Genomic DNA, 66,365 nt, shown 5'->3' with positions numbered 1-66,365 from the left:
CACACACACACGCCCCAGCATCCCCGCCCACACAGGTCATGAATGGCAAACCCCTATCGCACAGAGAGACAGACAGACAAAACACACCGGGTGTGGAGAGAGACCGCAAATGAAAAACAAAAACAAAACAAGTAGAATCAGCATAAATCAAGCAGCACTTCTTCATTTAAGATAGAAGGAAAGGAAGCCAGGCGCTGGTGGCTCACGCCTGTAATCCTAGCTACTCAGGAGGCTGAGATCTGAGGATCGTGGTTCAAAGCCAGCCCAGGCAGGAGAGACCGTGAGACTCCTATCTCCAATAAACCACCAGAAAACCGGAAGTGGCACTGTAGCTCAAGTGGTAGAGCGCTCGCCTTGAGCTGAAGAGCTGCAGGACAGCGCCCAGGCCCAGAGTTCAAGCCCCACGACCACAAAAAGAAAAGATATAAGGAAAGGATACAGGTTGACACATTTGAACAATGAGATGTACAAGACAGTCTATCAAGGGGTGGCGGGTGAATGGGGAAGTTGGGGAGGTGTGAAGGAAAGGTATGGTAGAGGAAAAACAAATGAGTGGGTAACAATGCTAAATAAGAAATGTTATCATTATCTTACTTAGGTAACTGTAACCCCTCTGTACAGTATATTTACAATAAAAATATATATTAAAAAGATATAGGGAAACTTCTGTACTTATAGGAAGTTGTATTTATCACTCAAAATCAGTAAGGTATTGGTTTTAGGACCACAGGTATATGAAAACTTTGGATACTCAAATTCTCTACATAAACACAGCATATTATTTACTTTAGAATCTGCCCACAAGCTAGTGCAGAGTAATTGTTATGAAAATTTTTACTACATTCTAGGTTTGTAATGAAACATAAAAATGCATGCACTATCAACAGATACAAATTTTTTCAGATAAATTTTGTCTTCAGTTTGTGGGTGGAATTGGGAGAACAATTTTGAAAAGCACAAATTTCATCACCAAGACCAGTCAGCATCATTGAATAGTATGGAACTCCAAGGAGAAATATTGAGTTGAGACATTATCAGAAAATGTAACCAAGCAAGGACTTTTTAGAAATGCAGCTGCTAGATTTTCATGGAGAGCTTTCAAAACACTTTGTGAAGCACAAATCAGAACCTCACTGAAGTGTAGATGCTTTTCCCTCTCCTTCCAGTCATGGTCAGTCATTATCAATCAACATATAGCTAATCTTGAATAATCCTCTAATAACAAAATGTTGATGGAGTGTTTATATGCAGAAAACCTGGGAAGGCTAACTTTTTCCAATTAGGACATTCTGTATTCTATGACCCAGCAGAGAGTAAACTAGGTAAGCATCCATTTACAGCCTTCTGATTAATTCTGATTCTGCCCACATCAGTTATCTATCCATACCTGTGCCTGAGCGAGAGGAATTTAAAAGAATTTAGTGATTTAAAATTTAAACTTAAATATGGAATGAAATTTGTTCCAATGCATTATGTTAAGATATTTAGAAACAACTGGGAAACCTAAAGGTCTATAAGATTTATTTTCATTGAAAGTGCAGTAATATTGAAATATGGTTCTCTACAGTTTAAGCAATTTGCAGCAGACTTGATACTTATTAAATTTTGTATATTGAAAGGAACACAAGCCTCAACAATATGTCAATACTATCCTCTTATTTATCTATAAAGGTTTATGCTTCTGGTCTCTTAATATTAAAACTTCAAAAAATTATCTTTAGCAAGTTGTGCAAACGGGTTTCGCTTCATCATGTCAGTGTTGAATAGAGTGTATGTGCATTTCAATGTTCAGTGCATTTGGATCATTGTCAATCTTTCCATTTTTCTTCCTTCCTTTACCCCAACCCCACTTATCCCTTCAAGTTTCCTACTTATATTCTTACATATGTACATTGAGTGTTATGACTGTATTAGTCCACCATTTCCCTCTCCATCCTTCTACTTCCTTTAAGCCTAGATCCCCTTTTAAGACTTGTTTCAACTTCATGGTATTTTGTTAAATATCTCTACCTTGGCATTTGGCTATGGGCTTGCCACATCCTCTCTTCCATGTTTGACCACATAAATGAATATATTTCTCCACATTTCTAATCTCTGAATGGCTGACATAGGTCTATTTTACTATTCACCTTCTGTCTTAAATTTAGAATTGCACCTTCAGGGCCATCCTAGAGATCTTTTTTCTTCTCTAAACACTGAAGATGGAAAGGAAATAATTTCCATGTTCTCAGCATTATGCTATCCATCATGAATTTCCATCACTTATCACTTCAGCAGTCTATGTTTAGGGACAATCTTCAATTTCTGATGATAGGAGCACGAGTCAGTTTTAATGATGCAGATTCCACTATGTAGTGAGCCCTGTAGTCTTCTAAATTTTCAATAAATTTCGAGTAAATTTTTATTAATAATTTAAAAAGTTTTATTTCAGTATTTGAAATACTGCCCCAATTATATTAAAAGTTTCACAATAAGTTAGACTGAACTTTTCCCCCCATTTTCGCCACTAGTTCAGGTTAAGTCTCCTTTGGCTTTATTGTTTGAGAGGCCAAGGGATGAGGGTAAACAGAGAGATGATCATTACTCAGATATCTCCTTCCTCTCCTGTTTCTGCTATTCTCGTTGAGAGAAAGACTGTAGCAGGGAACAAGAGTGATGCTTGACTTCACCATATAAGGGAGCATTCCTGGCATGTCAATGATTGTTTCTCAGAATAACTTAAACTGCTTACTCTTGCCTTCTCTGTAACAGTAACCTAACTGTGGCTTCCTTGGTGCAGGAGGAAGCACACTAACAGGTTACTACCTGGAAACTGGTATTTTATATCTCAGCTTACTACCAAAAATATAAAGCTTTGGCTACATAAATGCAATGGTACTGATTGTTCAACAATACCTTAGTGAGCAGTAGACAATTCTACTCAGCTACCCTCTCCTCTCATATCCTCCCTTTCACTCCCCTCCACTCATTTACCCTCCCATCCCTTCTTTCTTTGTGTCTCTCTCCTCCATATTAATCTCTATCTTCTCTCTTTTTCTTTTCCAGTAGCAAGTGATTTGGTTTAGCAGACAACACATAAATAATTGAACAAATATTTATTTCTCCTCTTTTTGTGATTATTTATTCTTAAGAAGTGAGTTCTAGCACAGCACCAGTGGCTTACACCTAGATTCTCAGTAGGTTCAAATCTGACAATTGCAATTCCAAGCTATTTTAAGTAGATAGAGCTAAGAGATTATTTTTTGCACTTGTGGTAAAAGGAAGATGTGAAGGTGTGGCTCAGGTGGTATAGAGCAAACATTGAGAATTAAAGCCCAGATAGAGCTCAAGGCCAGGAGTTCAAACCCCATTGCCAGCACAATATTTAAAAAAAAAAAAAAACTGAGTCCTTTGTCTTAGAAGGGATATTTCTCCAAAAATTCATACCCAGGACAATTCTCAAGGTCCAAGACTCTTTGTAAGGTTCTTTCACATCTTAAACGGATTCCTCTGCTTGATTCACATTATGGAAAATAGGAGTCACACTTCACATTAAAAAGTATGTGCATTGCTGAACAGTTCTTCCCATTTTTAATGTAAAGGAAGCATGACAGGAATTCACCTCACTTGGGAGTTAGGTTTGACTCACTGACAGACTTTTGCAAGTAAATGAAGGTCTGTTTACATGTAAAGAAGTCTATACAGATGGTTTTCTAGGAGAGAGAACAAGGTAGCTGTTGTCCAAGTTTGAATCAGAATAAGTTTATTCCTATGATATGGTAAAGAGAAGCGCATCTCATAGAACACTATGCAGACAGTAATTTCAAAAGGATTAAAAACCCATGTCTATGTTGTGAACAGCCAAGTTTTCACAAACAAAAAACAGTTTCCTGAGCCATGAAAATATAAGTTAGAGCAAAGGGAACTTTGTTAAATATAGTTAATGACTAAGTGACATGTGTAAAAGAGTTCTGTAATCACAACTAAACTATAAATTTTTCATCATGTCCCTAACAAGAATCGCTAAGATAGGCCTGGCTAAATCTGTCATAGAGGACTAGGTTCATGCAATTGTCAGTTTTGTTTAGGGTGCAATATCTTCTACAGTTGCTTGGGTTGCAAACTGCTCACACCACATGCAGTGTCTGGAAAAATGTCCTGTCTTGCTAGGCACCTAAGGGATTTTTGTGCCACTGTGAATATTTATCGTTTTTCTTCTTTTAATTATACCTGTCAGTGTGAAGTCATTCCATGGTAACAATAATAGTTTCTGTACCCTGTGTTCCACTAACAAATCTCAGATGTGAATATAGCCAGGAGCCCGTGGCTCATGCCTATAATCCTAGCTACTGAGGAGGCTGAGCTCTGAGGGTCACAGTTCAATGCCAGCCCAGGCAGGAAATTCCATAAGATTCTTATCTCCAATAAACCACCAGAAAACTGGAATTGGCACTATGTCTCAAGTGGTAGAGATCTTGCCTTGATCTGAAGAGCACAGGGACAGCACTCAAGCCCAGAGTTCAAGCCCCACGACCGACCAAAAAATAAAAGTGTGTGTATATATATATATATATATATATATATATATATATATATATATATATATATATATGTATGTATGTATATATACATATATACATACATATATATATAAATGATGAGATGAATTACATTTAAATATAAGTCAATATTTATGGTACACATTTAAAGTATCACTATATATGATATATTTATAATATATACATATATTTATGTATAAGATCATATTATATCTATGTTTATAAATACATTTGTAATTAATATCCAAAGAATACATCTGAAGATTTGGGGGAAAATGTAGAGTGTCTAAAGGCTTACTACTGACCATCATACTTTCAATCATTTTTTCCACTTATTACAATGTCTGGAGTAATAAGACAATGATTATTTCATTCCTTACGATTTTGGATTAGAAACATCTACTTACTTGGTATGAAACCTACCAAAATATGATCTTGAAATCACACACCACAAACTGGACATATACATCAATTTAGCAACTTACAGGTCTCAAACTTTTATTTGAAACCTGTATCTCACATACATTCAGTTTCCTTCGAGTCAGCTACATATACAAACATGCCTAGATTTTCATCCTCACATACATCCTCATACTCACATGACATAGTAAATGTAACACTGTAGTAAAAAATATTATAGGTACTGAAAAAAACACCTTTGCAAAAGTAATTAAATTTTATTTTTTAAATTCAATGCACTATTGAAATACTGATGAAAGAGCAGCTGAGAGGATGTTTCAAGTACGAGAGTGCCTGCCTAAAGAGCATGTTTCTCATTCCAAGCATCATTATTTACATCCTTCCTTCTCCCACCTAAAAAAATTAGCAACTACAGAATTAAACTACATGTTCCATAATCACTCATTGAAAATAGAAATTGTAATATATATACACATATACACAATGATATACTATTTAGCCACACATAATTATGAAATCATATCATATTCAAGAAAATAGATAGAACTTTGGACCGTAGTATGGAGGTTCCTCAAAAGACTCCACATAGAGCTCCCCTATGACACAGCAATGCCACTTTTGGGTATTTACCCAAATGTTTACAAACAAGACCACACTAAAGCTGCCAGCACGATTATGTTTATTGCAGCATTAATTACTATAGCTAAGATATGGAACCAACCCAGGTGCCCCTCAGTAGATGAATGGATCAAGAAAATGTGGTATATATACACAATGAAATTCTATGCATCCATTAGAAAGAATGACATTGCCCCATTTGTTAGGAAATGGAAAGACTTGGAAAAAATTATATTAAGTGAAGTAAGCCAGGCCCAAAGAAACATAGGTCCCATGGTTTCCCTTATTTGCAATATCTAGTATATGTCTGAGTCAAGCAGAAAAGGTCAGATAAGGTGATGTTAGGGAAATGAACCCTAAGATATGTATTAAAATGTTTTTTTTTCTTTCATGTGATTGTTTCTAACACATTTATAAGATTATTTCTTTGTTGCTTTGAATGTCCATTCCCTATGGCATAACCCCTGCTTTCACTGTATTTGATGTAGGTATAATTTGTGGAGGGGAAGGGGAAAAACAAGTCGCTTAAATAGGGATACAGGTGGACCCATTGCAACAATGAGATGTACAAGTCGTTATGTCGAAAACAAACTTTACAACTTTCGTGCGGGGTGAGGGGTCGGGGAGGATTGGGTAGATGGGCTGGGAAGGATGGGAAGGGATGGGAAGGGGAAACAAAGGAGGAGGCTACAATGCTTGATAAGAAATGTACTCATTATCTTGTCCATGTAATTGTAACCCCTCTGTACAGTATTTTCACAATAAAAAAAAAGAAAATAGAACTGGAAACATTCATGTTAAAGAAATAAGCCATACTGTAAAAAACAAATACTAGATTTCTCATATACAGACTCTAGACAAAGAAAATAAAATGAATAACCCAGGTGTAAAAGATAGAACTGATTTAATTTGGAAAAAAGTAAGAGAGGAGATGAAGAGAAATACTGTGGAGTAAATATGTTCAAATATTTCATATATTAGTATGACATAATAAAACATAAGTATAAAACTAGGTTAATGAAATTAATAAAAGGAATAAAATTTAGCAAGCTACATTATATGGACATATGTGTATAACACAATAAAATACTGTGTAAAATTAATATTTGCTAATAAAGAGGCAAAAATTCATTCCAGTTGTTATAGAGTCATGTGTTTATTTCCATTTTTTGCTCAGATATTTCCCTGATAAAGTAAAAGGAGAAATAGGTTTTGTTCCTTTAGAAAGACAATGTTGTCCAATTAGCATTAAATTATTATAGTTAATTACTGTCAATGTGAAATTGTTCAACTTAATTATTATATTAGAATAGTTCCAATGCACTCTTCAAAATATTATCCCATAGGCATATACTTTTTGCTATTCATTGAATACGTTTTCTTTATTTAATTAGCATATACCATTTTCTGAATGTAGCTTGGTTTATGCAACTAGGATATGTTATACTTGACCAGGAAATCAATTATTCAAACAGTTTTATCAAAAATTCTTATAACAAAATAAAGAGGTAAATCCAAAGTATGTATATTTGAAGACAATACTTGTTTAGGCCTCTTCTCACATTCCCCATTTCCTTCTTGAGAATAATACACATTGTAAGGAAATGCTTATTTTAGAGAAATAGGTTGACTTTAGTCCAATGAGTTACTCTATGCTGCATTTTTGTTTACATTATATCCAAAAAAGCTATATTCTTACCTTATCATTTTCCTTAGACTTTATATTCAGGTTTAAGCTCTGATGGGTGACAGATAAAGATATAAACATTTTTTAACAGTGGCTAAATTTAGGCTGAGGAATCTATTTACAACTATACTCATGCAGATAGGCTTCATCAGTGCTGAGACCACGATATCAAAATGTTAACCCAAGGTTTCAGCAGTCCCTGAGCACCCTGAGCATCCCACCCCAAAGAAGATGTCACTGCCATCCTCGGACCAAGTGTAGATAAAACTCAGGACATCTTACACATCTGGAATGGCTCATAACACATCTTGGCATTTCCTAAATGTACACACCACTATGCAGAAAACTCACCTACCTTATTTTTGGTTGTCGGTCATGGGGTTTGAACTCTAGGCCTGCACGCAGTCCCTCAGCTCTTCAGCTGAAGGTGGGTGCTCTACCACTGGAGCCACAGCACGACTTCTGGCTTTCTGGTGGTTCACTGGAGATAAAGTCTCAGAGATTTTCCTGCCCAAGCTGGCTTTGAACCGCAATCCTCAGATCTCAGCCTCCTGAGTAGCTAGGATGACACTTGTGAGCCAGCGGCAGCGACAGGCTTCAGCCACCTTCTTAGACCCAAGTAAACCCAACTTGTCAGGCCACAAACCACATGCAACCCTTCAATTCAGACTTTGTCACCAGCATCCAAACCATTCTTCCATGGATAGAGAGCATATAGTTGACACTACCTTCCCACCCCTGCTCCCATTCACCCACTCGCTACCTGCCACAAGCCACAACCTCTGGAGTTCTTAGTAAGGAACCACACACCCTACTATGGCTTCACACTGGGGCAAACCTGGGGAGTTATTAGAAATGTCTGTACAGTGAGGCCAGCATCTGGTCTCCCAACCACAGCAACGCCACTACTTCACCATCTCTTGCAAACAAGGAAGGGGTGTCTTTCTTTCTTGTTTGTTTTTTTTTTTGTTTTTTGTTTTTGTTTTGGTTTTGGTTGAGAGGCTTGAACTCAGGGCTTGGGTACTGTCCCTGATATTGATTTTTCCTCAAGGCCAGTGCTCTACCACTTGAGCCACAGTGCCACTTCTGGTTGGAGATTGGAGATAAGGCTCTCGTGGGACTTTCCTGCCTGGGCTGGGAAATGAGATCCTCTGGATCTCAGCCTCCCTAGTGGCCAGGATGACAGGTGTGGGATGACAGGGGTGAGCAACTGGCTTAAGGTGTCTAGTCCTTCAGAATTTCCACCTAGTCCTCCTCTAGAAGCTACCACCTAGACACCCCTCTACCTCCCTCAGGGACAGCCAAGGGAGGCTCGGAATCTGGGTGGGGCCATGGGAATTAAAGGACCCCCTCCACATCACAAGCCCTCTCTACTCCCGTCTGTCTCCTCCAGATTGCTTGGTCTTCCAGGGCCAATCAGAACCACTAGGAGTTCTGGGGCCTGCCCTATATCCTCCTGCCCCACCCAACTGGTACCTGAGGACTTCTGGGGCTGCTCCATGTCCCGGTGGAAGATGTTAGGAGGGTTGCTGATAACTCGGCCTAGGGGTGCCCAGGGCAGAAGGAGTATCCAGCTCCCCTCTGTCAAAGGAGACACAAAGCACGGATGGATCTACTGAGAGCTTCAGGGCATAGCCATCCACCTGTCACCAAGGTCCCTGGGAGAACTGTTTTATGGTGACAGCCCTGGGGCCTGACATCGGGGCCCCAGCACTGTCCCCGACTTTCTTTGTCTCCAGGAGAGCGCTCTTTCACCTGAACCACGGTGCCACTTCCACCTTTTTCTGTGTATGCAGGACCTAGGAATCCAACCCATGCTTTCCTGCGAGCTTGATGAGCCCTCTACCTCTAATACACAATCCAAGCCCTGGATAGCTGTTCTTCTATGACCCCTCAGACCTGTCTCAAGACAGTCTCCAACATCTATACCAAGTCACATATCTATACCGAGTCTCTCACCAGCAGTCCTGGCTGGAAATCAACATGCTCTGCTGTGTTGTCCATCATATCCAGCACCTTTGTTCTCCGTGCTTCCTGTCAGATCCTCCTTGTTAAGCAAGACCCCCTTTTCAAGTGCTGCCTCCAAAAAGACCATTCTGATGACTTTGGCAGAGCTGGAGCCTCTCTGCTCTGCAGGCTGCTGGCCTTGTCAGGCTCTGCCTTCCAGCCAATGTGGGTTGACAGTGAACAAAGGGAAAGGCCTGGATTCCACCCCAGGATTTCTGAAGGCCATGATACACACCCAGGGACAGGTGTTGTATCACACTCCATGAGAGGGGACTTGAGGCCCTGGCAATCTGTGGGCAACAAGATGGGGCCATTTCTTCATGTGGGCTTGAACTGAGGATCTGGGAGCTGTTTCTCTGAGTTTTATTATTCAAGGCTGGTGCTCTACCACTTGAGCCACAACTCCACCTCTAGCTTTTTGGTGGTTCCATGGAGACTAGAGTTTCATGGGCTTTCCAGCTTATCGCTGGCTTCAAACTGTGATCCTCAGATCTCAGTCTCCAGAGTAGCTAGGATAACAGGCATAAGCCTGAATTCCAGGTGATGGGCAACAAAGGCTTTTTGTTGTTGTTGTTCCGTTTATCTCCTGTCATCTAGCAAGCCCAAGTTAAAATAATCAGTTACAGGGGATCAAAATTCTCTCCTATGTCAGTTAATCCAAGGAGATCAAGTGTCTTTGGAAAAGGCTAGTCTGAGTTGGCTTAGGGGTGTTTGTGTTTGTGTTTGTGTGTGTGTGTGTGTGTGTGTGTGTGTGTATAAGTGTCTGGGATACCTACCCTCATCTCTGCGGTGCCTCATCCTCCCACAGGGAGTGCATCCAGGATCCTGACCCCAAGGAAGGTGGGTGGGGGAAGGTACCTAAGGTCACATCCAGGGTGATGATCCAAATTCTGTCCTGCAACCTAAGCCTGGACAGATAAAGGAGAGGAGAGGTTTAGGGGAACATCAAGGGAAGCCCCTTACCGTTTGCTACAAGTACAAGCAGAAAACTACATCCACCTTTCTTGGAAGTCAGATAAAAGGTGTACACTGTTCATTTATTTTATGATTGTGTTAGACTTAGGACTTGGATTCAGGGTTTGGGTGTTATCCCTGAGCTTCTTTTGTTCAAGGCTGAGGCTCCACCACTTGAGCCACAGCACACCTGGCTTGTGTGTGGGTTTGGGGAGGAAGGTAGTTTATGGGAGATAAGAATCTCCTAGACTTTCCTGCCCGGCCTGGCTCTGAGTCATGACCATCAGACCTCAGTCTCCTGAAGAGCAAGGATTATGGATGGGAGCCATGAGCCTCTGACCGCCACCATCCATTTATAATGCCTTAGGCCCAGGGCCAGGTCACCCACACTACACATCCTTGTTGGGAGTAGGAAGCAGACATGTGTGTGTTTGATACTTCAACAGCCTACCTATTTTTGAGCATTGCTCTGGGTCAGTCTGATGCGAGTTCCTCCTTATCCACACCAATGACTTGGCTCTGTCACAAGAACAAATGTCCTCCGGGAGGTGTCAGGTCTGGGGTCTTTCCTCTGTACCCCACACCCCTAACCAAAACTACACTCCCCAGCAAAGGGTAGTAGACACGGAGTGTTTTCAGTGTCTTATAGCCAGGCCCTGACCAGATAGGTGGGGATATGGGTCAGAGTCCCGGGATTGTGCTGGGCAGGGGGACAAGGCAACATCTCCTCATCCACTTTCCTTCAACGGTGTAGCAGAGGGATGTGGGGAAGGACTCACAGGATGGACAATGAATAACCAACACAATCTAGCCAGGGCACAGAGGGGCTTACCTCATGAAGCTAGTTCAACAGGCTGAGTGAAACAGCTCCTGACCCTCAGCCCACCTCCAGAATGAGAGGACCACCTTGGGTTCCAGCCACATTGGGATGCTGGGCCACCTACTCTAGTACCTATTCAACCAGTTCCTGAGAGAGAAAGAGAGAAGGATAGAGAGAGAGGGAAAGAGGGGAGAGAAAGAAAGAGAGGGAGAGAGGAGAGGGGGAGAGAGGAGAGGGGGAGAGAGGGGGGTGAGAGAGAGAGAAAGAGGAAGAGAGGGCCAGAATTACACTTAAGCCAGGTGCTGGTGGCTCAGGCCTATAATCCTAACTATACAGAAGGCTGAGATGTGAAGATCATGGTTCATAGCTGGCCTAGGCAGGAATGCCTGGGAGACTCTTATACTCAAAGAGCCAACAGAAAACCGGAAGTGATGCTGTGGCTCATGTGGTAGAGCACTAGCCTTGATCTAAGGAGCTCAGGCACAGCATCCAGGCCTCGAATTCAAGCCTCACAAATGACAAAAGTGGACTTCTCACCACAAGAAGTGGACTGAATAACACCCACTGTCCTAGGAAGTATGGCAGAGAAGTCAGGCTGAGCTTCCTCTCAGCTGGGGGTCATGAGTAGGTCACCTGGCTTCTCCATGACTCATTTTCCCCAGCTGCAAGACCAAATACAGTGAAGGATCCCCTTCCTCCTGGGGATAGGTTAATGATGAAAGACAGCCATGTTTTGTTTCATAATCCCACACCTGTTGTATGAGAAATAACAGACCCCATCTGAGCCCTTTCTGGGTAACTTCCTGTCATATGCTCACAGAATTTTTGAGAACCATATCTGACAGCCACTCCCTCTGTGCCTGGCCCAGCTCTAGAGAGCCCTCTGTATTAGTCCCTTGTTTCCTCACAACTGTCCCGTGAGGAGACTGAGGTCTGATGATCGGCATCCAACCCAGAGCTTCACCTGTGGTCAAGAATCGGCTGCCATGGACTAAGAGATTGGGACAATCCATCTAAAATGATAACTGAGTGGGGCACTAAATGTCTACCACCCCCACCCCACACACACACAAACACACCTCCACCGTCCTTTGCAGGCAAAGATGTTTTACTTTCTTTCTTTTTGTTGGTTGTGGGGCTTGAACTCTGGGCCTGGGTGCTATCCCTGAGCTTTTCAGCTCAAGTCCAGCACTCTACTACTTGTGCCACAGCACCACTTCCAGTTTTCTAGTGCTTTATTGGAGAGAAGAATCTGAGGGTCTTTCCTGCCCAAGCTGGCTTTGAACCGTGATCCTAAGATTCAGCTCCTGAGTACTTAGGATGACAGCCATTGGCACCCAGCCAAAGATGCTTTTCCATGCCTGTCATCCTATCCCCTCAGGAGACTGAGATCTGAGGACTGCAGTTTGGATGCACCCTTGGCAGCAAAGTCATTGAGAACTCTTACCTCCAATTAAACACCCAAAAACGTTGCAAGTGGAGCTGTGGCTCAAATGGTAGAGTGCTAGCTTTGAGCATAAAAAAAGGGATGGGACACAGGCCCTAGTTTTAAGCTTTTCCTAGCATAGACGCACCTAAGAAAAGGAAGCAGGTGAGCACATGGGAGCTCAAAGCTCACACATAATACTCAAGACTCACAGAATAGACCCCATCCTGCTCTGATTCTCTAGATTCTATGTCCTAGATCATGGCAGTCTTAGATGAGACTGACCATGCACCAAGTCAGGACATTCAAGTACAATCTCATACTGAGGATCCCGTGACCTCATCAAGGACTCAAGATCTCTCACTGTCCTGCCTCGACACTGGGCAGTCAGGTGAGATCTAGTTATACAACTACAGGATACGGGAATGAAAGGATTTCTCAGCCAAGGGATGCAGACTGGAGGGCTCTAGGTCCCTCTCTCTCAGGGAGGAGAAAAGGGCCCATCCATCCCAGGAATGTTCCTGGGTTGTGAGTATTCTCAAAGAAACAACCCTGCTCCGAGCCCACTGCCTCTGGTTTTCCCACTAGCCTCGACCTTCAGTCGGCCCTCTCTGAATCCCAATCTGCCATCTAGATTAATGGCTGAGCAAGGAAAGAGATCCACCTTACCTCTGAGGATGGCAGTCACGGGGCCCTAGAGTCCCCTAAAGGAAGTCTGAGGGCAACACGGGTCTGACTCTCGCACTCATTCCCTGGGTGTCCTGTTCCAGTGGCCCGCTTACCTCTGTCTCTGGTCGAGGAATGAACACTGCGGGTGTCATCTTCAGATTTAGCCAGCAAAAGTCCCAGTCCCCAAGGATGTACTGCACAGGCATCCTGCAGCCGATGACAGCCAAATCGTCAACGGTGAACCCAGAGTGCCAGGACTTTTCATAGGCATGTGGCTGGGTCGAAGGCTCTATCACTGATGGTCTAGGTTGTCAGGTGAGGTCATGGCTTCAATGGCCTGACACACTTGATCTGGGATTGTCCTCCCTCTTCATCTTCCTGCTGATCCCTTGCCACCCCCCTCTTGACACTCCCTCACCCTATACCTCCTTAGCCCTTGGACAGTTTCTTCTTATCTGACCAGAAAATAAACTTGGTGAGCCAGGGGAGATTGAAACTCTGTGACCCACCCTGAGCCCTAGGGTCTACCCGAGGCTGTTTCCCTCTGCAGTCAGCGACCACTCAGATCTTGGATGTCATGAAGTTGCTGATGTCATGAACGGGTCAGTAGCTTGGTCCTACATACTAGCTTTAGGCTCAGAAACTATCCCCACAGATATTGTGAATGGTTGGCTCCCTTGATCCAGGGACTCCAAACCAAGGCTTGCATGCTCCCTTCTTCCTTCCTTTCCTCCTTTTCTCCCTCCATCCTTCACTCCTCTCTTTCTTTTTCCTTTCTTTGTGTCACTCCTGGGCTTGAACTCAGAGCCTGGGTGCTGTCCCTGAGCCTTTGTATTCAAAGCCAACAGTCTACAGCTTGAGCCTACTTCTGGCATTTTCTTTTTGGTAGTTAGTTGGAGATAAGAGTCTTACAGGCTTTTCTGCCTGGGCCTTAAGCTTCAATCCTACTATTTCAGCCTCCTAAGTAGCTAGGATGACAGGTGTGAGGCACCAGCATCCAGCTCAAACCAAGATTTCTTCATGTGCTGTGGAACCAGAACTGGAACCTTTCATCATGTATGACCCCCTCCCCTTCCCCCCCCCCAGGACCTGGCAAACACTGTAACGGTTTGTTGGTGAATGAGCATCTGTCTATGACAATACTACACAAAAGTCCCATCCAATTCAGGTAAGCATCCTGGGTGGGGGTAAAGCCTGATGTAGCTCTCCAACAGTTCTCCCTCCTCCCTCTTCCCACCCTCTTGGTGCCACCGCACTTAACTGTTTTGGTTCTAAGGACGTGAGCCATGATGTACTCACTGTATTCTGGGGCCTCTGGGATGCCTATCTTCTCAAGGATCTCTGTCCAGCGGCTGACCAGCTCTGTGGCACTCAATTCCCCACTCAGCTGTGAACAAGGTTACCCTGAGGTGAAAGCTTGGCTCAAGAGGCCTCCTCTCCACTCCCTGGGGCCAGACAGGACGGTCCACCATATCTGGCCCCCAAGTTTCATGTTCCAGAGATAGGATCCCTGAGGCATCCCAGGTCTCTGAATTTCCCAGAGTCCAGTACAGGTCCTGGGAATTGTCTCTGCTCACAGTTAGTAGGCTGCAGATGGCGAAGTCACAATCTCTGCTCCCCACAACATCCTCAACTGTGGTGGTCACCCTAGAGAGAGCTGGAGAAGAATCGGCAGCTGCCGGAGAAAGGCAGTCAAGGCACGACGTTCATAGCAGGAGACCATCTGGCTAGGGAACTCTGCTTGTGCTGCTTTGAACGTCATTGTTTGGTAGCTGAAATGGTCCATCTAATTTGACCCAGAATCCCAAGCATTAGTTAGAAATTGCCAGCTTCAAGGAAAAACCCTGGAAAAGCTGGCATTTCACATGTCCCAATCAAACTTAAAGGGTTCCATAGTTAGTGGTCCCCTTTTCCTTCCAGACAGCCTACAGCAGGTTATAGAAAATGGCATTCAGAGAGCCCTAGCTAACTATCATGTCCTGATCCCAAGTAGTCTCCAGCAGAGGGAACATACTTGCCTACCATTGCGCAGCTGGAAACAGCCCAAGAGGGACACAGCTTGGAGTCTGCAGGACTCCAGGGAGGACTGCCCACCAGTGCACTGCCCCTGGAGGGAATCCATGCCACCATTGGGGGCCTGGAGCCCCATGCCAAGATGCCCACGTACACCATCAATACCCTGGGTAAGATTCCCCTCTCATCCTCGGTCGTGGTGAACCATCTGCCATGTCACACTGATCATAACTTCCCAGACCCTCTTAGCTTCACAGCCCCTGCCCTACTACCTCTCATCTCGTTCCCTATTTATGTTTGGCAGACTCCTTCCCAACCTTGAATTAGCTCCAACTATACACACCAAAGCAGACTGGCTGGCTGGAAGAGTGCGGCTGTGATCACAGTAGCCTCATGAGCCTTCTGGCTGAAGACAGAAGAGCAGGTGTCCACTCTGGTCTGTGGTTCACACAGGCCTCCTAGGAGAGACCCACGCAGGCCCAGCAGTTACTGTGGGCTGCAGGAAAGGGGAAGAAAGAGGTGGAAAGGAACATCTACTGAAATCTTCCCTAAAGGAGCCATGAAATGGTGAAAGAGAAAACAAAAATTGTGGCTGGTCTCCTAGTGGGCATTAATGAAAAAAGAACAACAAATAAAATGCTTTTGCTCTTTTTAGACATGGTGACTTAAATATATTTTCATTGTTCTCATCCTCCTTGCTCTCCTAACAAACACACACACACACACACACACACAAACACAGACTCAGAGCAGTGCCTCTCCGGAGTTTGTTTCTCATCTGGGCAATGTACCAGCTTGAGTACAGGGGTTCCCTTGTCAGAACCAGGGGCAACCACCCAAGGGGAACAATGCTCTAATAATGTAGAACCACCCTGCCTCCCCGTTTCTCCAGGGCCAGACTCTTCCCCTTGGGAACAACCAGCCTTGACTCCCCATTCACCAAAACCCTAAGCCAGGACGCTGGGTGAAGGAGTCCTGAGACACGTGGCTCCTCAGAGCCTGGACAGAAAACAAAGCAGGGGGTCATGGTGCCTCCAGAGAGGTGTCTGACCTGGGGTGGGAGCGTTGTTGGGGACTTTGATGGGGTTCTAAAGGCTATATACATGGATAGACTCCCTACTTTCAGCCTATATACTTCGGGGCGACTTGGCAGATCTTGGGGAGGATGAGAAGACCAGATGGACTGGGATCACTAGCAGAAGCTGGCAGAGCTGGGAAATGTGATCACCCAGTCAGAACTATTGACAGCTGGGGTTGGGGGTACAGGCTGGGTGTATGTCTGTCAGAAGGGGTGTGTATTTCTCCCAAATATCCACCTTCTATCTGACCCCAGTGCCCTCACCTCTCTAGTGGGCTCTTCTGGGAATGTCCTCAGGTGAAAGGGTGACTGAGCACAGAAGACAAGGCCTCACACAGCAAGGGAGGGGCCTATCTTCTGCATCCAACACCCCCCTCCCCAGCAAAAAGGAAAAGACCTAAGAAGGCAGGTGTGGAGGTGCAGCTCCCACCTCTGACTAAAGCCACAGGTTCCCACCAGGGAGAGGAAGGGTGCAGATGCACAGCTGTGTGGCTCCCACTGCTCCAGCCAGGGGCTCTGTGGTGTCCCTGGATGGGTGCTCCTCACCCATCCTTGCAGCTCCCATTTTCATGGGACACTGGATGCTAGGGATGGGGGTGGGATCCTCAGGTCGACACCCAGCTCCAACCCCCACCCCTGGGGTGCTTTTGTGGCAGAGCCAGGGCGGACTGTGGGGTGCTGGGGAGGTGCAGGCAGGACAGGAGAGGGGAGGCGAGAGGCTGAGTTCCGGGTCTGCGGGGGTTGGGGGAAGGGGTAGAGTGGTGGAGTCACAGGGTGCAGGAGTCACGCGAGGTGCTGGCCCGCAGGGCGGCCACTCACGTGTGCTGCTGGAAGAAGCTGTAGGCTGCGACTCTGGGTGCGCACCCTGAGTCTGAGGGCCCGGGGCCGGGACCAAGTCAGGGCCACAAGCCAGACAGGGGTGCGCCATCTCCACCAGGTGACTGCAAGAAGCTCCACCAGTCTGAGCCTGCAGCACGTTTGCAATGCAGCACTGCTGGGAAGGGGCGGGGGCGTCTGCTGGCGCGTGGTGGGGCAGCTCTCAGCCTCTGCTCCTTCTCCTCAGCCGCAGCCCCCTCAGTGGCCTTGTCCCCTGTGGCTGCTGCCTCTGCCTCAGCAGCTGCTGACTCTGCCTTGCTCCCCGAACCGGGACCTCAGACTCAGGGGCGCCATGGCTGCTGCAGGGGCTACGCGCGGCCATGGCCTGCCATGCAGGCTCCACATGCTCTATGCAACCAGCCAGGACCCACGCTATGATCGGAGCAGCCGCCAGCCACTGAAGCCATTTCCACTGGTGCTTGTGCTCATGCTCACTCTTCTCCCAGCTCTCTTTCTGCCCCATACTCATCTCCTGGGCCACCCGGCCCCTGCTGTGCACATGCCCCAGCCCCCTTGGGCCCCTGGCCATTGCTGCCACCAAAGTGCACTCCTGGGCCCCGCCCCCTCCTCCCCTGGGCCCCGCCCCCCAGCCCTGGCCACAATTGCAGCCCTGACTGGGCCCTGAGGCTTCTAGACCATGGCAATTGCAGCCTTACCTCAGCTCAGCACTACCCTCTACCCCCAGTACTTGCCCGGGGGATCGAATCTCCCCTCAGCCCCACTGCTGGAGGAGACTCTACTCCATCCCCCTCTACTCCACACACCAAGCAGGTGCATGGTGAAACTTGTGTGTGTATGTGTGTTTGTGCTTGTGTGTGTGTGAGTGTTGGGGATAACTATCTCTCAAGGACTCAGAACATAGCACCCTTTGGGGTGACTCAGCACACAGCACACTTCCAAAAACAGCACAAAGCACCCTGTGTAAAGGACTCAGCACACAGTTCCCTTTGAGGACTCAACATGTAGTATGCTGGGTAGAGTACTCAGCACACAGCACCCTTTGAAGGGCTGTGTAAAGCCCTGTGTAAAACATCTAGTGCACAGCACCCTTCGAAAAACTCAGCACATAGAACAATTTTGAAGGACTCAGCACATACCACACTGTGGAAGCACTCAGCACACAGCACCATTTGAAGGACAGTACAGAGCATCCTGTGTAAAGGACTCGGCACACAGCACTCAAAAAACTCACCTCATCCCTCTCTTTGCAAGGGCTCAGCACATAGCAGGACCCTTTGGGATGCAGTAGCTCACCACACTTTTTGAAGGACTCAGCATACAGTACGTTGTGTAATGGACTCAGCACACAGCACCCTTTGAAAAACCCAGGACAGCCCACTCTTCTCAGGGACTCAGCATATAGAACCCTTTGGGATGACTCACCAAATCTTTTTGAGAACTCAGCACAAAACCCCCATGTGGGAAGGACCCAGCAAATAGTGCCCTGTGAAGGACTCAGCACATAGCTGTAAGTCACAAGTTCAGCTGTCATTAGAATTAGGGTGCTTTCTTCAGTATCCCCATTCTTCAGAAACACTTCACAAATCCTACTAGTTCACCGTTAGACAACCTGTGTTTTATGGGGGAAGGTCAGCTGGGGGTCTTGAACTCAAAGCTTGGGGGCCCTGTCCCTGAGCTCTTTGGTTCAATGCTAGAGCTCTACCACTTGGAGGCACAGCTCCAATTTTGTTTTTTTTGGGCTTGTTCTTTGACAGGTCTTATGGTGATAAGTAAGGCCAAGTTGGGGTATCTGTAGGCAAAGGCTCTTAGCTCAGCCTGGAGCTGACCTCTCCCTTTTTGTGTCCCGGGTAAGCCGGGCCTCCTGGAGCTCTCTTGGCCTAGGGTGGAACAGACCTGCTCTGGCATCAGCAATCAGGGTGAGCAAAAGTCAGCTTGGCCCTGGTCACTTCCTCAAATTGAACTCTAGAGAATGATGGCACGGGGCCACATGTTTCACATCTGGCCCCCAGGGTGCAGGAGTAGCCCACCATAGGGATAATATTTGAGAGTTGTGTTTACTCTTGCTTCCTTGGGGGCCCCCATCATGATTCAAAGCCACCCTGGACAGGAAAGTCCTTGAGACTCTTACCTACAATTAACCATCGAAAAGCAAGTGAAGCTGTGGCTCAAGTGGCACAGCACTAGCTTTGAGCAAGAAAACTCAGGGATAGAGCCTAGGCCCTGAGTTCACACACACACACACACACACACACACACACACACACACACACACACAACACACACACACACACACACACACCATGTGCATGCAAAATCAGAGATTTCTACACTACAATCTTTTCCCCACTAAGCCTGGTGGCTGCTGGCCTAGGTGTTTGATGCATACACCACCACCTACTTCCTATTTATCTGAGGAATGGCCATATGGGTTTGGGAGGGGGGAGAATCATCCTAGCTGAGAATGTGGCTCAGTGGTAGAGTGGTCACTTAGCATGCCTGAAGCCCTTGGTTCTATTCCACACAGAAAAAGCTGGAAAGGGAGGTGGGGCTCAACTGGTAGAGTGCCAGTCTTGATCAAAAAGAGCTCAGGACAATGGCCAGGCCCTGAGTTCAAGCCCCAGGGCTGGAAGAACAAATCTTTGTTGAAGGCTTTTTATTTTGCTTTGAAAACAATTTATTCTTTGTGATAAGCATAACATGGGCCTCTTTCCTGGCCATTAGATATCTCTTGAGTTTGGGTCACCTCCTGGCAGCCTCTGCCTTACCCAACCCCCAGTTTAACCTTCCCATCACCCGGCTGATGGAGGCCTGAGAGAAACCCACCTGGCCACCTATTTCTGGTGGCTGCCAAGGCTTTTGAGAGTCAGTATGTCACATAGAGAGTCATCATCCGCATCAGTCTACAGGAGAAAGTGAGGGAGCACTCCTCCCCTGAGCCTGGGAGCTGTGGGCGGATCTGGATGTGGGGCATCTGGCACAGGACGTACTCCTTGAGGGAGTCCACTATGGGGTCAGGACGCTGACCTCTCCTCTGGCAGTTTCCATGCTGTCTTCAAGTTGCAATTCTTCAAAACCTTTCTGCTCCTCCCTCATTTCACCCACCACAGGCCCTGAGGCGTCTGAAGCAGTGCTGGTGGTGGGGGGCTCAGCCTGTGCTGGCATCTGGAGACTGCTGTCTGTGCCTTCCCTTGGGAGGAGTGACAGCAGCTCCCACAGCACTCTCCTCTTCTCCAGCATCTCCTGGGACAGTGAGTGCATGCACTGGGCTTTCTCCCAACACAGCTCATTCAGGACCAACATCTGCTCTTTACACACCATGAGGGACTCCTCGATGATTTGGATGTGTGCCAACAGCTGGCTGCATCAATGGTGGAGCTCACCTGCTGGACTCTGGAAGTCCACCTCATCAGGCAGGTCATGGACGAAGCAGATTTTCTTCTCAGATGCCCATGTGTCCTGCTTCCCATCCCCATGCATGCTGTGGTGGCAGCTCATGGGGCTGAGGGCCTGTGGCTCCAGCTCAGTCTGGCACTGAGCTGCTGGGTTGGCCAGGGGTGCCTGCAGCTGGCACACACTCCTGTGGCAGGATTTTCCCTCTGTGGATCTCAGCCTCCGAGTGTTCTAACAGAGCCTAGTCCATCTACCAGGCAACATGGAATGTGGGCATGGCCACCATTCTTGTATCCCTTTGGTCAGAAAGAACCATGAACTAATGGTGTGGCCAGAATCCTGTGATGCAGGCAGAATGGGCAGAGCCAAGATGACAGTGGCTCCCCCAGCCCCTTTCCCAGGGAACTCTGTCCAATTTAGTTGGGGACAAGAGGGTGACATGCTTTAGCTGGATGGCTGCACAGATTGTTGTGTATGTCTGTTTGTTGCCAGTCCCAGACCTTGAACTCAGGATCTGGGCACAGTCCATGAGCTGCTTTTGCTCAAGGCTAGCCCTCTACCACTGGAGTCACACAGCTCTACTTCTGGCTTTGTTGGCACTGAAGTTGGACAGGGGTTTCAAGGACTTTCCTGCTTAGGGTGACTTTGACCATAGCCTTGTAGGTTTCAAGGAGGACCTGCGCTGCTGCTGCTGCTGCTGGCTGCCCTGCTCTGCGGCCTGGGCCCAGGAGGCTGGGGTGAGGCCTTGGTGGTTTCTAGTTCCCCCACCCTCTTTGGTGGTTTGTAGTTCTCCCCCCTTGGTGATTTCTAGTTCTCCCCTTGGTGGTTTCTAGTTCTCTCCTCTTTGGTGGCTTCTAGTTCTCCCACCTTGGTGGTTTCTAGTTCCCCCCAGTTTGGTGGTTTCTAGTTGTCCCTCTTTGGTGGTTTCTAGTCCCACCCCCTTGGTGGTTTCTAGTTCCCTCTCTTTGGTGGTTTCTAGTTGTCCCTCCTTGGTGGTTTCTAGTTCTCTCCCCCTGGTTGGTGGTTTCTAGTTCTCTCCCCCAGTTTAGTGGTTTCTAGTTCTCTCCCCGTGGCTGGTGGTTTCTAGTTCCCCCCCCAGTTTGGTGGTTTCTAGTTCTCTCCCCCTGGTTGGTGGTTTCTAGTTCCCCCTCCTTGGTGGTTTCTAGTTCCCCCTCCTTGGTGGTTTCTAGTTCTCCCCCCTTGGTGGTTTCTAGTTCCCCCTCCTTGGTGGTTTCTAGTTCTCCTCCAGTTTGGTGGTTTCTAGTTCTCTCCCCCTCGGTGGTTTCTAGTTTTCTCACCTTGGTGGTTTCTCCCCTGTTTAGTGGTTTCTAGTTCTCCCCCAGTTTGGTGGTTTCTAGTTCCCCCCTCCTTGGTGGTTTTTCTCCCCCTTGGTGGTTTCTAGTTCCCCCACCTTGGTGGTTCTACTTCCCCCCCAGTTTGGTGGTTTCTAGTTCTCCCTCTTTGGTGGTTTCTAGTTCTCCCCCCCTTTTTGGTGGTTTCTAGTTCTCCCCTGTTTGGTGGTTTCTAGTTCTCTCCCCAGTTTGGTGGTTTGTAGTTCTCCCCTCTTTGGTGGTTTCTAGTGTCCCCCCCTCCTCTCCTGGTGGTTTCAGGTTCCCCCCCATCAGGGCCCGGGGCTGGGCTGGGGTTGTGGGGTGGGGAGGTGGCAGTGGATTTTCAGGTTGGGCCGGGTTGTTGGAGGCCGGAGCCTTGTCCTGTTGGCCTGTGTGTCTCTGTGTCTGTCTTTCTGTCTGTCTTCCGTCTCCTCTCGGTCTGTCTGTCTGTCTGTCTGTCCATCTGTCCATCTGTCAGTCTGCCTGTGTCCCTGTCTATCTGTTTGTCTCTGGGTCTGTCTGTCCATCTGTCCATCTGTCTGTCAGTCAGTCAGTCTGTCTGTGTCGGTCTGTCTCTCTCTGGGTTTGTCTGTCTGTCCATCTCCTCTTGGTCTGTCTATGTCTGTCTGCCTGCCTCTCGGTCTGTCTCCTCTCTGTCCATCTGTCTTCCTTTTTGTCTGTCTGTCCGTCTGCATCTCAGTCTGTCTGTCTGTGTCTCTGTCCATCTGCTTCTGTCGGTCTGTCCATCTCCTTTCAGTCTGTCTGTCTGTCTGTCTCCTCACAGTCTGTCTGTCTTCCTCTTGGTCTGTCTGTCCACCTAGATGTCCATCTGCTTCTCCTGTCTGTCTGTCCATCCGGTCTTGGTCATCCGTCCATCCCTTGTTTGTCTGTCTGTCCCTCAGTCTCTGCATCTGTCTGTCTCTGTCTGTCTGCAGGTCAGTCTGTGTCTGGGCCCCTGTCTGTCCATGTGTGTGTGTCCATGTTTCTGTCTGTCCATCTCCTCTCTGTCTGTCTCATTGTCTGTCTATCTGTCCATCTGTCTCTGGCTCTGTCTGTCTGTCTATCTGTCCATGTGTCATCCTCTTGGTCTGTCTGTCTGTCTGTCCATCTGCCTCTCAGTCTCTCTGTCTGGGTCTGTCTGTCCTGTGTCTGTCTGTCTGTCTCCTCTCTGTCCATCTGTCTTCCTCTCTGTCTGTCTGCCTCTTGGTCTGTCTGTCCACCTGGCTGTCCATCTGCTTCTTCTGTCTGTCCATCTGTCTGTCCTGTCTTGATCATCTGTCCATCCCTTGCCTGTCTGTCTGTCCGTGTGTCATCCTCTCGGTCTGTCTGTTCGTTTCTGTGTCTATCTGTCTCCCCATCCATACGTCTGTCCCCAACAACTGTCCTCTTTCCCCCTCAGGCCAGGCCGACTTTGACCTCGCCGACGCCCTGGATGACCCCGGTGAGTCCTGACCTCTCACCTTTCCCCCCCCATGGCTTCACCCTGGCCGCTAGGCCTCACATGGGGCCTTGATCCAGCTGTGGGCCTGAATCCCATGTGACCCTTTGCCACCCCCTGAGGCCTTGGGATCAGGGGTTGGGGGGGTCAGGGGAGGTCAGGGGTCACCACCCTCTCTCTCTTCGCCCACAGATCCCACCCCGAAGCCCATCTCGGATGAGTGGGGTCCTCCCACACACACACCAGGCCCACCCAGGGTGGGGAAACTGAGGCACGGCCCACTCCTGGCACATAGGGCTGTACCCGCAGCTGCCTGACCCGCCCAGGCCGTGACCTCCGGGTTGGGAAGGAGGTGAGCGGGGTCAGGGGGGGTCAGGGGGAGCCAGGGGTCAGGGGAAGGAGGGGGGTAAGGGGAGGGGAGAGGCCGGCCTCCATCCTCCCTCGCTCTCTTCCCGCAGACATCTACCTCCCGACGCCAGCCTCCACCCCAGCCCCAACCCCCGCCAGGCACAGGAGGTGAGGACATGGAAGGGGGGAGGCCCGGATGTGGAGGCTGGGGATGGAGAGGCCTGGATGTAGAGGCCCGGATGTAGGGAACCCAGTGTGGAGGCCCGGATTTATGGACCGGGATGTGGAGACCCCAGTGTGGAGATCTGGATGTAGAGACCCAGATGTGGAGACCCCAGTGTGGAGACCTGGATGTAGAGACCCGGATGTGGAGACCCCAGTGTGGATTCCTGGATGTAGAGACCCGGATGTAGGGACCCAGACATGGGATCACAGATGTAGGGACCTGGATGTGGGTACCCTGATGTAGGGACCCGGATGTGAGGACCCGGATGTGGAGGCTGAGCTCCCAGGGCTGCGTCTCTCCTCCCCCTCCACCCCAGGTGCTGGTGACGAACACGTGATCCACGGATACCCTCCAGGGTAAGTCCCGCCCCCTCAGCCGCCCCACTTCCGGTCCCCTCCTGATCTGGGCCCAGGCGTGTATTGGGACTTCCGGTCTGCATGAGAACTTCCGCTCCTGACAGTATGTGAACTTCTGGTCCAGAGTATCGGAACTTCCGGTCCTGATTGGGAACTTCCGGTCCCTAGTATATAACAACTTCCGGTCCCGACTGGGGACTTCCAGTCCCTAGTGTATAGGAACTTCCAGTCCTGACTATGGGGACTTCCGGTCCCTAGTGTGTAAGAACTTCCGGTCTTCACTGTGGAGACTTCCAGTCCCTAGTATATAACTTCTGGTCTTGACTATGGGGACTTCCGGTCCAAGTGTACAGGAACTTCTGGTCCTGATTGGAAGGACACTTCCGGTCCCTAGTGTATAGGAACTTCCCATCCTGATTGGAAGGGCACTTCCAGTCCCTAGTGTAGAGGAACTTCCCGTATCTAGTGTATAAGAACTTCTGGTATTGACTATGGGGACTTCCGGTTTTGACTGTGGAGATTTCCAGTCCCTAGTATATAGGAACTTCTGGTCCTGACTGGGGACTTCCGGTCCCTAGTATATAGAAACTTCCGGTCCTGATGGGAAGGGCATTTCCAGTCCCTAGTGTGTAGGAACTTCTGGTCTTGACTGTGGAGACTTCCAGTCCCTAGTATATAACAACTTCTGGTCTTGACTATGGGGACTTCCGGTCCCTAGTATACAAGAACTTCTGGTCTTGACTAGGGGCACTTCCTGTCCCTGTTCATGGACACTTATGTCACGCCATCTAATTGCAAGGGGCGTGGCCTGAAGTTGACAGGACACTTGATAATACAAGGGGGCGTGGCCTGAAGATGACAGATAGGACACATGATTATACAACAAGGGGGCGTGGTCTGAAGGTGACAGACAGGACAAATGTCCACACAACAGCCAGGGGGCGGGACCTGGAGGAGACAGACAGCCCCTGTGGCCTTTCAACAGCCATTGGGCGGGGCCTGGAGGTGACAGAGAGCCTCTATGGCCTTCCAACAGCCAGAGGGCGGGACCTGGAAGAGACAGACAGCCCCTGTGGCCTTCCAACAGCCAGGAGGCGGGACCTGGAAGTGAAGGACAGCCCCTGAGCCCATACATTCACTAGTGGGCGGGACTTCTGGGTGATGGGCACCCACAGCATTCATAGAGCTAGCCACGAAGAGGCGTGGCTTCACACATATCGACTCTCCAGCTATTGGCTTGGCAGGGGGCGGGACCCAGGGATGATGGACAGCATGCCCTGCCTTTCAATATCACCCAAGGAAGAGGCGGGACCGGACCCCCAGCTTCCCTGGGCAGGGCCAAAGGATGGAGAGACAGGCGTGTCAGCCAATCAGAGCAGGGGCGTGGCTGGAGGAGTCCCCGGGGAAGCCAATGGGTCCCTCCCTCCAGAGAAGACCCGGATGTCGTGCAGGTGCAATGCATCCTAGGCCTAGGGAGACACAGACCTCCAACCTCGACTTATCCTACCGCCATAAGGAGCTATAGGCCCATCTGGGTCAATCCCTGGAGAGGTCATTGGGGTCCCCTGGGACAGGCACAGAAGGGGAAGAGGTCGCAGGCCTGGTCATCCACCCATCCATCCACCCAACCACCGCCCCCCCTTAGAGTGGGCCAACATCCGGGTACCCCACTTCTCCCGCTGGGCCAATCTGAATCCGAGTTCAGGTAGTTAGGGGCAGGACTGTCGTGTGAGGTCCAATCAGCAGCGAGTTGGATTTGTGGGGGGGCTAAAGGGCATGTCTTACAGCTGGACCAATGACAAGTGAATTAGGAAAGTGAGGGCAGGGCTTTCATGGAATAGGCCAATCAGGTGTGAATCTAGGTGGTGGGATGTCCTAGAGGAGGGCAAGACCAAGCCTGTATCCTAGCAACCCACTGGAAATGGTCTGAAATGGAAGGTTGGATTAGTCCAATACCCTAGCAACCACCGGAAATGGCCTGAAATGGAAGGCGGGACTAGTCCAATACCCTAGCAACCACCGGACATGACCTGAAATGGAAGGTGGGACCAGCCCTGTATTACGACCGGAAATGTTCTGAAATGGAAGGCGGGACCAGTCCTATACCCTAGCAATGACCAGAAGTGGCCTGAAATGGAAAGTGGGACTAGTCCTATACCTTAGCAATGACCGGAAATGACCTGAAGTGGAAGGTGGGAGTAGTCCTATACCCTAGCAATGACTGGAAATGACCTGAAATGGAAGGTGAGACTAGTCCTATACCCTAGCAACGACCAGAAGTGGCCTGAAATGGAAGGGGGGACCAGCCCTGTATCCTAGCATCAACAGGAAATGACCTGAAATGGAAGGCAGGACCAGTGCCCGGCTTCTGACCCCGGTGACCCCTGACCCTGCCGTGCGGTGCGGTGCTCACGAGGTTTTATTGTGTGAGAAGTTAGAGGACATAGGCCCGGATGTGAGAGGGCCCTGGATGGGAGGCTGGGAAAAGGCCCCGGATGGGAGGACCAAGGTGGAGGTCCAGGATGAGAGGCTCAGGATGTGAGAGTCCCCGGATGTGGGAATCCCTGGGTCTGAGAATCCCCAGATGTGAGACTCTCTGAATGTGAAAATCCCCGGATGTAAGAGTTCCCCAGATGTGAGAATCCCCGCATGTGAAAGTCTCTGGATGTAAAAGTCCCTGGATGTGACAATCCCCGGATGTAGGAATCTCTAGATGTGGGAATCCCCGGATGTGAGAATCCCCGGCTGTGGGAATCCCCAGATGTGAGAATCCCTGGATGCGAGAATCCCCAGATGTGGGAATCCCCGGGTGTGAGATTTCCCCAGATGTGGGAATTCCCTGGTCTGAGAATCCCCGGATGTGGGAATCCCCGGATATGAGAATCCCCGGATGTGGGAATCTCTGGATGGGAGAATCTCTGGATGTGAGAATTTCCGGATGTGAGACTCCCCGGATGTGAGAATCTCTGGATGTGAGAGTCTGTATGTAGGAATCCCCGGATGTGAGAGTCTCTGGATGTGAGAATCCTCGGATGTAAAAGTCCCCGGATGTAGGATTCCCCAGATGTGTAAATACATCCCCGGGAATCCCCGGATGTGTCACCAGAAGTGAGAATCCCCGGATGTGAGAATCCCCGGATGTAGGAATCCCCGGATGTAGGAATCCCCGGATGTGAGAGTCTGTATGTGGGAATCCCCGGATGTGGGAATTTCTGTATTTGAGTATACCCAGATGTTTAATACCCGGATGTGAGTCCCCGGATGTGAGAGGCGCAGGCCAGGATCTGCCATAGCCCCAGGGAAGTTGGTGGTTGGGGGTCGGGTCGGGGTCAGAGGTCGGGGATCAGGTGGTCGCAGGCACAGAGCGGTCCGGGCGAGCAGCAGGGCTGCAGGCGCGGGCTCCAGGTGTTGTGTGCAGGGGCGAGGGGCGGGGCCGCGAGGGGGCGGCGCATGCGCATCATCCGGGCCACCGCGGCCTCCACGCGCCTGCGCGTCGCCATCGGGCCCTGCAGCGGGCGAGTCTCCCCTGGGTCCGCCGTCAGGTCAAAGAGCAGTGGCCGCCGGTGGCGGGTCATTCGCCGCCCCGAGCAGGCGCAGGCAGGGAAACCGAGGCAGGTGCCCGAGCCCGGCAGGTCGAAGCGTGGAGTGGCGAAGTGCAGCTTCCACACCGTGTGGCCTGCGGGGGGTGGGGGAGTAACATCCAGGGCCTCACATCCGGGGATTCCCATCCGGGAATTCACATCCAGGACATCACATCCAGGGATTCGCATCCGGGCATTCACATGCAAGACCTTACATCCAGGGATTCCCATTCAGGACTTCACATCTGGGTATTCACATCCGGGGATTCCCATCTAGGACCTCACATCCGGGGATTCACATGCAGGACCTCACATCCGGGAATTCACATCCGGAACCTCACATCCAGAACCTTACATCTGGGGCTTCACATCTGGGGATTCACATCTGGGGCTTCACATCCGGGGGGGCCACATCCGGGCATTCACATGTGGGACCTCACATCCGGGGACTCACATCCGGGGATTCTCATCTGGGACCTCACATCCAGGGATTCCCATTTGGGACCTCACATCCGGGGCCTCACATCCGGGGATTCCCATCCGAGGCCTCACATCCGGGATCTCACATCCAGGGCCTCACATCCAGGGATTCTCATCCAGTACCTCACATCCGGGAATTCCCATCGGGGACTTCACATCCGGGGATTCCCATCTCATGACTTCCATCCAGGTCCTCACATCCCGGGATTCCCACATCCGGGTCTCCCACCCCCAGGTCTTGCATCCGGGTCCCTGCGCGCATGCATGCAGCTCCCTCCCCCGCCCCAGGGCCCAACTGAGGTCGAGGCACTCACTTGGGCGGTCGAACCAGCGCACGGCGTGCAGCCGGGCCTCGCAGTAGTGCAGCAGGAAGTCGTGGCCTGCGGCCTGCGCCGTCCCCAGCAGCGCGGGCATCAGGTCCCGGCCGTCCACCTCCCTGCGGGACCCGGATGTGCAGGCTTCTGGGCACTCAGAGACCCGGATGTGCAGGCCAGAGCCCCCAGAAACCCGGATGTGCAGGCCAGAGATCCCAGAGACCTGGATGTCAAGGCTTGAGCCTTTAGAGACCCGGATGTGCAGGCTTCTGAGCCCTCAGAGACCTGGATGTGCAGGCTTCTGAGGCCTTCAAGACCCGGATGTCCAGGCTCCTGAACACTCAGAGACCCGGATGTGCAGTCTTCTGAGCGCTCAGAGGCCCGGATGTGCAGGCCAGAAATCCCAGAGACCCAGATGTCCAGGTTTCTGAGCCCCCAGAGACCCGGATGTGCAGGTCTAAGACCCAGGCCTCTGGTCTTAGAGACCTGGATGTGCAGGCCTGAGGCCTCAGAGACCCAGATATCCAAGCTTCTGAGCGCTCAGAGACCCGGATGTCCATGCTTCTGAGCCCCCAGAGACCCGGATGTGCAGGCCTGAGATCCCAGAGTCCCGGATGTGCAGGCCTGAGCCCTCAGAGACCCAGATGTGCAGGCCTGAGCCCTCAGAGACCCGGATGTCCAGGCCTGAGACCTGGGCCTAGGTACTCAGAGACCTGGATGTGCAGCCCTGATGCCTTAGAGACCCGGATATGAAGGCCTGAGTCCTCAGAGAACCAGATGTCCAGGCTTCTGAGTGCTCAGAGGTCCAGATTTGCAGGCCTGAGCCCTTAGTTACCCGGATGTAAAGGCTTCTGAGCCCCCAGAGACCCGGATGTCAAGGCCTGAGCCCCGGGTCTTGGGTCTTAGAGACCCGGATGTGCAGGCTCCTGAGCCCCCAGAGACCCGGATGTGCAGGTCTGAGCCCTCAAAGACCCAGATGTGCAGGCTTCTGAGCAACCAGAGACCCGGATGTGCAGGCCTCAGCCTCCCCCCCTCGGGATCCCCGAGGCCCCGGATGACCCCCCTTCTCCTCCACCCCGTGGGGACCCAGGCAGGCGAACTCCTACCTGTCCGCCGGAACCCAGCCCCCGGCCAGGAGCACCACGGTGGGGAACAGGTCCATGAGGCTGGTGGGCTCAGGCACCAGGCGCCCTGCGGGCAGTTTCCCGGGCCAGCGCACCAGCCCAGGGACCCGGATGCTGCCCTCCCAGCCGCCCATGCCTTTGCCACCTGCAAGGGGGGGGCGGAGGGCAAAGGTCAAGGGGCGGGGTCGGGCTGTGTGGGAGGCCCCGCCCACCCTGCCTCAGTTTCCCCCTCGCCTCGGTGCACGCCGTTGGAACCCCCGAGGCGGGCGCCCCCAGCCCGGGCCTCCAGTGAGGCACCGTGGTCCGACGTGAAGTAGACGAGGGTGCGGCGCCCCAGCCCCGCACCGTCCAGCGCTGCCAGCAGTCGCCCTGCGGGAGGGGGGGGGGAAAATGGGTCCGTGCCTCAGTTTACCCCCAGCATCCACCGTGCCTCAGTTTACCCAACATGCATCATGACTCAGTTTACAAATTTCCATCGTGCTTCAGTTTATCCTCAATGCCCAGTGACTTAGTTTACCCAACAGGCACCCACCGTGCCTCAGTTTACCCCCAACGCTCACCGGGCCTCAGTTTACCCAAATGCACTGTGCCTCAGTTTACCCCCAACATGCACTGTGCCTCAGTTTACCCAAATGCACTTTGCCTCAGTTTACCCAAGTGCACCGTGCCTCAGTTTACCCTAAACATGCACCGTGCCTCAGTTTACCCCTATATTTGGGCCTCAGTTTACCCAAGTGCACCGTGCCTATTTACCCAAATGCACCGTGCCTCAGTTTACCCCAACCCGCTGACCCCGTCCCCGTGCCTCAGTTTACTCCCATCCCGGTGCCTCAGTTTACTCAACCCACTCACCTCGTCCCCGTGCCTCAGTTTACCCAACATGCACCATGTCTCAGTTTACCCAACATGCCCAGTGACTCAGTTTACCCAACATGCACCATGCCTCAGTTTACCCAAATACACCGTGCCTCAGTTTACCCCAATACCCAGTGACTCAGTTTACCCAACATGCACCGTGCCTCAGTTTACCCCTATACTCGGGCCTCAGTTTACCCACATCCACCGTACCTCAGTTTACCCAAATGCGCCGTGCCTCAGTTCACCCTGAACATGCACCGTGCTTCAGTTTACCCAACATGCACCGTGCCTCAGTTTACCCAAGTGCACCGTGCCTCAGTTTACCCAAACCCCATGCCTCAGTTTATCCCCAACACACTGACCCCGTCCCCGTGCCTCAGTTTACCCAAATGCACCGTGCCTCAGTTTACCCCAACCCATTGACCCCGTTCCCATGCCTCAGTTTCCCCCATCCCGCTCACCCCATCTCTGTGCCTCAGTTTCCCCCAACCCACTCACCCCACCCCTGTGCCTCAGTTTCCCCATCCCGCTCACCCCGTCCCCATGCCTCAGTTTCCCTATCCTGCTCACCCCACCCCCGTGCCTCTGTTTCCCCCATCCCACGCACCATGCCTCAGTTCCTGCCCCCCCGCACTCACCCACCATCCAGTCAAGCTCCTCCACGTTGTCGCCGTAGGCGCCGTGCACGCTGCGGCCCCGGAAGGCAGGTGAGGTGACCAGCGGGACGTGGACGTGGAGGAAGGAGACGAGGAGGAGGAAGGGGCGGGCCTGGTGCCTGCGGATCCACGTCAGACCCCGCCCCCACCATCAATAACCTCACTGATAACCGACCTGATCAGGTATTGCCAATAATCGATCAGATGATCGATAATTGATCCTGATCTGATCAGATATTACCAATAATCGATCCTGATCTGATCGATAATACCAATAATCGATCATGATCTGATCGATAATACCAATAATCAATAGTGATCTGATCAAAAATACCAAAATCGTGATCCGATCAGTTATTACCAATAATCAAACAGATCTGATCAGTTATTACCAATAATCAAACATCTGATCGATATGACCAATAATAGAACATGAGCTGATCAGATATTACTAATAATCGAACAGGATCTGATCAATAATACCAATATTCGATTGTGATGTGATCGGTAATACCAATAATCGAACATCATCTGATCGATAATACCAATAATTGAACATGAGCTGATCAGTTATTACCAATAATCGAACATCATCTGATCAGTTATTACCAATAATCGATCATGATCTGATCAATACTACCAATAATCGATCATGGTCTGATCTGAGGTTTACCAGATGTCTCTACAGATCTACTAGATGGAACATCCAGGGACCTGAGGTCTACCAGATGTCTATAGAGATCTACTGGATGTACATCCAGGGATCTAAGGTCTACCAGTTGACTATAGAGATCTAGTAGATGGAATTGGTCCTCCTCCCCGATCCCAGGCTGACCTGTGGATGAAGGCCTCAGCCTCCCGCAAGAAGAGCCCCGCGCTGGCCTCAAACCTCAGAGGCTGCTGGACGACCTGGTGATCCCTCATCAGGAAGCAGTCAGCATGGACGATGAAGATACCCAGGAGGCGGGAGGTGCAGGCCAGGAGCAAGGCCCCACATCCGGGGCCCAGCACCCAGGGCACCCAGTGCAGGCCCAGCAGGCCCGTGACCTTCCCAGCGGCCAGGCAGAGCAGGGAAAGCAGCAGCAGCTGAGCCCCCAGGTCCAGGGGCCCTTGCAGACGCGCTCGCTTCTCCGAGGGCTCCGCTTGCAGGCAGTCCATCAGGGTGAAGGGGACCCCGAAGAAGGAGTCAAACCCGTGGTTCAGGGGGTGGTGGCAGTGGTCAGTGGGGGACTCACAGTTGAGGCCCAGGTGCCATTTGCCTGGAGGGGAAGAGATGGATGGATGAGTGAATGGATGGGTGGATGGATGGGTGGATGGATGGGTGGGTGGATGGTTGGGTGGGTGGATGGGTGGGTGGATGGATGGATGGATGGATGAATAGGGGAATGGGTGGGTGGATGGATGGATGGATGGATGAATAGGTGGATGGGTGGATGGATGGATAGATGAGTGGATGGATGGATGGATGGGTGGATGGGTGGATGGATGGATGGATGGATGGATGGATGGGTGGATGGATGGATGGATGGATGGGTGGATGGATGGATGGATGGGTGGATGGATGGGGGATGGGTGGATAGATGGATGGGTGGATGGATGACTTCTTTCTTACCTATGAGGCCGGTGGCATATCCCTGCTCCTGCAGGATCTTGGCGAAGGTGATCTCGGAGGTGGGCAGCCCGCCCGACACGGCTGCCCACTGCAGCACGCGCGCCCCGTTGGTGGTCACCAAGCCTTCCAAGAGAGAGGAGAAGGACCCTAGGTCAGTGATGATGGCGTCCCGGGTCAGGAGGGGCTATCTAGCACCTTCAGGGGGAAGGCCTGCTGTGTCTGGGATAGCCTGGGACCTGCGCACCCGGGGTGGAAAGGACCCCAGCCCTGTGAGCCCCCGGGGGAAACCAATATGGCATCACTTCCGGTTTCCTGGCGTTTCAGGGGGAAAGTCCCAGAGTCTCAGGAATTTGAACCTGAGATCCTCAGAGTAGTCCTCCCCTCCCTCTGATGGACCTCAGTGCCCTAGATGTTGAGCCTCAGTTCCCTGGATGTTGGACCTCAGGTCCCCGGATGTTTGATGTTAGTATCCCGGATGTTGGCCCTCAGATCCCCGGATGATGGAGTTCAGTGCCCTGTATGGTGGATATCAGGACCCCAGATGTTGGACTTCAGTTACCCAGATGTTGTAGCTCAGTTCCCTGGATGTTGGATCTTACAACCCCGGATATTGGAGCTCAGATTCGAGTATGTTGGCCCTCAGATCCCCAGATGTTGGAGCTCTGTTCCCTGGATGTTGGGGCTTAGGTTCCCGGATGTTGGATCTTAGTACCCCGGATGGTGGATGTCAGGTCCTAGGATGTTGGAGTTCAGTTCCCAGAATGTTAGGCCTCAGATCCCCGGATGTTGGATCTTAGTACAATGGATGTTAGAGATAAGGTCCCCAGATGTTAGAGTTCAGTGCCCCGGATGTTGGTGCTCAGATCCCCGGATGTTGGATCTTAGTAACTGGATGTCAGAGATGAAGTCCCTGGATGTTAGAGCTCAGTGCCCTGGATGTTGGTGCTCAGTTCCCCGGATGTTAGGCTTTAGATCCCCGATGTTGGGTCTCAGATCCCCAGATGTTGGATATCAGGTCCATGGATGTTGGATCTTAGTACCCCGGATGTTGGCTCTCAGATCCCCGGATGTCCCGCCCCCACCTCCCCCCCACCGCCCCCTCCATTCCCCAAATGTCCCACCCCCCCATACCGACCCAGGCGCACAGGGTAGCGTCCCGTCAGGAAGGCCGCACGGCTCGGGCTGCAGACGGACGCTGCCGCCAGGTGCTGGGTCAGCCGCACGCCGTCCCGGGCCAGGCCGTCCAGGTGCGGGGTGCTGTGGGGGGAGAGGAAAACTGAGTCACAGCCTAGAACATACGGGGACCTGGGGTCTAACATCCGGGGATCTAATGCACAACATCCCAGGAGCTGAACTCCAACATCCAGGGCCCTGAGATCCCACATCCGGGGATCTAAGATCCAACATCTGGGGACCTGAGGTCCAACATCCTGGGATCTAAGGTCCAACATCTGGGGCCCTGAGATCCCACATCCAGGGTACTAAGATCTATATCTGTGGACTGGACTCCTACATCCGGGGATCTAAGGCCCAACATCCGGGGACCTGAGGGCCTACATCCGGACAACTAAGATCCAACCTCTGGGACCTGAGCTCAAACATCTGGGTACCTGGTCTCCAACATCTGGGACACTAAGATCCAACATCCAGGGATCTGATATCCAACATCCGGGGGCCTGATCTCCAACATCTGGGGTACTAACATCTAACATCTGGGAACCTGATTTCCCACATCTGGGTTATACTAAGATTTAACATCCGAGGACCTGATCTCCAACATCCGGGGCACTAACATCCCACATCCAGGGATCTGATATCCAACATCCGGGGACCTGATCTTCAACATTCAGGGAACTGAGATCTAACATCCTGGGAATTGAACTCCAACATCCGGGGACCTAACATCCAACATCCGGGGACCTGAGGTCCACTAGATGTCTATACAGTTCTCCTGGTGGAACATCCGGGGAACTGAGCTCTAACATCTGGGGTACTAACATGTAACATCCGGGGACCTGATATCCAACATCCAGGGCAGTAAGATTCAACATCCGGGGACCTGATCTCCAACATCGGGGACCTGATCTCCAACATCCGGAGCACTAACATCTAACATCCGGGAACCTGATTTCCCACATCCGGGGCATTAAGATCTAACATCCGTGGACCTGTCCTTCAACATCCAGGGCACTAACATCCCACATCCGAGGATCTGATATCCAACATCCGAGGATCTGATATCCAACATCCGGGGTACTAACATCTAACATCGGGGACCTGATATCCAACATCCAGGACACTAAGATCTAACATCCAGGCACCTGGGCTCCTACATCCAGAGGAATAAGATCCAACATCCGGGGCACTGAGCTACAACATCCAGGGTACTAATAGCTAACATCCGGGGACCTGAGCTCCCACATTCGGAGCACTAACCTCCAACATCTGGGGACCTGAGCTCCTACATCTGGGGCACTGAAGTCCAATATCTGGGGACATAATCTCCCACATCCGGGGTACTAAGATTTAACATCCAGGGACCTGATATCCAACATCCAGGGCACTAACATCCAACATCCGGGGACCTAGTCTCCAACATCCGGGGTACTAACATCCAACATCCAGGGAACTGAAGTCCAACATCCGGGAACCTGATTTCCCACATCCGGGGTATTAAGATTTAACATCCGGGGACCTGATATCCAACATCCGGGGCATTAAGATCCAACATCCGGGGACCTGGTCTCCAACATCCGGGGACCTGGTCTTCAAATCCGGGGTACTAACATGTAACATCCGGAGACCTGATATCCAACATCCGTGGCACTAAGATCCAACATCCGGGGATTTGATATCCAACATCCACGATACTAACATCCAACATCCGGGGAACTGAGTTACTAGATGTCTATACAGTTCTCCTGGTGGAACATCCAGGGATCTGAGCTCCCACATCCGGGTAACTAAGGCCCTACATCCGGGCCTCCCCCTCTGCTCACCGCAGGCTGCGGTTCCCGAAGCTGCCCAGGTCGCCCAGGCCCAGGTCGTCGGCCAAGAGCAGCAGGAAGTTGGGGCGCGAGGGGGCGGGGCCTGCACAGGGGCCAGGGGGGAGGAGGAGGAGGAGGAAGGCGAGGGGTGGGGCTGCGCAGCTGCTGTGCGACCTGAGGAGGAGAGAGAGGAGGAGGAGGGGTGGATGGGTGGATGGATGGGTGGATGGATGGATGGATAGGTGGATGGGTGGATGGATGGATGGATGGGTGAATGGATGGGTGGATGGATGGATGGTTGGATGGATAGGTGGATGGGTGGATGGATGGATGGATGGGTGAATGGATGGGTGGATGGATGGATGGTTGGATGGATAGGTGGATGGGTGGATGGATGGATGGATGGATGGGTGAATGGATGGGTGGATGGATGGATGGTTGGATGGATGAGTGGATGGGTGGATGAGTGGATGGATGGATGGGTGGATGGGTAGATGGATGGATGGGGGGATGGGTGGATGGATGGATGGGTGGGTGGATGGATGGATGGGTGGATGGATGGATGGGTGGGTGGGTGTATGGATGGATGGGTGGGTGGATGGATGAATGGATGGATGGGTGGATGGATGGATGGGTGGGTGGATGGATGGATGGATGGATGAATAGGTGGATGGGTGGATGGATGGGTGGATGGATGGGTGGATGAATAGGTGGATGGGTGGATGGATGGATGGATGGGTGGGTGGATGGATGGTTGGGTGGATGGATGGGTGGATGGATGGGTGGATGGATGGATGGGTGGATGGGAGGAGGGATGGGAGGACTCCCCCTCCCTCCAGGCCCTCTCCTGACCAACATGGCGCCCAGGATCGCATCCTTCCCATGATGCTCCCCGTTTCCTGGAAGAGAAGGCCGGAAGCAGGAAGTGGGGAAGAGCTGAGGAACATCCGGCCACCCCAGGGCCAGGCTGCTGTTGCCCCCAACAGTACATCAGCCCCTCACCTTGTCTTTCCAGGCTTGTGGCAGGGCCCTGCAGCCCCCACCCCAGGGCATGGTGGGACATCCGGGGGGGCTCCAAAAAGCAATCGAAGCCCCCCCACCCCGGGTCCCCACACCTCTCCCCGTGTTCCCCAGAGGACGAACTCACATCCACAGTTCTCTGCCATCAGCGCCTGGGCCTGCTGCTCTCCCTGCCAGCCAGGAAGCTCGCAGGGGTCAAATGTCCACGTCACTCCAGCAGCCAGAACTCCACAACCCCCCTCCAAAATAAAAGTCCCCTTGTTCCTTGGAAAGGAACAGGATGTGGTGCTGAAGGGGAAGGCAGGGAAGAAAGGGAAAAGCCTGGAGTTGCTGGGCTGGGCGCCAAGAAATTGCCAGGCCTGGCAGAGGCAGGAGGAAGGGGAGGAGGGAAACCTCGAGAACTACATGGAGGGCTGCAATAAGAGTCAGGACCGTCAGGGAGCGTGGCCTGTGCCCAGGGGGCGTGGCCTGTGCTCAGTAGGGCGTGCCAGAGCTCAGGAGGGTGTGGCCTGGGCTGGGGAGGAAGTGAGGGACTCAGGAGGGCTTGGCCTGCGCTGGGGGGCGGAAGTGAGGAAGAATTCCATCCAGAAGCAGCATGGCTGCTTTATTGCCTCCGAGTCTGGGAAAGGACCCCAACGGCCAAAGCACAGCTGGAGCCCGGGGCCAAGGTGTGGAGTGCCCGCTCCGCCCACATCTGGGTTCCACCTCTCACATCTGGGTCTCAACCCCTCACATCTGGGTCCCAACCCTCACATCCGGGTCCAAACCCCTCACATCCGGGTCCTGGCGCCTGCCAGTGGACCTGGAGTTAAGTAACATCCTGGTACTCGCCTCCACATCTGGGTTCCCGTACCTGGAGATGCCTAACATCTGGGTACCGACCCCACATACGGGTTCACGGACCTGGAGGTCCCTAACATCTGGGTACTCACCCCACATCCAGGTTCATGGACCTGGAGGTCCCTAACATCTGGGTACTCACCCCACATCCAGGTTCATGGACCTGGAGGTCCCTAACATCTGGGTAGTTCCCATTCCACATCTTGGTCCTGGACCCTCAGTGGATGTGGAGGGACCTGACATCCGGGATCCCCACACCACATCTGGGTCCTAGACCCTGTCAGTGGAAGGAGAGGAGCATGACATCCGGGACTCCACACGCCACAGCCAGGCCTGTGGATGTGATATCCGGGTCCTGCCCAGCACATATCTGGGTCCCTGCCACAGTCCACATCCGGGTTAATGGACGCGGACTTACATAACATCCGGGTTCCCCATGCAACATCCGGGTCCTGGCCCCTCAGTGGACCTGGAGATAGGTGACATCCGGGTCCCCCAGTCCACATCCGGGTCCTGGCCCCTCAGTGGACCTGGAGATAAGTGACATCTGGGTCCCTGACGCCACATCCGGGAGAGTGGACACGGAGGAGGGTGACATCCGGGTCCCCCAGTCCACATCCGGGTCCTGGCCCTTCAGTGGACCTGGAGATAAGTGACATCCGGGTTCCCCAGGCCACATCTGGGTCAGTGGACACGAATGAGGGAGACATCCGGGTCCCTCCCAGTCCACATCCGTGTACTGGCCCCTCAGTGGACATGAAGGAAGGTGACATCCGGGTCCCTCCTAGTCCACATCCGGATCCTGACCCATCAGTGCATCTGGAGGAAAGTGACATCCGGTTTCTCCATGCCACATCCGGGTCAGTGGACATGGAAGAAAGTGACATCCGGGTCCCTTCTAGTCCACATCCGGGTCCTGGCCCCTCAGTGGACCCGGAGATAGGTGACATCCGGGTTTCTCCCAGTTCACATCTGGGTCCTGGCCCCTCAGTGGACCCAGAGATAGGTGACATCTGGGTCTTTCCCAGTCCACATCGGGGTCCCTCCCAGTCCACATCCGGGTCCTAGCCTCTCCGTGGCCTCTGGTCGGACTGCAGCTTCTGTACAGCACATGCAGGTTTGGAGCCCCACATCCAGTCATCTTCCGGCTGGGGCCCAGGAGTCTTGCTGGAGCCGGACATCCGGGTCTCACGCGCTTTCCCGGCAACCGAACCCAGCGGCCTAAAGGCAGGAATGAAGCCCCACATCCGGGTCTTCTCGGTCTGTTGCCTGGCAACCGAACACAGAGGCCTAGACGCTGCGGTGGAGCCCAATGTCCTGGTATCTTCACTTGGTTGCCCGGCAACCGAACGCCGCGGCCTACCGGCGGGAATGAAGCCCCACATCAGGGTCTCCTCAGTCCGTTGCCCTGCCATGGCACCCAGCGGCCTAGTGGCGGGAATGAAGCTGAACATCCGGGTCTCTGGCACACGGGGGTCGTGTCTGGGCGGCGCCCCGGGGTGGGCGTGGCAGATGTAGGCGCCGCGGTCGCGCTCGGAGGCGGCGCGCACCTCCAGGCTGCCGTCGGCGCCCAACGTGAAGCGGCCATGCCTCTGCGGCCCACGCAGCACCAGCCCCCCGGGCAGGCGCCAGGACACCGGAAGCGTGGAGGTGGGGCAGCGCAGCCGGAAGCTGCCGCCCAGCACCACACGCAGCGCCGCCCCCGGCGCCGCCCCAGGGGGTGGAGTCAGCGCCTCAAAGGGCAGAGTCGGTGCGTCAGGGGGTGCAGTCAGCGCCCAAGATGGCGGGGCAGGCGGGCCAGGGGGCGGAGCTGCCTCAGAGGGCGGAGCCAGCGCACCAGGGGGCGGAGTCAGCGCCCAAGATGGCGGGGCAGGTGCGTGATGGGGCGGAGCCGGCGCAACAGGAGGCGGAGTCAACGCCTCAGAGGGTGGAGCCGACGCCGCAGGGGGGAGAGCCCGCGCCCACCATGGCGGCAGCCGCACCCACATCCGGGCTTTGCCCGCTGGGTTGCGCGCCACGCACACCACGGCATCGCTGCCACCGCTGTGCAGCGCACGCACATCCGGGATTTCCAACGTCCCGCGCGCATCCACGCTGATCCCTCCCCCCGTGCGACTGCGATACGGGACTGGAAGTACCAGCCCACCCGGAAGTTCCCACAGCAGGCGGGGCTCGGGGACGCCATCCGCCTGGCAGCGCACGCGCAGACGCACCACGGGGGAGACCCGGATGTCGTCGTTCACGTCGTCATGGACGTAAGGCGTGACCCGGATGCGCGGCGCCCGCAGCTGCACGTGTAGGCGCACGGTGGCGCGCCAGCCCCGCCCCGCCACGCACGTGTACGTGCCTGCGTCGGCCCGCCGCACCCCGCGCAGGCGCAGACGCCCGTCCGGCAGCACCCGGAAGTGGGCGTCCTCCGGGCCGGAAGTGAAGGCCATGGGGCGCAAGGCCGGCGTCAGCCACGTCACCGCGCGCGACCCTCGCGTCACTGGGCACGTGAGGGTCACTGGGGCGCCGTAGGGGACGGAGAGCTCAGGGGGCAGCAGGGTGGAAGTGGGAGAGGAAGAGGAAGCCGGAAGTGAAGCAGGAAGTGAAGGGGAACCAGGAAGTGAAGAGTAACCAGGAAGTGAAGAGGAAGAGGAAACAGAAAATGAAGAGGAAGAAGGAAGAGGCTGAAAGGAAGAGGAAGAAGAGGAAGAAGGAAAGGAAGAGGAAGAAGAAACATGAGAGGAAGCAGGAAGAGATGGAGAAGAGGAAGAAGAAGGAAAGGAAGAGGAAGCAGGAAAAGAATGTGAAGAAGAGGAAGAAGGAAGAGACTGAGAAGAGGAAGAGGAAGGAAAGGAAGAGGAAGCAGGAAAAGAATGTGAAGAAGAGGAAGAGGAAGGAAAGGAAGAAGAGGAAGAAGGAAGAGACTGAGAAGAGGAAGAGGAAGGAAAGGAAGAAGAAGAAGAAGGAAGAGATTGAGAGGAAGAGAACAGGAAGGGATGAGAGGAAGAAGGAAAGGAAGAGGAAGAAGGAAAAGAAGAAGAGGAAGCAGAGGAAAAGGAAGAAGATGAAGGATGGTGAGAGGAAGAGGAAGGAAGAGATGGAGAGGAAGAGGAAGAAGGAAAGGAAGAGGAAACAGGAAATGAAGAGGAAGAGGAAGACGGAAGTGACTGAGAGGAAGAGGAAGAACCCGCCCCAGGCCCCGCCCCCCAGCTGTGGTCACACATCCGAGGTCTAACCCAGGCCCCAGGTCCCAGTTCCCCACACTCCCATCAGGCCTCGTGACCCGAACATCCGGGTCTCCCAGGACACCGGATGGGACCTGGAGGCGGTGGTAGGCAGTGCAGTCCTCCCTGGGGTCGGCGTCCTGGGTCACGGGGGTCACGGGGGTCACGGGAAGCCCGGGTTGCAGATAGGAGGCACCTGGCCCAGCCATCAACTCCACGCGCAGCCATGCATGCGCGTCGCCCGCCGCGTTGCGCGCCACGCACACGTACTCCCCCGCATCACGTGACGTCACCGGACGCACGGAGAGCGTGCCGTTGGAAAAGGCGCGGACCCGGATGTCAGAGCTGGGGAGGGGAGGGGAAGGGAGGGCAGGAAGGAAGGAAGGAAGGAAGGAAGGAAGGAAGGAAGGAAGGAAGGAAGGAAGGAAGGAAAGAAGGAGGGAAGGAGGGAAGGAAGGAGGGAAGGGTAAAGGAAGGATTGGAGGGAAGGAAGGAGAGAATGTAGGGAAGGAAGGAGGGAAGGAAGGATTGGAGGGAAGGATTGGAAGGATTGGACGGAAGGAAAGATGGAAGGATTGGAGGGAAGTAAGGAAGGATTGGAGGGAAGGAAGGAAGGAAGGATTGGAAGGAAGGAAGGAAGGATTGGAGGGAGGGAAGGAAGGAAGGATTGGAGGGAGGGAAGGAAGGATTGGAGGGAAGGAAGGATGGAAGGATTGGAGGGAAGGAACGAAGGATTGGAGGGAAGGAAGGATAGAAGGATTGGAGGGAAGGAGGGAATGTAGGGGAGGTTGGAGGGAAGGATTGGAAGGAAGGATTGGAGGGAAGGAAGGAAAGCTTGGAGGGAAGGAAGGAAGGATCGGAGGGAAGGAAGGAAGAAGGGAAGGAGGGAAGGAAGGAATAAGGGAAGGAAGGAAGAAGGGAAGGAAGAAAGGAGGGAAGGAAGGAAGGAAGGAGGGAAGGAAGTAATAGGAGGAAAGACCATAAGGAAGGGAAGACAAATTTGAAGCCAATGTTAGTTATTCGCACATGTGACATATGCATCCAATACTCATCTTGTATCGATCCCTGACCGATCATCTATCAATGATCGATCACTAGGGTTCTACCTTGCGATCTGGCAAGCCAGGACCTATCAATTACCTATTCACTGCTAATGGATCTACCATCCCCACCTCATCTCTATCAATATTTAATGGATAATCGATTTGTTATCTATGGTCTACTGTGTCTACATCATCTGTCTAATCCATCCTCTATCAATTAACTATCTATCAAGGGGTATCATCTTTATCCCAACTATGGGTGGATAGATGGATGGGTGGATGGATGGATGGATGGATGGGTGGATGGATGAGTGGATGGATGGGTGGATGGATGGATGGGTGGATGGATGGGTGGATGGATGGATGGGTGGATGGATGGGTAGATGGATGGATCGATGGGTGGATCGATGGATGGGTGGGTGGATGAATGGGTGGGTGGATGGATGAGTGGATGGGTGGACGGATGGAGGGATGGATGGATGGATGGGTGGATGGATGGATGAGTGGATGGGTGGATGGATGGATGGATGGAGGGATGGATGGATGGGTGGATGGGTGGGTAGATGGAGGGATGAATGGATGGGTGGATGGATGGATGGATGGGTGGATGGGTGGATGGATGGATGGGTAGATGAATGGATGGATGGGTGGGTGGATGGATGGGTGGGTGGGTGGATGGATGGATGGGTGGATGGATGGATGGGTGGATGGATGAGTGGATGGATGGATGTATGGATGGGTAGATGAACGGGTGAATGGATGGATGGATGCCCCCCACTTCCCACACTCACCTGCTCCCAGCATCCACCAGGCGCCCGTCTGGCAGCCTCCAGAACACGCGTGGGGCGGGATCCCCGCGCGCGTGGCAGTGCAGCGTGAGGTCAGCGCCGTGGGGCACGCGCATGGCGAGCGGGCCTCGGGGTCGGACGCTGGGGGGGAGACGCGCGGGCGCGGGCGTGACTTCGACGTGCACAGTGCGTCTCGCGCTGCTCAGCGCGTTGGCGGCCACGCACTCGTACTCACCGGCATGGCGCGGGGCCTGCAGGCGGCGCAGCACCAGCGTGCCATTGGGGAGGACGTAGACGTCACTGAGTCGAGGGTGCGTGTGCGCATGCACGGGTCTCGCGTGGGTCCCGTCAGGCAGACGCCAGTGCAGGGCCACAGGGGGCCAGGCCTGGGCTGTGCAGGGCAGGTGCAGGGTGAGGCCCGCGTGGGCCGACACGAACTCCGTGGGCGCCTCGCGCAGCACGGGGGGAGCGGGGGAGGCGTGCATGACATTTCCACGTGTGTCAGAGCCACGCATGCGCGCTTCATGTGTATCAGGTGAGTGTGGAAGGGATGTGATCGTGTCCCTTTCACGAGTGATACTTACACGTGTGACCATCGTGTGAGTTTCAGATCCACGCGTGACATTTCCAAGCGTGTCCATCGTGCCAGAGTCAGATCCACTCGTGTCCGTTCCACGCGTGTCGGGCGCCGCCGGGGTCAGCTCCACGCCTGGGGATGGACAGACGGACGGAGGGAGGGGCAGAGGGACAGGGCATTGGATAAGAGCCCCTGTGCTGGTCGGAGACAGTGCTCTGTCCCTCTGTCTGTCTGTCCGTCCGGCTGTCCATCTCCGTCCGTCTGTCTATCCATCTGTCTGTCAGTCTGTCTATGTCTGTCTGTCTGTCCCTCTGTCTGTCTGTCTCTGTCAGTCTGTCTGTTCATCTACTTGTCCGTCCATCTGTCCATCTGTCTGTCCGTCCGTTTCTCTGTCCATCTCTCTGTCTGTCTGTCTATCCATCTGTCTGTCAGTCTATGTCTGTCTGTCCCTCTGTCTGTCTGTCTCTGTCAGTCTGTCTGTTCGTCTGTCTACTTGTCCGTCCGTCAGTCCATCTGTCTGTCCATCCGTTTCTCTGTCCATCTGTCTGTCCCTCTGTCTCTCTGTCCCTCCGTCTGTCCATCTGTCTGTCCCTCTGTCTCTCTGTCTGTCCATCTGTCTATCCATCCATCAGTCCATCCGTCTATCTGTCCATGTGTCTGTGTCGCTCCGTCCACCCATGTATCTGTCTGTCCATTCATCTGTCCATCCATCTATCTACTGTCTTACTGTCTACCTATCTGTGTATCCTTCCTTCCGTCCATCTCTCTCTCTCTCTCTCTCTCTCTGTCTATGGCTCTGTTTGTCTATCTGTCCATTGCTCTGTCTATCTATGATTCTGTCTATTTGTCCACTGGTCCATCCATCTAGCTATCTGTCCATCTGTCTGTCCACCTGTCTCTCTATCTATCTGTCTGCCTGTCTGTCTGGTGTCTGTCTACCTATCTGTCTATACATCCATCGGTCCGTCCGTCTGTCTACCCACCCACCTGTCCATGTTATCTCTTTCAATCCATCCATCCATCCACCCGTCTGTCTATCCATCCATCTGTCCATCTGTCTCTCTGACTGTGTATACCTCTGTCTGTCTATCTGTCCATTGGTCCATCTATCCATCTGTTCATCTGTCCATCTGTTCGTCTCTCCATCCATTCTTCTGTCTATCTGTCTCTATGGCTCTGTCTATCCGTCCATTGGTCTGTCTGTCTGTCTGTCTATCTGTCTGTCTGTCTGTCTGTCTGTCTGTCTACCTATCCATCCATCCAACCATGTATGTTTCTATCTGTCTGTCTGTCTATCCGTCCATCTGTCCATGTATCTCTCTGTCTGTCTGTCTGTCTGTCTCTCTATGGCTCTGTCTGTCCATCCTTCCATTGGTCGGTCTGTCTGTCTGTCTCTTTCTATCTATCTGTCCATGTCTCTGGTGTCTGTCTGTCTACGGCTCTGTCTATCATCCATCAGTCTATCTGTCTGTTTATCCGTCCATCAGTCCATGTATCTCTCTGTCTGTCTGTCTCTCTATGGCTCTGTCTATCTGTCCATTGGTTTATCTGTCTGTCTGTCTACCTATCTATCTGTCCATCTGTCCTTCTATCTATCTACTATCTGTCTACCTGTCTATCCGTCCTTCTGTCCGTCCATCTGTCTACCTGTCTCTGTATCCATCTGTCTGTCTGGTGTCTGTCTACCTATCTGTCTATACATCCATCAGTCTGTCTGTCTGTCTACCCATCCATCTGTCCATCTATCTCTTTGTCTATGGCTCTGTCTGTCTATCTGTCCATTGGTCTGTCTATCTATCCATCCAGCTGTCTGTCTGTCTACCTATCTATCCATCCATCCAACCATGTATGTTTCCATGTCTGTCTGTCTCTCCATTCATCTGTCCATGTATCTCTCTGTCTGTCTGTCTATGGCTCTGTCTATCCGTCCATTTGTTTATCTATCTATCTATCAGTCTATCTGTCTGTCTATCTATCTGTCCATCTGTCTGTCTACTGTCTGTCTACCTGTCTATCCGTCCTTCTGTCCATCTGTCTGTCTGTCTCTCTATGGCTCTGTCTATCCGTCCATTCATCCGTCTATCCACCTATCTGTCTGTCTGTCTGTCTATCCATCCGTCCCTCTATCTGTCTGCTCTATGTCTGTCTGTCTGTCTGTCTGTGCGTGTGTGTTTGTCTCCCCAGTCATCCTGTGCCCCACACAGCCAGGAACACAGACAACAGACAGACAGACAGAGTAAAGGACTTCGCCCCTCCCCTCCCCATGCCCTCTGACCTGTCCATGCCCTCTGCCCTCCCAGTGACCCGACCTCCCTGTGACCTCTCCATGACCTCTGACTACTCTGTGACCTCTGACCTCCTGTGACTCCTGGCTTCCCCATGACCTCTGACCTCCCAGTGACCCTCCCGAGACCTCCCCGTGAACTCTCCATGACCCCTGAGTTCCCCATGACCTTTGACCTCCCATCCACTTCTCACCTGCCCATGGCCTCTCACCTCCCCGTGACCTCTCCATGACCTCTGACCTCTCTGCAACCGCTGACCCTACTGTGACCCCTGGCTTCCTTGTGACCTCTGACCCCCCGTGACCCCTAACCTCCCCGTGACCTCTGACCGTATTGTATCCTCCCTGTGACCTCTTACCTCCACCTCCTATCTGGCTCCCCTCAGTCCCCCGCCCCCACGCCAAGAGCCTGCAGGAGACAGATGGGTAAACTGAGGCTCACCCGTGTCCAGCTCATTCCAGACGCCACGGGGCGGGGTCACGGCGGGCGGGGCCGGGGGTCGCGGGTCAAAGGTCCCCGGGTCACCATCGGGGGAAGCCGCAGGATGGGAAGGGAGGACATCCGGGGCACGGCCATGCAGGGTCGTGACCACGGGGTCAAGGGGTTCACCGTGGGGCCCGGCCGGGCACGGTGAGCTTTGTGCTGTCGCCCCTGCCTGCGGCCGCTGCCAGGCCTCCTGGGAGCCGGAAGTAAGGAGGCCGGAAGTGAGGAGGACGGAAGTGCAGAGGTCGGAGCAGTGGATGCTCGAGGGGTGGAGGCCGGAAGTGGGGATGTCTGTGTCGAAACCGGAAGTGGAGAGGTCCATGGGGAGACCGGAAGTGTGGAAGTCAGAAGTGGGGATCTCCGAGTGGTAACCGGAAGTGGGGTGGTCTGACTGGAGACCGGAAGTGGGGAGGTCTGTGGGGAAACCGGAGGTGTGGAAGTCGGAAGTGGGGATCTCTCAGTCAAAAACGGAAGTGGGTAGGCCGAAGCAGTGGAGGCCGGAAGTGGGGATTTCTGAGTGGAAACCGGAAGTGGGGAAACAGGAAGTGGGGTGGTCCGAATGGAGACCGGAAGTGGGGATCTCCGCGTGGAGACCGGAAGTGTAGATCTGCGAGTGGAGCCCAGAAGTGGGGATGTTCGAGACAAAACCGGAAGTGTGGAAGCCGGAAGTGGGGTGGTCCCAGTGGAGACCGGAAGTAGGAATTTTCGAGTGGAAACTGGAAGTGTGGAAGCAGGAAGTGCGGGGGTCCGAGTGGAGACTGGAAGTGAGGAGGTCCGTGGGGAGAGCGGAAGTGGGTAGGCGGAAGTAGTGAAGACAGGAAGTGGTGATGTTCAAGTGGAAACCGGCAGTGTGGAGACCAGAAATGGGGTGGTCTGAGTGGAGACCGGAAGTGGTGAGGTCCGAGTGGAGACCAGAAGTGGGTCGGCGGAAGACACAGAGACCGGAAGTGGGGATATTTGTGTCGAAACCGGAAGTGTGGACGCCGGAAGCGGGGAGGTCTCCGTGGAGACCGGAAGCAGGGCGGGCGGGGCCCGGAAGTCGCCTGTGGCACGGCCGCGAACGTGCGCCAGGATGCGCGCCCAGTGCTCGGGCCGGATGTGCTCGGCAGCCACTGTTGGGCGCGGGCGGCGTGGCAAGGCAGGCTCGAACCCGCGGCCGGCGGGGGCAGCACGCGGGATGGGAGGGAGATGAGGAGGCGGCGGACGCAGCTGCTGCCCGCGCCCGGGGCCGCCCGCAGGACGCCGACGCCACAGCCACGCTTCCCCGGTGCCCGGGCCCAAGCTTGGCACACCAACAATGACGTCAGCACCGCGCGTCGCCCCCGCAGCCGCTTCCGCAGCGGCACCCGCCATCTTGGAATCCGCCATTTTTGAATCAGCCATCTTGGAATCTGCCATCTTAATTCCCTCCATCTTGGATTCCTCCATCTTGGATTCCGCCATGTTGGTTCCCTCCATCTTTGATTCCACCACCTTGTTTTCGGCCATCTTTATTCCTTCCATCTTGTTTTCCGCCATCTTGATTCCTTCCATCTTGGATTCTGCCATGTTGCTTTCCCTGATCTTGTTTCCCTCCATTTTGGATTCCGCCATCTTGGCGTCCACCATATTGGAATCCGCCATGTTGGTGTCGGCCATGTTGGATTCCACCATGTTTTCGGCCATCTTGGTTCCCTCCATCTTGGATTCCTCCATCTTGTTTCTCCCCATGTTTGATTCCGCCATCTTGGCATCTGCCATCTTCGTTTCGTCCATCTTGGCTTCCGCCATTTTGTTTCCTTCCATCTTGGATTCCGCCATCTTGGTTCCCTCTATCTTGGTGTCCACCATCTTGTTTTTGGCCATCTTGGAATCCGCCATGTTGGCGTCGGGCATGTTAGATTCCGTCATGTTTTCGGCCATCTTGCTTCCCTCCATTTTGGATTCCACCATCTTGGTGTCCACCATCTTGGAATCCACCATCTTAATTCCCTCCATCTTGTTTTCCACCATCTTGTTGCCTTTCGTCTTTGATTCTGCCATCTTGTTTTTGGCCATCTTGCTTTCCGCCATCTTGGATTCTTCCATCTTTGATTCCGCCATCTTGTCTCCCGCCATCTTGCCCCCCGCCGCCCCACCCACGCTGACGTCGGCGTCCCAGCGCGCCAGCCCCAGCGCGTTGGCGGCCACGCACACATAGCGCCCGGCGTGCCGTGGGCCCAGCGTGGGAAGCGTCAGCGTCCCGTCCGCCCCGACCCCGACCCCGTCCGTCCCCAGCTCCGTCCCCGCCCAGGCCCAGCGCCCGCCCGGCAGCAGCCAGCCCACGCGCGCCGCCGGCTCCGCCTCCGCCCGACAGCCCAGCCGCAGCGCGACGCCCGCAGGCAGTTCCAGATCCGTGGCCGCTGGCGCCCGAGACGCCACCACGAACACGCGCTGTGCCCGGCCCGCCATGGCGGACTCAAAGCCACCGTAGGCCGCAGGGCCCGGGGCTGCAGACGGGGTGTAGGCCGCAGGGGCTGTGGCTTCAGAAGGGGCGGAGGCCGTGGTGGCTGTGGCTTCAAAGCTGGTGTAGGCCGCGGGGCCCGTGGCTTCAGACAGGGTGTAGGCTGCGGGGCTTGTGGCTTTCTCCTCAGTGTCAGCCTCAGATCCTATGGCTTTTTCCTCAGCAAAGGCCTCGGATTCTATGGCTTTATTTGCACCATAGGCCTCGGATTCTATGGCTTCATTCACAGCGTAGGCTTTTTCTTCACCATAGGTCTCAGATTTCGTGGCTTTTTCCTCAGTGTAGGCCTCGGATCTCATGGCTTCATCTGAGCCATAGGCACTGGATCCTTTGGCTTTCTCCTCAGTGTAGGCCTCAGATCCTGTGGCTTCATTCACACCATAGGCCTCGGATTCCATGGCTTCCTCCTCCGCGTAGGCCCCGGACCCCGTGGCTCCGTCCCCGCCATAGGCCACGCGCCGTGCCTTGGTTTCCCCGCAGCGCCCCACGCGGGCCTCGCAGCGGTACCAGCCAGCGTCGGCCTGGCGCATCCTGTGGATCTCCAGTGTTGTCCCCCCATCATGGCCGCCATCCTCATCGCCCCGCAGGATGGAGCCGTCGGGCCGTGTCCAGGCCATGTGTGGTGTTTCCGAGCCCTGCACCGCACAGCGCAGCCGCAGCGTCTGCCCCGGGGTCACCACGTGCACGTCATCAGGGTCATCACGGGGGTCGAGGGTCACCCAGGGTGCGTCCTCCGGGTCCTCGGGGCCACGCACGCACGCCGTCCACGTCAGACGCATGCGTGGCCCACGCAGCCCAGCCCAGCGCAGCGTCAGCTCAGGCTGCAGCAGCCAGGCAGGCCGCGCCCACAGCCGGGCCACCACACCTGGAAGTGACGTCGGCGACGATGACGACGCGCCAGGGCCGTGCACCAGGCGGTAGGCCTTGCCCACATCCAGGTCATGGACATCCGGGAAACTGGCCTCAGGGTGGGCGTGGCCTCCATCCTGGTCATACCTGGGGCCTACATCCGGGTCTCTGTCCTCAGAGTGGGCGGGGCCCTCATCTGGGTCATTGACATCAGGGTCTCTGTCCTCAGGGTGGGCAGGGCCCTCATCCATGTCATGGACATCCAGGTCTCTAGCCTCAGGGTGGGCGTGGCCTCCATCCTGGTCTCTGTCCTCAGGGTGGGCGGGGCCCTCATCTGGGTCATTGATATCCGGGTCTCTGTCCTGAGGGTGGGCGGGGCCTACGTCCTGATCATACTCATGGCCTACATCCGGGTGTCTGGCATGCTTGTAGGCGGGGCCTACATCCGGGTGTCTGTCCTGCTGGTGGGAGGGGCCTACATCCGGGTCTTGGGCTTGATACATATAGCCTACATCCGGGTATTTGTCCTGCAGATGGGTGTGGCCTACAACCGGGTCTCTGTCCTGAGCGTGGGCAGGGCCTACATCAGGGTCTCTGGCTCCCTGGTGGACATGGCCTATATCAGGGTTCCTGGTTCGATGGTGGGCATGGCCTACATCCGAGTCTGTGGCCTGATACATATGGTCCACATCCGGGTCTCCGCCCTGACGGTGGGCGTGGCCTACATCCGGGTCCCTGTCCTGATACAGCTCATCCCCATCAGCGTCTCCGCCCGAGGGTTGGGCGTGGCCTTCCCCCGGAAACATCTCCCGGGTCCCTATCTGCGTGGGCGTGGCCCGGCGCCTCCGGGTCCCAGCGCAGCATCAGCGCGACATCATCAGTGTCGTCATCGCCTCCCAGCAGGCGGCGGGCATGTGCGAGGTGGGCAGGGTCGGCTTAGCAGGCGAGGGCGGCGCTGAGCGTCAGGCGCACGCGCACAGGGACATCGGGGGCGGGGCCGGGCCGCACGTCGAAGTCGCGCACGCTGGGCGCGCGCCGCAGGCGGCAGGTAAGGCCGGCGGCGCGGCCACGGGCGTCTGTCAGCCTCAGCCGCACCTCGCCCACCTCCTCCCTGTCCTCCACTTCCTCTTCCTCCGCCTCCACTTCCGCTTCCAGCGGCTCCTCGCCGTCTGCCGGGCTGGTGAGGATGCGCGGCGGGCGACAACGCATGCGTGGAGGCAGGCGACGCAGGTGCAAGCCGCGGCGGGCGGCGGGGCTGGCGCAGGCCGCGCACGCCTGTTCCTTCCCACAGCGCAGCACGCCTGCAGGGGGGGATGGGAGAAGGGCGGGGCTGACATGGGACACGCCCCCCTGGGGAGCCTCGGCCACGCTCCCGTCGCGCCTGACTGGCTGGAGCTCGGCCACGCCCCTCCTGGGGGTTCTCAGCCACGCCCCCGCCTCGCCTGACTGGCTGGACCTCGGCCACGCCCCCCCGTGGAGCCTTAGCCATACCCTCACCCTGCCTGAGTGGCTAAAGCTGGGCCATACCCTCCCTGTGGAGCCTCAGCAACGTCCCTGCCCCTCCTAAGTGGCTAGACCTTGGCCACGCCCCCTGCAGCTCCTCACTAATGCCCAGCCACGCCCAGCCACGCTGCTGCCGTTTTTTACTGGCTGGAGCTAGGCCACGCCCCCCTGGGCGCCTCGGCCATGCCTCCGCCCCGCGTGACTGGGGGAACTCGGCTACTCACTTACGCCCAGCCATGCCCCCATCCTTTCTCACTGGCTGTAGTTCGGCCACGCCCCCTCTCTGCATCGCCTCAGCCCCGCCCGGCCCTCTCATTGGCCTGCGCTTGACCACGCCCCCTCTGCTCACCTCGGCCCCGCCCCTCCAGGTCCTCCATCCAGCGCGCACGGCAACCGCAGGCCCAGGGGTTACCCTGCAGGTGCAGCGCGCGCAGCGCGGGTGCCTGGGCCAGGGTGCCGGCGGGCAGCGCAGCCAGGTGGTTCCCAGCCAGGTGCAGCACGCGCAGCGTGCAGGCCGGGACCCCGCGCACGCGCAGCGTGGCCAACGCCTCGGGCGCCAGCGCCGCCAGCTGGTTCCCGTCCAGACGCAGCAGCCGCAGCGACGCCAGCCCCAGCAGTGCCCGCGGGGGCACCGACTCCAGCCGGTTGTGGTCCAGGTACAGCCGGGACAGGCGCCGCAGGCCCCGCAGGGAGCCCGTGCGCAGTGCCCGAAGCTGGTTGTAGCTCAGCTTCAGCACCTGTGGGGGTGAAAGGGGGCGTTTCCGGGATCCGAAGGGCAACTTCGGGGTCACTTCTGCCCCACTTCCGGTCTCACTTCCACCCTACTTCCGTACCACTTCCTGTCACACTTCTGCTCCACGTCCGGCTTACTTCTCCCGACTTCTGCCTCTACTTCCTCCCACTTCCGAGTATATTTCCTCACTTCTTCCGGTCCCACTTCTGCCCCATTCTCACTTCCTCCCTACTTCCAACTCACTTCCGCCCCAGTTCCGGGTCACTTCCTCCCCACTTCCGGCTGACTTCCGCCTCTACTTCCTCCAAGTTCCTCCGCACTTCCGGCCAGTTACGGCCCTACTTTCTGTCACTTCCAGATCCAGATCCTCACCACTTCTGCCCCACTTCCGGCTCACTTCCGCCTCACTTCAGCCCCGACTTCCTCCCACTTCCTGCCCATTTCCTTCCTTATTTCTGCCCCACTTCCGGTCCTACCCATGGTCCTATTTCCACTTTCTTCCCCACTTCCAACTATATGTCATTCCCCACTTCTGGGTCACTTCTACCCCCACTTCCTCCCCACTTCCTTCCCTATTTTCACTCCACTTCCGGATCCATATCCTCACCACTTCTGCCCCACTTCCGCCTTCCGCCCCTACTTCATCCTGCTTCCTCCCCACTTCCTTCCCTATTTCCACCCCACTTCTCACTTCCGGAACCATATCCTAACCACTTCCGCCCCTAGTTCCTCCCACTTCCGGCTTATTTTCACCCCTACTTCCTCACACTTCCTCCCTACTTCCCGATTTCCACCCCACTTCCGGCCCTACTTCCACTTCCAGATCCATATCCTCACTACTTCCGACCCACTTCCGCTCCACTTCCTTCCCTATTTCCACTCAACATCTGGCTACACTTCCAGCCCTACTTCTTCCCAGGTCCTTATCCATTTCCGTCTCACTTCCGCCTCCCTTCTGCCCCCGACTTCCTCCCATGTCCGTCTCTACTTCCTCCATTGATTCCCTACTTCCTCCCCACTTCCTTTGCTATTTGATCCCCATTTCTGCCTGTCTTCCTCCGCATTTTCCCCCTCCTTCCTCCCTACTCTTTTCCCACTTCCTTCTTCCTCCAACTTCCTTCCCACTTCCAGCCCTACTTCCTCCCACTTCCGTATCTATTTCCTCAAACTTCTGCCCCACTTCCTCCCCTACTTTGTCCCACTTCACTGCATATTTCTGCCCCACTTCCTACCAAACTTCCTTCCACTTCCTTCCAATTCCGCCCCACTTCCGCCCGCTCCCTGCGCACCTGCAGTGCGCCCAGGTCGCTCAGGGCGCCCTCGGCGATGTCCGCGATCTCGTTTCCGTGCAGCAGCAGCAGCTGAAGTCTCGCAAGACCGGGGAAGGAAGCGTGCGTCAGGACCCGGATGTGGTTGAACCTAATTCAACAGGCGAGAGGACAGGAAGAGGAAATCAGGAAAACAGCCTGAAAACCAGCGCTGGGAGGGCAGGACTTTTGTTTCCGGGTCAGGGTCAAGAATAATGAATCATTACTCATCATCATCTTCCTTCCTGCCTTCCTTCCTTTCCTCCCTTGCTTCCTTCCTTCCTTCCCTCCCTCCTTCCTTCCTTCCCTCCCTCCTTCCCTCCTTCCTTCCTTCCCTCTTTCCTTCCCTCCTTCCTTCCTTCCTTCCTTCTCTACCTCCTTCCTTCCTTCCATCCTTCCCTCCTTCCTTCCTTCCTTCCCTCCCTCCCTCCTTCCTTCCCTCCTTCCTTCCTTCTTTCCTTCCCTCCTTCCTTCCTTCCTTCCATCCTTCCTTCCTTCCCTCCATCCTCCTTCCTTCCCTCCTTCCCTCCTTCCTTCCCTCCTTCCTTCCCTCCTTCCTTCCTTCCTTCCTTCTTTCCTTCCTTCCTTACTCTTCCTTCCCTTCCTTCCCCCCTTTCCCCTCCCCAGGCCTCACCCCAGGTTCACGCGCTCCATCTTGGGGTCCAGCATGTGGGGCACGGCCCTGAGGCTGCGGAAGGTGCAGTGGAGTTCGGTGGGGACGTAGCAGGCGCAGGTCCTGGGGCAGCGGGTGGCGGGGGCTGGGTGGGGGCCGCACAGGAGCAGCAGCAGCAGCAGCAGCGAGGCCCAGCGGTGGGGGCCCCCCATCCTGGGGCTGGGATGGAAGGGGGGAGGCTGGGGATGGAGGCCCAGGGGTGGAGGCCCAGGGAAATGGAGGCTGGAAGTTGGAGGCCCAGGGAAGGAGGCCTAGGGATTAGAGGCCAGGGTGGAGGCTGGGGATGGAGGTCCAACGGGGTGGAGGCCAGGGGTGGAGGCTGAGGAAGGAGACTGGAAGTTGGAGGCCCAGGGGGTGGAGGCCCAGGGATGGAGGCCTAGGGGAAGTGGAGGCCCAGGGATGGGGGCCTAGGGGTTAGAGGCCAGGTATGGAGGCTGGGGATGGAGGTCCAGGAAGGTGGAGGACAGAGGTAGAGGCTGAGGATGGAGACAGGAAGTTGGAGGCCAGAGAAGGAGGCCCAGGGATGGAGGCCTAATTGGGTGGAGGCTGGGGATGGAGACTGGAAGTTGGAGGCCCAGGGAAGGAGGCCCAAGAGGGTGGAGGCTAGGGACAGGGGCCCAGGGGGGGTAGAGGAAAGTAGGCCAAATGGGGTGGAGGCTGGGGATGGAGGCCAGGAGTGGAGGCCCAAGGGGGTGGAGGCCCAAGGATGGAGGCCAGGGATGGAGGCTGGAAGTTGGAGGCCCGGGGATGGAGGTTCAAGGATGTGAGGCGACCTGTGGGGGTCAGGGAGACAATGGGGAGGAAGAGGAAGGAGAATGGGAAGAGGAAGGAGATGTATCAGAAGAACAGGAAGAGGAAGAAGGACATGGACACGAGGAAGAGGAAGGGGAAGAGGAAGAGGAGATGGAAGAGGAAGAGGAGATGGAAGAGGAGATGGAAGAGGAAGAGGAGATGGAAGAGGAGACCGAAGAGGAGATAGAAGAGGAGACGGAAGAGGAGACAGAAGAGGAGATGGAAAAGGAAGAGGAGACGGGAGATGGAAGAGGAGATAGAAGAGGAAGAGGAGATGGAAGAGGAGACGGAAGAGGAAGAGGAGAGGAAGAGGAGATGGAAGAAGAAGAGGAGATGGAAGAGGAGACGGAAGAGGAGACGGAAGAGGAGACGGAAGAGGAGACAGAAGAGGAGATGGAAGAGGAGACGGGAGAGGAAGAGGAGACGGAAGAGGAGACGGAAGAGGAGATGGAAGAGGAGACGGAAGAGGAGACAGAAGAGGAGATGGAAGAGGAGACGGAAGAGGAGACGGTAGAGGAGATGGAAGAGGAGACGGGAGAGGAAGAGGAGATGGAAGAGGAGATGGAAGAGGAGACGGAAGAGGAGATGGAAGAGGAGACGGAAGAGGAAAAGGAGGAGGAGACGGAAGAGGAGATGGAAGAGGAAAAGGAGATGGAAGAGAAGATGGAAGAGAAGATGGAAGACGAGACAGAAGAGGAAGAGGAGACAGAAGAGGAGATGGAAGAGGAGATGGAAGAGGAAGAGGAGACGGAAGGGGAGATGGAAGAGGAGACGGAAGAGGAGATGGAAGAGGAGATGGAAGAGGAAAAGGAGATGGAAGAGGAAGAGGAGACAGAAGGGGAGACGGAAGAGGAAGAGGAGACGGAAGAGGAAGAGGAGATGGAAGAGGAAGAGGAGATGGAAGAGGAAGAAGAGAGGAAGAGGAGATGGAAGAGGAGATGGAAGAGGAAGAAGAGAGGAAGAGGAGATGGAAGAGGAGACGGAAGAGGAAGAGGAGAGGAAGAGGAGATGGAAGAGGAAGAGGAGATGGAAGAGGAGACGGAAGAGGAAGAGGAGAGGAAGAGGAGATGGAAGAAGAAGAGGAGATGGAAGAGGAGACGGAAGAGGAGACGGAAGAGGAGACGGAAGAGGAGACAGAAGAGGAGATGGAAGAGGAGATGGGAGAGGAAGAGGAGACGGAAGAGGAGACGGAAGAGGAGATGGAAGAGGAGACGGAAGAGGAGACAGAAGAGGAGATGGAAGAGGAGACGGAAGAGGAGACGGTAGAGGAGATGGAAGAGGAGACAGGAGAGGAAGAGGAGATGGAAGAGGAGATGGAAGAGGAGACGGAAGAGGAGATGGAAGAGGAGACGGAAGAGGAGACAGAAGAGGAGACGGAAGAGGAGATGGAAGAGGAAAAGGAGATGGAAGAGGAGATGGAAGAGAAGATGGAAGAGAAGATGGAAGACGAGACAGAAGAGGAAGAGGAGACAGAAGAGGAGATGGAAGAGGAGATGGAAGAGGAAGAGGAGACGGAAGGGGAGATGGAAGAGGAGATGGAAGAGGAAGAGGAGACGGAAGGGGAGATGGAAGAGGAGAGGGAAGAGGAGATGGAAGAGGAAAAGGAGATGGAAGAGGAAGAGGAGACAGAAGGGGAGACGGAAGAGGAAGAGGAGACGGAAGAGGAAGAGGAGATGGAAGAGGAAGAGGAGATGGAAGAGGAAGAAGAGAGGAAGAGGAGATGGAAGAGGAGATGGAAGAGGAAGAAGAGAGGAAGAGGAGATGGAAGAGGAGACGGAAGAGGAAGAGGAGAGGAAGAGGAGATGGAAGAGGAAGAGGAGATGGAAGAGGAGACGGAAGAGGAAGAGGAGAGGAAGAGGAGATGGAAGAGGAAAAGGAGATGGAAGAGGAGACCTAAGAGGAAGAGGAGATGGAAGAGGAAGAGGAGACAGAAGAGAAGATGGAAGAGGAGACGGAAGAGGAAGAGAAGAGGGAAGAGGAGACGGAAGAGGAGATGGAAGAGGAAGAGGAAATGGAAGAAGAAGAGGAGATGGAAGAGAAGATGGAAGAGGAGATGGAAGAGGAGGAGGAGACAGAAGAGGAAGAAGGAAAACACCAACTAACAGGAATACGATCAGGAAGTCTAGAGACACAAGGAAAAAGAGACCGGGAAGGCCTGCTCTGTCTGTCTCTGTCCATCTGTCTCTCCTTGTCTATCTCTCTGTCTTTAGCTTTCTGTCTGTCTTTGTCTGTGTCTGTCTGTCTCCCTGTCTGTCTGTCTCTGTGTTGACATCTGTCTGTCTGTCTCTTATCTGTCTGTCTGTCTGCCTCTCTCTCTCTGTCTGTTATCTGTCCATTGGTCTCATGTCTGTCTGTCTGGTCTGTCTCTCCCTGTCTGTCTCTGTGTCTGTCTGTCTGTGTCTGTCTCTTATGTCTGTCTCCTTCTGTCTGTCTCTTATCTCTGTCTGTCTGTATCTGTCTGTCTGTGTCCCTGTCTGTCTGTCTGTGTCTCTGTTTCTGTGTCTGTCTGTCTGTCTCTCTTATCTCTGTCTGTCTGTCTGTTCTGTCTGTGTTGACATCTGCCTGTCTCTGTCTGTCCGTCTACCTCTGTCAGTCTCTCCCTGTCTCTGTGTCTCTGTCTGTCTGTCTCTGTCTGTGTCTCTCTGTCTCTGTCTGTTATCTGTCCATTGGTCTCATGTCTCTCTGTCTGTCTGTTCTGTCTCTCCCTGTCTGTCTCTGTGTCTCCATCTGTCTGTACATCTCCGTCTGTCTGTCTGGGTCTCTCTATCTCTGTCTCTTGTCTGTCCATCGATCTTGTCTATCTGTCTGTTCCATCACTGTCTGTGTTGACGTCTGTCTATCTGTTATCTCTGTCTCTCCCTGTGTCTGTCTACCAGTCTCATGTCTGTCTGACTCTGTCCATCTGTCTCTTGTCTCTGTCTCTGTCCGACTCTCTTCCTGTCCGTCTGTGTGTGTACATCTGTCTGTCTGGATCTCTTCTGTCTCAGTCTGTCTCTGTATGTCTTTTGTTTGTCTGTCCATCTGTCTCTGTCTGTCTGTCTTGGTGTCTCTTCTGTCTCAGTCTGTCTGTCCCCGTCTGTCTTCCTGTCTCTGTCCGTCTGTCTGTGTCTCTTCCTGTCTGTCTCTCCGTGTCTGTCCATCTCCCTTCCTGCCTGTCTCTGTGTCTGTCTGTCCATCTGTCTCCTCTGTCTGCCCATCTGTCTGTCTATGCCTGCGTCTGTCTGTCTGAGTCTGTTTCTTCTCTGTCTCTGTGTCTACATGTCTGTCTCTTCTGTCTGTCTGTCTGTCCCTGTCTCTGTCTGTCTGTCCCTGTGTCCGTCTGTCTCTCCCTGTCACTGTCTCTACATCTGTCTGTGTCCTCTGTCTGTCTGTCTGTCTCTGTCTTCCTGGCTCCATCTGTCTGTCTCTTTCCATCTGTCACTTGTCTTTGTGTCTGTCTGTCTGTCTCATCTTTGTCTGTCTGTCTCTGTGCATCTGTCTCTCCCTGTCTGTCTCTGTGTGTACATCTGTCTGTCTGTCCCTGTCTGTCTCTTCTGTCTCTTCTCTTTGTCTGTCTGTCTCTCTGTGTCTGTCTGTGCCGGTTTCTCTCACGTCCATCTCTGTCTGTCTGTGCCTGTGTCCGTCCTTCTCTTCCTGTCTCTGTGTCTATGTCTGTCTATCTGTCCTGGCTGAGTTTGTCTGTCTGTGACTGTGTCTGTCTGTCTTTGTCTCTTCTGTCTCTGTCCATCTGTCTCTTGTCTCTATGTCTGTCTGTCTATGCCTGTGTCTGTCTCTATCCATTTCTCTTCCTGTGTGTCTCTGTGTGTACATCTGTCTGTCTGTCTGTGTGGGTCTCTTCTGTCTCAGTCTGTGTCTGTCTGTCTGTCTCTGTGTCTACATCTGTGTCCTCTGTCTGTCTGTCTGTCTGTCTGTTTCTGTCTGTCTCTGTCTTCCTGGATCGTCTGTCTGTCTCTTCTGCCTCTCTCCATCTGTCACTGTGTCTGTCTCTGTCTCATGTCTGTCTCTGTGTTGACGACTGTCTGTCTGTCTGTATCTGACTCTTCTGTCGGTCTGTCTGCCCCTGTGTCTATCTGTTCTGTGTCTGTACATCTGTCTCTCTGTCTCTGTGTCTGCCTGTGTCTGTCTGTCTCCCTGTCTGTCTGTCTCTTATCTCTGTCTGTCTGTTTCTGTTCTGTCTCTGTCTGTCTCTTGTGTCTGTCTGTCTATTCTGTCTCTGTCTCTTCCTGTCTGTCTGTCCGTCTACCTCTGTCGGTCTCTCCCTGTCTCCATCTGTCTGTCTGTTCTGTCTGTCCGTCTATCTCTCCCTGTCTGTGTCTGTGTCTCCGTCTCTCTGTCTCTCATCTCTGTGTCTGTCTCTTGTCTGTCCATCAGTCTCATGTCTGTCAGTCTGTGTCTGTTCTCTCTGTCCACCTGTCTCCGTGTCTCCATCTGTCTGTCTGTCTCATGTCTTTGTCTCTGTGTATATGTCTGTCTGTCTGTGTCTCTTCTGTCTCTTGTCTGTCCATTGGCCCTCATGTCTCTGTCTCTCTGTGTCTGTCTGTCTCTTCTCAGTCTGTCTCTCTGTGCCTGTGTCGGTTTCTTCTGTCTCAGTCTGTCTGTCTGTCCCTGTCTGTCTTCCTGTCTGTGTCTGTTTGTCTCTTTTCTCTTCTGTCTGTACCTGTCTGTCTTTTGTCTCTGTCTGTCTGTGTGACTCTTGTCTCTGTCCATCTGTCACTTGTCTCTGTCTGTGTCTGTTTGTCCATCTGTCTCCTCTGTGTCTGCCCATCTGTCTGTCTGTGCCTGCGTCTGTCTATCTGAGTCTGTTTGTTCTCTATCTCTGTGTCTACATGTCTGTCTCTGACTGTCTATCTCTTCCTGTCTGTCTCTGTGTCTACATCTGTCTGTGTCCTCTGTCTGTCTGAGTCTGTTTCTTCTCTATCTCTGTGTCTACATGTCTGTCTCTGTCTGTCTGTCTCTTCCTGTCTGTCTCTGTGTCTACATCTGTCTGTGTCCTCTGTCTGTCTGTCTGTCTCATCTGTCTCTCTCCATCTGTCACTTGTCTCTCTGTCTGTCTGTCTGTCCGTCTCTCTGTGCCTGTCTGTCTGTCTGTTCTCTTTGTCTGTCTGTCTCGGTACATCTGTCTCTCCCTGTATGTCTCTTTGTGTACATCTGTTTGTCTGTCTGTCTTTTGTCTCTTCTCTTTGTCTGTCTGTCTCTCTGTCTGTCTGTACCTGTGTCTGTCTGTCTCTTCCTGTCTCTGTCTCTCTATCTGTCCTGGCTCAGTTTGTCTGTCTGTGCCTGTCTGTCTCTTCTGATTCTGTCTAACTGTCTCCGTCTGTCTGTCAGTCCTGTCTGTGTCTCTGGCTCATGTCTGTCTGTGTCTCTCTGTCTGTGTCTCTTCTGTCTCTGTCCATCTGTCTGTCTCTGTGTCTCTGTCTGTGTGTGTTCTGTGTGTCTCCGTCTGTCTGTACATCTTCATCTGTCTGTGTGTCTCTCTCTGTCTCATGTCTGTGTCTATCCGTCTCTGTAACTACATCTGTCTGTCTCTTCTGTTGTCTGTCTGTCTGTTCTATCTCTGTCTCTTCCTGTATGTCTCTGTATTCACATGTCTGTCTCTTGTGTCTGTCTGTCCGTCTGTGCCTGCTTCTGTCACATCCACCTCTGTCTGTCTGTCTGTTCTGTCTGTGTCTGTCTTCCTGTCTCTGTCCATCTGTCTTTTCTCTGTCTCTGTCTCTCTGTCTCTCTGTCTGTGTCTGTCTGTCTCTATCCATCTGTCTCTCCCTATCTGTCTGTCTGTCTGTCCGTCTATCTCTGTTGGTCTCCCCCTGTCTCCATGTCTCCCTCTGTCTGTCTCTGTCTGTCTGCCTCTCTGTCTCTGTCTGTTATCTGTCCATTGGTCTCTCTGCCTGTCTGTCTGTCTCTGTCTTCTTGGTTCCGTCTCTTCTGCCTCTCTCCATCTGTCACTTGTCTCTCTCTCTGTCTGTGTCTGTCTGTCTCCGTCTCATGTCTGTCTGTATGTTGACGTCTGTCTGTCTGTCTCAGTCTGTGTCTGACTCTTCTGTCAGTCAGTCTGCCCCTGTGTCTATCTGTTCTGTGTCTGTCCATCTGTCTCTCTCTGTCTCTGAGTCTGTCTGTCTCTTATCTCTGTCTCTGTCTGTGTCTGTTCTGTCTCTTGTGTCTGTCTGTCTGTCCTGTCTCTGTCTCTTCCTGTCAGTCCCTGTGTTCACATCTGTGTCTCAGTCTGTCTGTCTGTCTACCTCTGTCGGTCTCTCCCTGTCTCCATCTGTCTGTCTGTCGGTCTGTTCTGTCTCTGTCCATTTGTCTCTGTCTGTGTCCGTGTCTCCATCTGCCTCTGTCTCTTATCTCTGTGTCTGTCTCTTGTCTCTGTCTGTCTGTCTCTCTGTGCTTGTGTCTATCTCTGTCTGTTGCTGTCTCTCCATGTCTGTCCATCTCCCTTCCTGTCTGTCTCTGTGTCTACAGCTGTCTGTCTGTTTCTTGTCTCTGTCTGTCTGTCTCTTCTACCTCTCTCCATCTGTCACTTCTCTCTGTCTTTTCTGTCTGTCTGTCTCTCTGTGTCTGTCTGTGCCAGTTTCTCTCATGTCCATCTCTGTCTGTCTGTCTGTTCTGTCTCTGTCTTTGCCTGTGTCTGTCTGTCTCTTCCTGTCTCTGTGTCTCTATCTGTCCTGGCTCAGTTTGTCTGTCTGTGCCTGTCTGTCTCTTCTGTTTCTATCCATCTGTCTTTCCCTGTCTGTCTGTCTGTGTCTCTGTCTGTCTGTGTCTCTGTCTGTGTGTCTCCATCTGTCTGTCTGTCCTGTCTCTGTCTCTCCCTGTCTGTCTGCACATCTTCGTCTGTCTGTGTGTGTCTCTCTCTGTCTGTCCATCTCTGTGTCTATATCTGTCTGTGTGTCTCTTCTGTCTGTCTGTTCTGTCTCTGTGTCTTCCTGTCTGCCTCTGTTCAGATCTGTCTCTTGTGTCTGTCCGTTTACCTCTGTCGGTCTCTCCCTGTCTCCATGTCTACATCTGTCTGTCTCATATTTGTCTGTCTGTGTCTGTCTGTCTGTCTGTCTCTATCTTCCTGTCTCTGTCTGTCTCTTCTGCCTTTCTCCATCTGTCACTTGTCTCTGTCTGTCTGTGTCTGTCTGCCCGTCTCTCTGTGCCTCTGTATGTCTGTCTCTATGTCTATCTGTCTCTCCCTGTCTGTCCCTGTCTGTCTGTCTCTTCTTTGTCTGTCTGTCTGTCTGTCTCTCTGTGTCTGTCTGTGCCAGTTTCTCTCACGTCCATCTCTGTCTGTCTGTCTCTGTCTCTGTTTGTGCCTGTGTCCATTTGTCTCTTCCTGTCTCTGTGTCTCTGTCTATCTGTCCTGGCTAAGTTTGACTGTCTGTGCCTGTCTGTCTCTTCTGTCTCTGTCTCTCTCTCTGTCTCTGTGTCTCTGTCTGTCTGTCTGTCTGTCTGTCTGTCTGTCCTGTCTCTGTTTCTCCCTGTCTGTCTGCACATCTTGGTCTGTCTGTCTGTCTGTGTCTCTCTGTGTGTGTGTGTCATGTCTGTGTCTGTCTGTCCATCTGTGTGTCTACATCTGTCTGTGTGTCTCTTCTGTCTGTCTGTCTGTCTGTCTCTGTCATTGTCCATCCCCCCTCCCCCCTCCCCAGGACTAAGTACTAAGTACTCAGCACCCCATTTCCCCCTGGCTTCCTATCACCCATCACCCTCCTCCTCCTCCTCCTCCTCTTCCTCCCTCCTCCATCAGCCCCCCCTCCCCGGGACGCGAACCCGGGGCCGGAGCTCCTCACCTACCTTTCCGGGTTGGGGGGTTCACTGGAGATCCGGGTCTCTCGGTTGGTCCTGGGGGGGTGGGCGGGGAGAGGGGGTGGAGGTGGCTTTGAACCACGATCCTCCAGATCTCAGTCTCCTGAGCAACAAGGAAGGCTTGGGGAAGAATACGCCAACGACCGTCACCACCACAGTAACAAGAACAACAACAACAATAACCATTGTGACAATAATAATAACTATAATAACAATAACAATGACAATAATAACCATAATACCCATAATAGTAATAACCATGACAACAATAACAACTATAATAACAATAACAATGACAATAATAACAACAATAACAATAATAACCATAATACCCATAATAGTAATAACCATGGCAACAATAATAACTATAATAATAATGACAACAACAATAACAATAATAACCATCATGACAACAATAGCAGTAACCATAATAATAACCATCACCATAGTAACAATAACAACAATAACAATCATAACAATAACCCAAACATCATGACAACAATAACAATAATAATAACCACAATACCCATAATAGTAATAACCATGACAATAATGACAATAATGATGATCATAACCATCATATTAACAATAACAGTAACAACCATGATAGTAAAAACAACAATGTCAATAACAGTAATAATAATAACTATGATGAGAATAATAGTAATAACAATGAGGAGGAAGAAAAGGAGGAGGAGGAGGAAGAAGAGGAGGAAAAGGAGGAGGAAGAGAATGGGTTGGACCAGCCACAGGGGGCGTGGCTTCGTGGATGGATGGATGGGTGGATGAATGGATGGATGGGTGGATGGATGGGTGGATGGATGGATGGATGAATGGATGGGTGGATGGATGGGTGGATGGATAGTTGGGAGATGGATGGATGGGTGGATGGATGGATGGATGGATGGATGGGTGGATGGATGGTTGGGCGATGGATGGATGGATAGGTGGGTGGGTGGGTGGATGGATGGATGGATAGATGGATGGATGGGCGGATGGATGTATGGATGGATGGGTGGATGGGTGGGTGGATGGGTGGATGGGTGGATGGATGGGTGGATGGGTGGATGGATGGGTGGGTGGATGGATGGATGGATGGATGGGTGCATGGATGGATGGATGGATGGGTGGATGGGTGGATGGATGGGTAGATGGATGGATGGGTGGAAGGATGGATGGATGGGGAGGAAGAAGAGGAGGAGGAAGAGAGGAAAAGAAGAAGGAAGAAGAGAAAGAGGAGGAGGACAGGAGAAAGAGGAGGAGGAGGAAGAGGAGGACCCTGACACCCTGCACCCCTAAGGTGGGTTTTCCGTTACCTCTGGGCCCTGGGACCCTGGTACCCCTGATTCCTGTAACCTGTGACCCCTGCACCCTCTGAACTCTGCACCCTAGGACCTTTGCTCCCTGGGCTTTTCCCCTCTGAACTTGGGGGAACCTAGGACCCAGCACCCCCGTGACAGATGCCCTCCCTCACCCCCCAGATTGGTGACCTCTGATCCCTGCACCCCTGAACTTCCCATTCCCCCTCTTCATGACCCCCTCACCCCTGAACTTTGCACCCCAGGACCTTGGCTCCCTGATCTTGGCCATGTCCCAGGTGTCCCCCCTCCCCTGACCTCTGTCTCCCCCCTCCTTGACCTTTGAACTCCTTTGCTGGCTGCACCCCAGGACCTTTGCTCTCTGGGCCTTTGACCCCCTCTTCCCAGGAATCCTTGTGCTTTACCCCCAATGAACTTTGGGGTCCTGGGTACCCCAGGATTGACCATGTTTCCCCCTGCATCTCCCTGACCCCTGACCTCTCCTCCTTGACCCCCCCAGAACCCCCAAATCCCTCCACCTCCCCCTTTCCCCTCCTCCCAGGATCCCCTGTACCCCAAGATCCCCTCACCCCCCTCCACCCCTCGTCCGGGCCCCCTCACCTGGTCTGTCTGTCTGTCTGTCTGTCTCTCTGTCCTGTGTCTCCAGACAGCACAGCACAGCTTGCGGGCTCCTCTTTTATCCGCCCAGGCCCAGATATCCCCGCCCCGCCACGCTGTGGCCTGAGCCTCAGCTCCGCCCCACACAGCCTGGGCTGAGGGGGGGCGTCAGTGGGAAAAGGAGGGAGGGGAAGCAGGGAAGAAAAAGAGGGGGGTGGGGGTCAGGGAGAGGGGGATGGGGAGACCCTGAATCCCCCCCACCAGGCCAGGCGGGGAAGGGGGGGATGCTGGGGAGGGGGAGGGAGAAACGGCCGAAGAGAAAGTTCTGGAAGAAAAGAGAGAGGAGGAGGAGGAGGAGGAGGGGAGAGGAAGGGGAAAAGGCCGGACCTGTGGGGTGGGGGGGCACAGAGCTGAGAAAGAGGGGGTGTGGGGGGGCGGGGGAGGAGGGGGGGACAGACAGACAGACAGAGAGGAAACGCAGCCAGAAAGACAGAGGAATGGAGTCAGAGACAGACACAGAGAGACAGAGAGACACAAACAGACCGACAGACACACAGACAGACACACAGATAGACAGAGAGAGACAGAGACAGACACACAGACAGGCAGATAAACAGGGACAGACACACAGACAGACAGAGAAGGAAAAATAGACACAGAGAGACAGACAGAGAGATACAGACATACAAGTATAGACAGACAGAGACAGAGAGACAGACAGAGACAGACAGAGAGACAGACAGACAGACACAGAGAGAGATGAACAGAGACAGACAGACTCAGAGAGACAGGGACAGACAGGCAGAGAGAATGAAAGATGGACAGACAGAGACAGAGAGACAAAACACAGACAGAAACAGATAAACAGAGAGAGACAGAGACGCAGAGACACAGAGAGACACACAGACAGAGATGGAGAGACAGACACAAATACAGAGAAACACAAGAGACAGACAGACACACAGAGAGGCAGATGAACAGGGACAGACACAGACAGAGAGAGAAAAATAGGCAAACAGACACAGACAGACAGACAGAGATACAGACAGATAAATATAGAGACAGACAGAGACACACAGACAGAGAGATACAGACAGATAAATATAGAGACAGACAGACAGAGACAGAGAGAAAGACAGACAGACACAGAGACAGAGAGAGAGAGATGAACAGAGACAGACATGGACAGAGAGACAGACACAGAGACAGACAGACACAGATAGACAGAGACAAACAGATACAGAGACAGACAGACACAGAGAATGACAGATGGACAGACAGAGACAGAGACAAACAGACAGAGAGAGATAGATGAACACAGACAGACAGACTCACAGACATAGACAGACGGATGGACACAGAGAGCAGAGACAAATACAGAGAAACACAAGAGACAGACAGACACACAGAGAGGTAGATGAACATGGACAGACACACAGACAGAAACAGAAAAATAGACACAGAGCGATAGGCAGAGAGATACAGACAGACAAACACAGAGAGACAGATGAACAGAGACAGTCAGACACAGAGACAGACACACAGATAGAGAAAGACAGAGACAGACAGACAAACACACAGATACAGGGACAGACAGACAGAGACACAGACACAAACACAGAAAAATGGAGTCAGAGACAGACAGACAGACCCAGAGAGAGACAGAGAGACAGACAGACACAGACAGATAACCAGAGACAGACAGACAGACACAGACAAAGACACAAATGGACATAGAGACAGGCAGACAGACACAGAGATAAACAGACAGACTGAGAAACAGACAGACAGAAAGTCACAAAGAGAAACAGAGACAGACAGAAATAGAGATAGACAGAGAGACAGATGAACAGAGACAGACAGACAGACAGAGAAATAGAGAAACAGACAGAGACAGATGGACAGACAAATGGACAGACAGAGACAGACAGAGAGACAGACAAATGGACAGACACAGAGACATAGAGTCAGACAGGGACAGACAGACGTACAGACAGAACCATAGAGACAGAGAAACGGTAAAAGAGAAAAAAGGAGTCAGAAACAGACAGACGGATGGACAGACAAACAGAGACAAATACAGAGTGAGACATAGACAGAGAGACAAACGGACAGAGACAGATAGAGATTGAGACACACAGAGACAGACAGACAGACAGATGAAGACAGACAGACAGACACACAGAGAGACCGACAGACGCACAGAGACAGACACAGAAAAATACAGAGAAACACAGAGACAGACAGACAGACACACAGAGAGAGAGAGATGAACAGACACAAACAGAAACAGACAGAAAAATGGAGTCAGA

The 66,365-nt window shown here is 53.1% G+C and overlaps 3 protein-coding genes across 4 annotated transcripts; all 3 read right to left on the bottom strand.

The window, feature by feature from the left end:
- Window positions 1-26,578: 26,578 nt before the first annotated feature.
- On the bottom strand, window positions 26,579-39,106 carry LOC122126523 (arylsulfatase L-like). 2 transcript variants are annotated; one of them, XM_042701061.1, is made up of 12 exons: window positions 38,047-39,106; window positions 36,916-37,076; window positions 36,621-36,667; window positions 35,781-35,942; window positions 33,917-34,038; window positions 32,782-32,904; window positions 32,005-32,428; window positions 31,152-31,288; window positions 29,890-30,024; window positions 29,638-29,800; window positions 28,532-28,653; window positions 26,579-27,832 (listed from the first exon to the last, which is right to left on the bottom strand). In XM_042701061.1, exons 3-12 carry the CDS (start codon window positions 36,650-36,652, stop codon window positions 27,486-27,488), a joined length of 1,767 nt encoding a protein of 588 aa, XP_042556995.1. In that variant the 5' UTR covers window positions 36,653-36,667; window positions 36,916-37,076; window positions 38,047-39,106; the 3' UTR covers window positions 26,579-27,485. The 2 variants fall into 2 exon arrangements, with proteins under 2 accessions (XP_042556995.1, XP_042556996.1); XM_042701062.1 differs by lacking the exons at window positions 36,621-36,667; window positions 38,047-39,106 and having other exon boundaries at window positions 36,916-37,426.
- Window positions 38,693-46,338, bottom strand: LOC122126516 (matrix-remodeling-associated protein 5-like). The gene is made up of 4 exons (XM_042701059.1): window positions 45,975-46,338; window positions 42,675-43,380; window positions 40,879-41,185; window positions 38,693-40,159 (listed from the first exon to the last, which is right to left on the bottom strand). The coding sequence occupies exons 1-4, from the start codon at window positions 46,336-46,338 to the stop codon at window positions 38,693-38,695; spliced, it is 2,844 nt and encodes a 947-aa protein (XP_042556993.1).
- Window positions 46,339-50,283: 3,945 nt separating this feature from the next.
- LOC122126515 (matrix-remodeling-associated protein 5-like) lies at window positions 50,284-53,661 on the bottom strand. Its single transcript, XM_042701058.1, has 4 exons — window positions 53,525-53,661; window positions 52,873-53,002; window positions 51,200-51,587; window positions 50,284-50,648 (listed from the first exon to the last, which is right to left on the bottom strand). Exons 1-4 carry the CDS (start codon window positions 53,557-53,559, stop codon window positions 50,284-50,286), a joined length of 918 nt encoding a protein of 305 aa, XP_042556992.1. The 5' UTR covers window positions 53,560-53,661.
- Window positions 53,662-66,365: the final 12,704 nt, after the last annotated feature.

This window comes from Dipodomys spectabilis, unplaced genomic scaffold (assembly GCF_019054845.1).
Source record: "Dipodomys spectabilis isolate Male_0828 unplaced genomic scaffold, ASM1905484v1 ptg000282l, whole genome shotgun sequence".
In the NCBI taxonomy this organism is placed as follows: domain Eukaryota; kingdom Metazoa; phylum Chordata; class Mammalia; order Rodentia; family Heteromyidae; genus Dipodomys; species Dipodomys spectabilis.
This window is presented reverse-complemented; position numbering and strand designations above follow the sequence as displayed.

Coding starts and splice junctions, on each gene's coding strand:
- LOC122126523 (XM_042701061.1), bottom strand. CDS start 36,652: ATGGGAAGGATGCGATCCTGGGCGCCATGTTG. Junction 35,943..36,620: donor CGATCCTGGGCGCCATGTTG/GTCAGGAGAGGG, acceptor TCTCCTCCTCAG/GTCGCACAGCAGCTGCGCAG. Junction 30,025..31,151: donor GGAGCTTGACTGGATGGTGG/GTGAGTGCGGGG, acceptor CCCCTCCCGCAG/GGCGACTGCTGGCAGCGCTG.
- LOC122126515 (XM_042701058.1), bottom strand. CDS start 53,559: ATGCTGGACCCCAAGATGGAGCGCGTGAACCTGGG. Junction 53,003..53,524: donor ATGGAGCGCGTGAACCTGGG/GTGAGGCCTGGG, acceptor CTGTTGAATTAG/GTTCAACCACATCCGGGTCC. Junction 50,649..51,199: donor CCTGGAGGGGCGGGGCCGAG/GTGAGCAGAGGG, acceptor CCCCCCCTGCAG/GCGTGCTGCGCTGTGGGAAG.
- LOC122126516 (XM_042701059.1), bottom strand. CDS start 46,338: ATGGACCTCTCCACTTCCGGTTTCGACACAGACATCCCCACTTCCGGC. Junction 43,381..45,974: donor CTGGAATGAGCTGGACACGG/GTGAGCCTCAGT, acceptor GTCCATCCCCAG/GCGTGGAGCTGACCCCGGCG. Junction 41,186..42,674: donor CTGGTGGATGCTGGGAGCAG/GTGAGTGTGGGA, acceptor TCCCCTCCCCAG/CTCTGACATCCGGGTCCGCG.